The following is a 72,089-nucleotide window of genomic DNA, read 5'->3' on the forward strand; positions in this document are numbered from 1 at the left end:
AAACATACAATAACCCTTAATCAATTAACCTTCAACTGACTTCATGCAAGTGAGACATAAATCAGACATGCTTTACTTGGTGACGGTGACAGCGATTTATCTTGTGTGGAAAAAAAAAGTTACTTGTAATGTAAAAACCATAAAACAAAAACAAAAAAAAACGATATTCATGCACACTTTCTTTTCAGACTTCTTCAAATCTTACACATCATTATACAGCATCCAAGCATACAAAAAGCGTGCACACACACACACACACAGATACTGAAGCCATCAAATTAATCACTGACCAAACTTTATATAAAAAAACAACAAAAAATAAAACACTGAAAGCAATGACAAAACCTTACATATATAAAGAAACCAATAAAAAAACGAAACAAAGATAAACAAATCAACTGATTTATAAAGCACCACACCATGTTGTTAAAAGGGCACAACAGTGACAGTGCCTTTAAATCAATGGAGCACGGCCCCCACTCCGCAGTGATGATCTTTCTTCACCTATGATACCAACAGTCCTCTCTGCTATTCAATCTCTGTTCAGCATTCAGCCACGGGTAAAGGCGCGGCAATTCAAAACTATACACATACAGCATGTATCTTAAAAAAACAACAAAGGAACAAACATAAATTTTCTGATAATTTCTGGCTGGTTAGGGCATAGAGTATGAGTGTACAAGAGGAAGAGACTGACATAAGTTTACATTTGGGCCAACAGCAAAGTGAGAGCTGTATTATCAATGGTTTCTCCAGTCACTGGGAAATCATTTGCAGCTTGGTCTTTTGTGAAGGACTATGACTCTCAGAATAGGAGGCAAAATTGCACTGGCTCTTAGTGCTGCAGCCTTATGGGCTAGTTGGCCTTTGGGAACCATCCCAACGCCGACTGTCCTAAAACCCTCTTGGCGGAGAGATTGGGGATGTAACTTGGGCAAGACTCTCTCCACTATAATCAAATTCTAGCCCAAATAGTCGGAACAGCAGTTGCCTCCTCTGCTGTTCTGATGGTCATAGTCGGACACGACTGACTATCATACATACGAGAGGAAGAGGGGTGATGAATTCAGGGCTCACCCACTCAAACGACGATTCCCTCTCCAAGCCAAGACCCAAGCACTGAGCAACATAACCTTGAGGTCCTTACGCTACTCTGACAAGAGTATAGCAGAATATCGATGTGTATGCAGGCATAAGCACATGGTGCTGGAGTCATTGGTACCTGTCCACACCAGTCTCAAAATTGATAATTTCTTAGAGATGTCCTTTGGCTCAAAACTGCAAACAAGCACCTCTATGCTTGATCAAGGAACCTGCTTATTCTTCACACTGCAGAATCAGAACAGAACTGTGGAAAATACTCGATTGCCAACCAGTGATTCTGGAACATAACAATGTCAGTAATATTGGACTGCTGGCAACTACAGAAGATGTCTTTCAATACTTTGGAAGATGAATATGAATGCTGGGATTCATTGAACACTGTAACTCCACTTAGGCAGTTACGTTAGGTCTAGCACTGATTTCATGGGTGGGAAAGAGATGAGCCATCATCTGTCAGCAGTAGTTTCTACAATGTTAACTTTCTCCGGACGAAGTAATGCATGAGCATTCCTACATAAAATGTATTTGGTTTCAGGCAACGGAATGGAATAGCATTTTCAAGATTAGCCAAGCAGAGTGCGCTATTCTGGGTCACTCCACAATCGAATGGTATGACTGGTCAGCCTGCCATGTGTGGCCCGTCTCGCACACACGCTGACAAAGTCACTGACTGGTCATCTGCTCACGTGCCAGCCTGTTAGCAAAGCGGGCTCTTCTCAACATGTTGTGAAGCGAACAAGGCAGCGATGGCAACGTTTTAGGGTTGCCGAAGTACTTGAAATGCTACAAACTGAAGGGTCGGACATTGAAGAGGTGGATGATGACGAATAAGAAAGCGAATTTAATGCAGAAAGCGAGCATGGGTATGGTGATTCGGGGTGAAAAATTGGCAGTATTTTCTACATATGGCAAAACTGTAAAAATAAGATGAGAAATTTGATTATTTTTATATGTAATAGCTCAACACGTAATAAACTAGTTCTGAAAGTTTCATTTTCTTACTCTGTATTTTGTATTTTTTGTAATTTTTTTTCCAAACCCTTACAAATGGGCCGTCTGTGGGGAAAAGCAAGGGAGAAAACTTGTCGTCCCAAGTGAGTTAATCTCAGACTGACATTTACAACAGTGGAAAACATAATCTGTGACATTATTTCCGACTGAATTGTTTCCAAGCTCTGCTGTGACAAGAGTTCTTACCATAAACATTCAAATACAACAGTATTTCAGCTGATCAATGCTAAATACAAACCATTTTAAGAATGTAACACATGTTCAGTTGTCCACCATACAAAATGCTGAATGAGAAACCAAATTCCAGAAATGACCATCAAATACTAATCGCGGCGTCAGGTGAAAAAAGTGTCAATTACATGTAAACTGTATGAAACTACTGTAAACTACCTTGTATTTCCCTGGTCCACCTGTGCACAGATTTCACCCTGAAGATGAGAAACATCTGCCTGGTACTTTGCCCTTCATCGGAACCAAATCCACTATTTTTTTTTTTTTTTTTTTTTTTTGCTGCCCTATCATCTGCCCCGTTTCAGTGGCATTACTCACGCGCCGCTCATTTTAGATTCCCCAATACACGGCCACACCCGGGTTCGTCCGTCGCAGTTCCAGCGTTGGCCGTCCACAGGAGAACCATCGATGTTAGGTCGCCAGGAGGCCACACACCAGAGGAGACCCTGCACTGTCCAAATCCACTACTTAATTTCACTGCTGAGTTCTCCATGCATGAGAAGTCCTCTACAACTTCAGTTCTCAGTAGGGTGACCCAACGCCAAGAATTTCATTTCAACAGCATGAAATTTTCACAGCACAGTGGTGACCGGTATTGACTTGGATAACTGAATGTCCAGGGACAGTCTTACTGTTCTCTGCAAACAGTTAACACAAAACAAAACAAAACAACTGCCAACTACTGAAACATGACAATGCATCATGGAGTGACAACACATCATAATCACTGTCATTATTTCAAATTATATATATATATATATATTTTTTTTTTTTTAAGCAGGGTTGGGCGTTTACAAGATATCTTACTGTAAGCTCAAATATCAATCCTAAACAAGGGTGGGTGTTTACAATGTAGCTTACAGTATTTGAATACAAGATGACATAAAAACTTACTGGCATATAAATATACTCAGCAATTGTTATGCCAGAAAAAAAAAAAATTCTGAGAACAACAGCTCACACCATGTTTTCATTAATTTCAGTATTCTTAATTTCAGACATGCAAGTGAAAAAAAACAACCCACAATTACATTTATTATAACTCTAACCTGAAACAACAATGACAGAGAATGAGTGTTCAAGTATTTTTCTTGCACTCTAAACATGCAACTTTGCTGTTGCAGAAAATGACATGTTTTAATCATCAGCCAATCACAACCACAAACTGTTTTGTCTATTTGGGAAACTTGCCTTCACACAATAACACACACCTGAAAACAAATCCAGCTTTACCAAACATATACATTTTCATTTTTTTTTTTGATATATGCAAAAGCTGAATGTTTAATGTGCTGGACTTTCAATCTGAGGGTCATTAGTTTGATCTCAGTATTGGCACCCTGTGGATTAAGAGTGGAGATTTTTCTGTTCTCACAGAACGTATGTGCAGACCTAACCCCTTCTGTGTGTATACAGAAGATAAATACACCTGTTAAATTTCTTGTAATCCACGTAAGTGTGTATTAGGCTATGGAAGCAAGAACTTATCGAGCATGCACATACTCGAAAACAGAGTATGGCTACCTATATGGCGGGGCAGAAAATGTCATACACGTATATGCTAACCCGAAAATTAACAAACATGGGAACTGCATCCCACAAACTCAGAAAAGACTTCATTTTTAATAGCATCCACAAACTTCTTTAATGATTTGAAATGAACAATCACATAAAATTTCAGTTTATTCATTTCTTCTCCCATTACATAAAATCAACCACTGTGATTAAATATAAATAAACAAACACGGTGAAAGAATAATAACCAATGAAAACAAACAAGAAAAATGTTTTTCACAACAGAAAGTACCACCTCAATATATTTTCAGCTTATCTGTATTTTTCATCAATTCTAATCAACAGTACAACATGGGACAGTCAATTTCTCACGAAAAAAAACACTCTTACCACAAAAACTGAAAGCCGCCATTTTCTTATAAATTACAACCATCAGTATAAATATGGATCAAAGCTATCTCAACTCCCACATCACAGACAAAATAAATGTGGGTAAAAAAAAACAAAAACAAAACAAAACAAAACAAAACACCACAAACAACAGGAAGACAAACACAGAGAAGAGGTGGGAGGAATAATAATAATAATAATAATACATAGTTTTTCTATGGCATGATATCCAGCACCGACACTGCTCAAAGCACCTTACATCATCCAGTTGACTATGAACATGCCTTAAAAAACACACCAACCGCTATCTCAGGTATTGGAAAGGATGCCCAAATTTTACATCCCCAAAAACTGATCTGTTCTACCTTCCTTGTGTCAGCCCATTTTCTCCCTAATACAGACAACTGCTGTAAAATGGCAAAAAACCTTTTCAAGGTGGTGTGTTTATTCTTCCATTTTTCTGTTCCAATTGTTGCTTGTAGTGATGGTCAGTTGTCCAGTTCTCGGGTTATTGCAGCTTATCTGATCCCTTTAGTCTGGAGGTTTGGACTCTTATTTCAAATCTTCTCACAAAAGCCTTGACACACTTCTGTCCCTCCTCCTGCTTGGTCATCTTGATCTTCTTTCACCCATTTCATCCCCAGTAAAATTACAAACCTCATTCTCCACACCAAGTCATTTTCAAGTAGTGAAAGCTTCAACGGGTCAAATCAGAAAAACAAACTAAAATTTTTCTTTCAAACTGGATTGTTGCAAACTTTTGGTGTATGTGTTGTAAAGCTGTTAGATACACATGTATTGTTAAAATGTATGTACGCAGTGTGTGTGTGTGTGTGTGTGTGTGTGTGTGTGTAGACATATTTTGGTGTGTGTATGTAACATAGATGTAATGTTTTATGTTAAGCGTTTTTGTAAAGCACCTCGAGCAGATTTCTGGATAGTGTGCTATAGAAGTATCCATTATTATTATTATTAAAGCAAATATTGAAGCATGTGTCACTAATTAGCGGTTATTTCATATTTGTTTTTTGTGGGGTTTTTTTGTTTTGGTCTTTTCCCCTACGTTTTCTTCAGAGGTGGTTATCTATATCTCTTGAACATCATCACCACCATTAACATTTCTATTCTACACACTTCAGACTGGTTAGTACTACTATGACAAATAAAATGAACAAGAAAAAACAAAACCTTGAGTTGAAAAGTGTGTGTGTGTGTGTGTGTGTGTGCGCGCACGCGTTGTGCGAGCACACATATGTACATGCATGCCTGCATGCCAAATTTGTGGAACAGGAATATGAACATGAGTATAATAATAGCAACAATAATACTATAGGAAACATCACACAAACCACATGTATGACACACATTACCGTGTGGCAGACAGCATCCCAGCAAAATAAATGAAACAGAACGCTGAAAAATCCGTTCAGTTCCTTACTGAGTGATAGTGAATCTGATTGTCAGCCAAATTATCAAATTTTTCTGTGCAAAAACAAGCTAATCGGAAAATTTCAAACCATCTATTGGCCTACTCCTCTCATGATGTACTGAACACTTATAACCTGTTTTTTTTTTTTTTTTACCTTTCTTAAAATGGACAGCTACACAGTTATAGCAAAGCACATACAATCCTCTAAGATAAAACTTCCCAAACTGCTCACATCAGTGGCAGAAAAGTGTACAAGAACACAAGCTCTCTCTCTCTCTCTCACACACACACACACACCAAAACAAAACAAACAAAACAAAAACAAAGAAAGCTTAACAACAAGGGAGTCAAATTATGGCACAATTCACCACAGTCATCTTCATTTGTTCATTTTCAAACAAATTTTACCTCCACGACCTTCCATTTCACACCATTCCAGCATTCTAAAGTATACATTCAAAAGCATCATAACTGAGTTGTTTCATGCTAATCTACTGCATCCAGTTAAAACCAGCATTCAGCTGACGTAAATCTACGGACATTTTCTTGTTCAACAATTTTCTGATGACACACACCACAGACTGCTGATTTCAATGAAGATATTTTCCAAGAATCTGGACAGACCATACCCAGACAACAAAGGAGTTGGTCTTTTTCTCCCGTTTAATGTTTGAGATTCTACTGGCTGGTATGAGACGAAAGACACACTGGAAGTGATGCTAACCTTTAGAAACTGTCATTTTCAAGTTTTCAAACCAAATCTCCTCCATCACTGTTCATTGAAACTATGAGAGGGCCAGGAGTAGAGGGCCCAGAGTGTCAGCGAATCGATTGCGATCGCGCCTTAATTTTAGCACAATTCCCCAATCGAGCTACATAATTATGTGACCTGGTTGGAGACACAATTTGACAACAAACAAGAACGCCAGAGAATCGACAGACAGGCAGAAAATACGAAAAAAAAACTTAGCCGTATCAAGAGCACAGGAACAGGAGTCATGATGGCTGCCGGAAAAAGAGGGCGCTAGCCAGCGGGACAAAGGGGAGGTTACCTACTTCCGGGAGGTTATCGGCCGTAGTTTCGTTTTCTCCGCATAGGCGAATAGTAGTTTGCACAGGACAGGAATGTCAGACCCCTGCCGGAGTCTGCACTAGTTGGGTCACGGTTAAGTATGTGTAATTAAATATTAATTCTGCCTCTTGTTTCCTATTTGTAATACATGTGTAATACAAGAAGCTTTCACTTTCTTATTCATACTAACCATGACATTATACTACCAAGAAGTTAATTTGTTTCATACTAGCCATGACATTTTACTACCAAAAAGTTAATTTGTTTCATACTAGCCATGACATTTTACTACCAAAAAGTTATTTTGTTTAAGTGACAATCTTACTGGCAAAAAAAGAAAAACAAAACTGTTGCCTTTCAAGTCCTCTATATCAATAAACTTACTCCACAAGGGTTCGAAGAAAGGACTGTTGAATAAAAAAAAAAAATTTTTAAACAAAAAAAAGAAGCGATCAGAACAATAATTTTCATCAGAAAATGAAAGACATGAAAACATCTTACATTCATGAATGTAAATAGGAAGACTGGAACAATGATGTCCAGTTTCAAAATGTGCATGTATTCTGTATATGTACCCAATATCTTCCTTGAAATTCACTTGTATGCAACACACAATCTAGATACGTTGAGGGTGATGTTAAAAAAAATGTTTTTTCTGGAGTTCACTTAACTCAGTACTGCCAGTTAGCTCCTCTGACTTTCTCCACAGACCACCCATTTGTATGGGCAAGAGATAAAATCGCCAAAAAGCAACTTATAGAATCTATCACCTGAAAACTTCAAAACTGATCAGTAACATAAGGAGTTAGTTGGGGACAAAATACAACACTTCCTCCCTTCTTATACCATCACACAGTGATCTAGATGATGAAAGTATCCTTATTTTTTGGTCAAAATTTGCACATACCTGTAAACGAATCTAGGAAAGCACAAAGAGTTTGAAACAGATTAAATTCAGAAAGTTATATTGCCATGACAGGGCCCCTTCATCTAATTCTGTTGTCTGCCTTGCGACTGAGACGAAACTGGGTCAGACACCATTGTTGACACACACTGTTCACGTGAACCCGTCACTGCGAAAATAACTCGGCTGCTCGGAAGCACAGCAACACACACTGCATTTATTGGTCACAGTGGAGAGTGGAAAGGTCATTTAAGATATTCTTAGCACAAAATGGCATTATGGAAATCAGGTGCCATCCAAAATTCAAAACTATTTAAGGCCCTAATCGGGGCCCTTCGTCTGAAACTTGTAAACAGTAGGGCCCCAATATATTTTCAAATGAAATACTGTTCAGACCAAAAGTTATTAACGTGGCGATAGCCTTGAGATGGCCTTAGTGGTCGGCGAGGCTCTAAGCACCATAATTTCATTTCATTTCAGGGCCCCAATAGGACTTTTCGTCCAGAGCGAGTTAAACTTGCAGTGCCTGACTCATTCCTTTCCACCAAAAATCAGCTAACTTTTGACTTGTTCCATCCTCTCTAAATGTCAGCCTCTAAGAGCAGGCTTGTCATATTCAGTAGTGGGAGTGTGATATCAGGTAGGTTCTACTGTCACTGACTACCTGTTCCAAAGTAGGAAAACTGCCATCATCACCAACAGGAAGGTTGCATCGTGGATGTTCCCTCATACACCCCAACAGTCGTCTGAATCATCTTTATCTCAACCAAGTGCAAATGCTTCAAGGCAACAATCTTTTCACAGAACAGAAGCTGGCAAACTGGATTTCTCATGATGACGTAAGTTTGCCTTCTCTAAAACTTGTCTTGCTAGGTGCCTTTACTAGCACAAGAAAGACACAAAAAAAACCCCATGAATCCCGTGTCTTCAAATTTTGCCTCAATTTAACTCATTGGAGATGCGCTCCGCCCACACAGAATGACATGCTGAAGTGTAAGATATGATGAATCTCCAAATTTTTTTTCCCCCATACACTCAGCAGAGTTCAATTATAGGGAAACTAATCAGGCATTCGAAACCAAGTGCTTGAGGAGACTACTACACATCTACGAAGAGCACAAGACCAATGACGAGGTGCGGAACCTGGTCAGCAACCTTGTTGGGCCCCAAGAACCACTGCTGGCGACTGTCAAACGACAGAAGATGGCATGGTTTGGTCACGTCATACGACATAACACCCTCTCCAAAACCATCCTGCAAGGGACTGTAGAGGGAGGGCGCAGACGGGGGCGACAGAGAAAGAGCTGGTCTGACAACGTCAAGGAATGGACCAAAATGACGATGCCAGACCTCCTCACGACAGCTGCCAACAGAACGGCGTGGCGAGCTATGACATCTTCCTCATGTCCCCCCAACGACCCCAGCGGTCGAGGGAATGAGTGAGTGAGTGAATCAGGCTTTCTTGAGGGACCAGTCTAGGAAAAATTGAGTTATTTCCCCTTGACTGTTAACCGCATGAAAGTCTTTCCTTCTCCATCTTTCTTGACCTGGTCAGAGGTCACGATTCTTACACAACAAACATGGCGGCGCAACGAACGTACTCCCTGCGTAAGGCTGTCAAAATTGTGACAGGAAGATGATCAGACATTGAACGTGACCTCTTAGACACTGGTGACAAATTCTCTGATGATTTTTCTGATGATAATGATATTCAGTTAGTACCAGATGATGATTTTGAAAGCGACGACGAAACTTTGCTGACTGACCCCTATGACGCCGAGACAGAAATCAACAGTGACACTACAGGGATCGCGTTAACGCATGTTTTTCGCGTATTTGACGCATTTTGATTTTCGCTGACGCATTTTCACAGCGCTCACGCGTAACACTTACGCAAAATAACTTTTACTCCAAGCCGTATCAATGCAACTTTAGGACTGACTTGGCAGCTAGGTTTGCGATACTGAATCAGACGGTACAAGACAAAGTGTCCGTGCATGCGGAGCACTGCGAGATGCCTACGTGACTCTTAACAGCTACAGCCAATTAACAGAGTACGCGCGCACACAACACTGCTTAGCTGACGAGTGAGCCGACGTGAGCGGCGAAAATAGGAGAGTAAACCTTTGATTTAGTGTCATAGGTCTGACGCAATTCTGACTCAAACTTACGCGGTTTTTTTTGCCGACTTTGTGTAAGCTGCACGCGTTTTGAAAAAGTCTAGCGCGATCCCTGCACTAGTGACAGCCATACTGCAAGACAAGATGACTTTAGATATTGATGATGAGGAACAAGAGTACTTGTATGAGTGGGTAAAAGACCTGACAGACTTCCCACTGGCTGCACCTTTCACTGGGACCCCAGGACTCTCACTGACTTTCCAGACACGCCCACTCCTGTTGAGGTGAGTGTGTTTACAATTTGATATTGTTGCTAATTTATTTCTTGTGTAAATAATGTGGATTTTTTTTTTACATTTTTAAATGAATAATTTGTATAGATTAATGTAAAATTATCATTTTCTGTGTGTGCACTTATGAAATTGTGTTGGTGTGCGTCTGTGCAATGGGTGCGTCAGTGTATTATGCATGGGCGTGTCTGTGCATGTGTGTTATTTATACTGTCACTCATGAATCATTATGCATGTATATATGCTGTGTAATATCATTGATGTTTATTTTGCATTTGTTTGTCCCTTTTTTTTTTTTTTTTTGGCAATACATGCAAAAGCTTGTCTTCTTTTTTTTCTTATGACAGCACTGTCTGTTACAGAAATTCAAAACACTTTACACGCATGAGGAGGAGAGCTGCCAGACACAGCAGCAGACATGGGGAGACTGAGGCCAGGCAGTCACTGGCCTGCTAACCATTCCACCCACCAAAGAGCAGCAGACCAGGAGAAAACACAGAGAGGGTGCAAGGTGTGTTCTGCCAAACACAAAGCACAAGGTGAAAAAAAAAAAAAAAAAAAGAAAAAAAAAGCCACCACAATCATGTGCAAACAGTGTAAGGTGCCCCTCTGTGCTGTTCCATGCTTTGAGGTGTTCCACACAGTCAAGAACTACAGCAAATAATAATCTAGCTGCAGCAGAAATACGTAAATATTTTTTCTTCTTTTTTTTCTTTTTTTTTTTCAAGTGATGTATTTGTATGGTTTTGTGTTTTCTGTTTTTTCAGTGTTGTGATCTTCTATTTCATTTTTTTTTTTTTTAACAGTTTGTTGTGCAACATTTGACTTCAAGCTGATTCATGAGAATCGGGGAACCTTACTGTGTGAGAAAATCATCTTATGCTTCCTTGTGGATTAGCTGATGGATATGACATGCCTGGTGACTACAGTATACCTATTTTTCAATTTTTTTGGGTTTGTTTTTCAGTATTTAGTACATAATTAAATTTTTTTTTTTTAATATTTAGCAGCATTTAATGAGAAAACTGTTTTAAAATGCTAAGAGATAGTAAACTTTCTAGTGATATATAATTTGTATGTGTTTGTTTCTGTGTGAAAGTGTGTTGAATTTTTCAAATATGTCCATATTTGCCTGTCACAGCAAAACCACATGAACTATTTAACTACGTCTCCATACAGTTAACTCTCAGTGAAAGGAAGAGTGAAGACCAGAGGAGAAAGAAGTTCTCTAGTAAGATACATATGCATTTTCTTTTCCAACAGAAATTAAGACTGCAACAATTAGAGCGGCAAGCGACAGAAATGCTTGTGCTTTACGCAGCCTTCAAATAAAACGCACAGCGTAATGTTAAACATCAATGTCGTTCCCCTTTCAAACACCTCACTCATGCATTCACACGTTGTCTCTTTTACTTTAGCATGTACACGACAGCAAGAGACGGAGCAGTAACGATGTGAACAGGTATCAAACTGATGTACATCTCACTCACACCTTTGCCTTGCTGGAGTCATTCTCTGAATGGGACTTTGGGGGGGCAAGGGGGAGTGGGGGTCTGCAAGTCGTCATCACATATCAGCTGTCAGTTCTCCACAGTTTGTAACATGGCCTTCAACAACAATGATTGTGCTTTGGCAGCAGCAGCAGCAGCAGCACATAGCCATCCAAGCAGTCGCCCACCCATTCTTCCCTTCACCATGTAGCTGTCGACGGACGCTTCACAACTACCTCACCAGTTGCTGTATCACATGAAGCAAGCGTCAACATAGCACTGCGTCTTCACAGAACCCTGGCAGTTCACTAAAACAAACGTCCCATGTACACCATATCATCGGAGGACTTGTCAGACTCACTGACGACCGTGATAAACCCTAACTTTGCGTAGATGTCGGCCATGAACTCGTCGCCAGCATTGAGTTCTGTGTGCACACCACAGGAGCCCGCAGCTTTCAGAGCACACAGGGCACAGGCCAGCAGGCGGCGAGGGACGGCCGGGTCGGCCAGGCGAGTGGCCAGCATGTCCAGGCGCAAGATGGACGGGTAACGCTGGTACACATCCTCCCCTGGGTCCACTGGCTCGCTGTGGAAGCTCAGCATCACCTCCTGTTCCAGAGGACAACACCAACATGACACTGTGTCAGAAAGGACAACATTAACATGACACTGTGTCAGAAAGGACAACACCAACATGACACTGTGTCAGATGGGAAAACATTAACATGACACTGTGTCAGATGGGAAAACATTAACATGACACTGTGTCAGATGGGAAAACATTAACATGACACTGTGTCAGAAAGGACAACATTAACATGACACTGTGTCAGAAAGGAAAACATTAACATGACACTGTGTCAGAAAGGACAACATTAACATGACACTGTGTCAGATGGGAAAACATTAACATGACACTGTGTCAGAAAGGACAACAGTAACATGACACTGTGTCAGATGGAACATTAACATGACACTGTGTCAGAAAGGACAACATTAACATGACACTGTGTCAGATGGAACATTAACATGACACTGTGTCAGATGGGACAACATTAACATGACACTGTGTCAGAAAGGACAACATTAACATGACACTGTGTCAGATGGGAAAACATTAAGACAACACTGCCAGAAAGGACAATGCAAACATGACACTGTCAAAAGGAACAACACTAAAATGACATTGTGTCAGAAAGGACAACATTAACAAGACACTGTCAGAATGGCCACCGCTAACATGACACTGTCAAAAGGAACAACACTAAAATGACATTGTGTCAGAAAGGACAACATTAACAAGACACTGTCAGAATGGCCACCGCTAACATGACACTGTCAAAAGGAACAACACTAATATGACACTGTCAGAAAGGACAACACTAACATGATACTTTGTCAGAAAGGAAAACACTAAAATGACACTGTTTCAGAAAGAAAAACACTATCATGACACTGTGTCAGAAAGGACAACACAATCATGACACTGTGTCAGAAAGGAAAACACTATCATGACACTGTGTCAGAAAGGAAAACACAATCATGACACTGTGTCAGAAAGGACAACGCTAACATGACACTGTGTCAGCACACTTCTGGGTGATAAAGAGGACAAAAACAAGACACAGTGTCAGAACACTTCTGGGTCATAACATAGACCAGAGGACAACACCAAACTGACATGGGGTCAGAACACTAGGTCAGAACAATCAACCAGAAGGAAACGCTAACATGACTCTATGCTGCAACACTTAGAGTCATAACGATACTGAGGACAACACTAACATGACACTATGCCGCAACACTTAAGAGTCATAACGATACAGAGGACAACACTAACATGACACTGTGCCGCAACACTTAGAGTCATAACAATACAGAGGACAACACTAACATGACACTGTGCCGCAACACTTAGAGTCATAACAATACAGAGGACAACACTAACATGACACTGTGCCGCAACACTTAGAGTCATAACGATACAGAGGACAACACTAACATGACACTGTGCCGCAACACTTAGAGTCATAACGATACAGAGGACAACACTAACATGACACTGTGCCGCAACACTTAAGAGTCATAACGATACAGAGGACAACACTAACATGACACTGTGCCGCAACAACACTCAGGAGTCATGACGATACAGAGGACAACACTTACATGACACTGTGCCGCAACAACACTCAGGAGTCATGACAATACAGAGGACAACACTTACATGACACTGTACCGCAACACTTAGAGTCATGACGATACAGAGGACAACACTAACATGACAATGTGCCGCAACACTTAGAGTCATGACGATACAGAGGACAACACTAACATGACACTGTGCCGCAACACTTAGAGTCATAACGATACAGAGGACAACACTAACATGACACTGTGCCGCAACACTTAAGAGTCATAACGAAACTGAGGACAACACTTACATGACACTGTGCCACAACACTTAGAGTCATAACGATACAGAGGACAACACTAACATGACACTATGCCGCAACACTTAGAGTCATAACGATACAGAGGACAACACTTACATGACACTGTGCCGCAACACTTAGAGTCATAACGATACAGAGGACAACACTAACATGACACTGTGCCGCAACACTTAGTCATGACAATACAGAGGACAACACTAACATGACACTATGCCGCAACACTTAGAGTCATGACAATACAGAGGACAACACTAACATGACACTATGCCGCAACACTTAGAGTCATGACAATACAGAGGACAACACTTACATGACACTGTGCCGCAACACTTAGAGTCATAACGATACAGAGGACAACACTTACATGACACTGTGCCGCAACACTTAGAGTCATGACAATACAGAGGACAACACTAACATGACACTGTGCCACAACAACACTCAGGAGTCATGACGATACAGAGGACAACACTAACATGACACTGTGCCACAACAACACTCAGGAGTCATGACAATACAGAGGACAACACTAACATGACCCTGTGCCACAACAACACTCAGGAGTCATGACGATACAGAGGACAACACTTACATGACACTGTGCCGCAACACTTAGAGTCATAACGATACAGAGGACAACACTAACATGACACTGTGCCGCAACACTTAGAGTCATAACGATACAGAGGACAACACTAACATGACACTGTGCCGCAACACTTAGAGTCATAACGATACAGAGGACAACACTTACATGACACTGTGCCACAACACTTAAAGTCATAACGATACAGAGGACAACACTAACATGACACTGTGCCGCAACACTTAGAGTCATAACGATACAGAGGACAACACTTACATGACACTGTGCCGCAACACTTAGAGTCATAACGATACAAAGGACAACACTAACATGACACTATGCCACAACACTTAGAGTCATAACGATACAGAGGACAACACTTACATGACACTGTGCCACAACACTCAGGAGTCATGACGATACAGAGGACAACACTTACATGACACTGTGCCGCAACACTTAGAGTCATAACGAAACTGAGGACAACACTTACATGACACTGTGCCGCAACACTTAAGAGTCATAACGATACAGAGGACAACACTAACATGACACTGTGCCGCAACACTTAGAGTCATAACGATACAGAGGACAACACTTACATGACACTGTGCCGCAACACTTAGAGTCATAACGATACAGAGGACAACACTAACATGACACTGTGCCGCAACACTTAGAGTCCTAACGATACAGAGGACAACACTAACATGACACTGCATGAACCCTTCTGAGTCAAAACATGGGCCACAGGACAACACTAGAATGACAAGGGGTCAGAACACTTCTAGGTCAGAACAATCAACCAGAGGACAACACGAACATAACACCGTGTAAGAACACTTCTGGATCATAACATCACAGATGGACAACACTAACACAATACTGTCAGAACACTTCTGGGTTATAACATGGACCAGACAACACTTACATGACACTGCGTCGATAAGTAAATTCAATAATATATATTTTTTTTTAATTTGAAATACCAGGTCCTACCACCAAACCAGTGTTGTCATTACAGCTGTTGACTGATTCTTACCTCAGCAGATAATCCCTGATACAGCCCTGCGTGGTAAGCTGGGCTATAACCTACAAGCATACAAGTAATTACCTCAGCAGGGGATATGTCGTCTTGCAAAGGCTTGGGGTACTTCTCACACATGGACGGTGTCCACGAGTTGCGTGTCTTTGTCATGAGGCTGCTGGCATCTCGGGCAGCCAGCACATAGCCACACACTCCGTTCTGGTCCTCCACCACAAAACAGAATTCCGGGGACAGGGCCAAAAAACGACCAACCAACCTGGCAGAGAGAGAAACATGCGCCACTAAAATATCAGCTCCAAAGGCGCATTTAGGAAAAAGATAGTGTCCATGAGTTCTGATGATGTTTGACACTGGCTGAGTTAAAAAAAAAAAAAAAAACAAACAACAACAAAAAAACAACAAACAAACAACAACAAAAAACAAAATACTGATCCATATAATATGGATATTCTCCCACCCATTAGTTCTGTGTGAAAAGTCATTTCTGCCGACACCTACCTGTCCCCAATCAGTTTGGGGTTTTCTGGAAACACATCTGTTCCATCCATACCATCGTCACAGGTCTTCAGGCAGATGTCATACACCTGCTCCTGGAAAGAAAATCAAATGTCCCTGTTCAAGTTTAGAACTTGGCACAACATGCATGCAAGACGCCCATCAGCTGCCACTCTTTGTCTCTGAACCTTATACTTCAACAAGCTCCCTCTATTGCTGCATCAAATCTCTGCTCTCCGCTTTCAAGGCAGGGACTTCAAATCTCTCTCTTTCCACCTCCTCTCCCTCTTTCCATCAAAAGTTTCTCTAGCTTGCTATCTTCATATATTTATGTTTTGCTTTTCTTCTCTTTGATTCAGAGTTATGCACGCATGCATTCATGTGTGAAAGCACTTTCATTTGTCTCTGCACACGATTCAGGGCCATGTAATTTATTACTTTTATTAATATTATTATCATTATTCTTCTGTGATAGTACAATCAAAGTCACTAGGGCAGAAAATATTCTGTCAGCTCATAGTGTTAAGCCATAAATGTAACTCTGGAAAAAGAAAGGACAGTTTCTTGTTTTTCGAAGTTGAAAGAAAAGGAGAAAAAAACCAACAAGAAAAACAAACACCTTACCTCATCTTCAGGCTGGTACGGTCTGAAGCGCGGGAGAACGGGCACAATGATCTCAGGAGGCTTGATGAAGAACAGATCATGGGCAGGAGCAACAGGCAGAAAGCGCTGGAACAAACAACGCAGGGTCAGCCTCCTTCAGTCAGGCTCCATGACCGACACCTTCCCTCGTCATCACATAGCATGCCTGGCATCCCCCACGCTGACCAAGCAGACGCTGACCTAGCCATGCTTCTTTATCAGTGCCAGTTCCATCCTCAGTGCTCCCTTCCTCATGCCATGCAACACACCATCTGGCCATGCTTTTTTAAGACTTCATGTGCTTGCCAAAGATACTGATGTACAGCATCAATGGTGCAAGGATAGTACATTATGACAATACTGAACCAATGATTTAGCACACAGCACACGGCTGATGGAGTTAAAACTGGACTTTCAGGGGGGGTTTTGTCTTCTGCTGGTTTCACAGTATGACACTGCTGCCCCCAGGAGCAAGGGAAGGTGGGACTGCAGACAGCACAGGAAGGAAGCACAGCACCTTTTACCAAGTTATGATGGACAGCAGCCAGTTTCTAAGAGTGAGAATACACTGTGTCACTCTGATGGTAGGTTCTGAAAGAGCTGATCATCATGGTGAGACATGTTAACACTTGTCAAGGTGTCGCAAACAGTTTGTTGGGTCGTCATTTCAACCAGCACACTGGGAGAGGGGTCTGAGTTATGTAACAGTCAGCTTACAGGCAAGTTTCCCTTGGTCAAGGAGACACACCTCCAGCTGGCTGAGAATGTAACCATTGCCTTAACAAAAAAAACCCATGATTATTGACTCACTCTGTGATGACCATCCTTTCAGACACATCAGCTAGATCAATAGTCTTGGACACGGTTTGAAATCCAAGTCTCAGAGCAACCTGCAATCACCTTTCCCTGTTTGAACTTCCTTGTCCACAGTCACAACCTTTAACTGTACTCTCAAACAGCACAGTCAACCCATTTCACAGTTTGCTTTTTACAGTTGATTTCTGTCTTTTCATAAGACACTGGACCAAAAGAAAAAGTGACATCATTTCAGAGTTTGCTTTTAACAGTTTGATTTCGGTCTTCTCATAAGACAACTGATCAAAAGAAAAAGTGACGTCAAAACGGGGACAAGTATCAGGGAGAGGCGACAGGTTGCGCTGCGCTTCAACCAGCTGCGCTAGATCAAGGCGGTGATGCCAGGCTGCCCGTGATGGCTGATCCACCCAGCTAAACCCATGCAGGCCAAGCTCAGAGGACCAGGCACGTCTTAAGACAGTGCAACACAAGAGATGTGACTGGTTCACACATGCCCCTACCTGATCAGGATCAAACCCACACTATACAACCCCTGCCGTTACATTTCCGTCTGTGTTCTCTCTTGGGGAAGAAATTTTTCTTATTAGGAAAAGAAAAAAAGAAGAAAAAAAAACCATTTTATTTTGCATCTTCGTTTCACTGTCTAAGCAAAGTTAAATCATTTCTATAGCATTCAAAGACCACTGACTCTAAGCGTTCTAAGTTAGAAGAGCTACAGAAGAGTAAAGGCAAAACTAAGCATTTTTATAATGGTGAGAAGACATTTACTCAAAGGTAACTGAAATGAAAAATGATCAAAATGTTGGGTCATGAAGATCACAGTAAAATGGAGAAAGTGGAGGTTTTTGATCATATGATGATGGAAATTCTTTAGACATGTTTCTTTGAAGGATGTGCAATTTCATAAGATCCAATGAAGGGCATCTTCAAAACTTCATAATCACAGACTGCAGTGAGCCAGTGTACAGCCAACAGCGAGAATGGTTCCAGTAGCAAAACGAGTCACATCTCGCACGCGAGTACAAGCAAACACAGAAATATTTTCCTCCAATTTACCATTGTTTTGCAACTTGCACCAATCTCCATTCATGATCAAATCAGTACAACATGATTGCAAATGATCTCTTTTTTCTTTTTCTTTTTGGAGGTATCTTTCCTCCTAAATTGAAGCATTAAAAACAGTCAAATATTTACATAATGATGGTCATGGACAAAGCATACACATATCCACACTCTGTCCTTAACACACACTTCAATTCCTTGCAACCATTTCAGACATATCAATCAGACAGACCATTTGCACATCAACATTGTACTGTCAGTAAAGTAAGCCATTGCTCTGTGGAAAAGACAACTCATTATACTTGAATCCACCTCCAACGGATAAGAGGCAAATTCAAGAACATGGCCCAAGTAGTTAAAAGCTTTTTAGTCAACATGTGTGAGAAGCAGCCACCCTGTGGTCCTTTCTGTGAACAAGTCATATCATTGCTACTGACCCCCCCCCCCCCCTCCCGTTCCTTCAGAGTAATTCATTTCATTGCCCAGTGATCCTGCTCTTCAAAGTTTCGTTGGGGGAAAAGTTCATAATGTTTCATCAAACGTCACATGTGTTTATGATCTTGTAACCTGTTTCCAGTTACTTGGATCCCTGCCTTTTCTTCCTATCAGATGTGGGTGACAGTGCAAGCTACCCCTGCACACCCAGGGAGACATGTCCACCAGAAAGGCTGTAGAAACAGTGGCGGTCCCACACATGTTGACTCTGTGGACTCCAGCCTGTGAAATCCTGGAGTTGTGGAAGCAGAAGGACCCTGCCTGTCAAGAAAAGATGAGGAGACTGGTGCAATGCTTCAACAGGGTAGCAAGTCAGGCTACTGAACACCCTCCCCACCCCGCTCCACCTGCCCTTCCCATCCCTCATACTTCTCTCTGAGTCCCGACCGGCTCAGGATCTACCCTCCACCTGCCCTCTCATCTCACTGTGAACTGCATGAGATATGAGCCAGCATGCCTCCTCTGGGGCGGGTCGGCCAGTAAGAGGGCTGTTCAAGCCAATACATACTTGTAACTCTGACTGTAGACCCCCTCGGAATGCCCAAGGTTCCATATCACCACTGGTGAAGGCCTCTTTATAGCCTTCAGAAAACCCTGTGAGTAGCCCAATAAAATGCACACACATGAGATTTGTTTTATACATATACCTCTGACATATTATCATATCTATCTATAAAATGAATAAAAAGGGGAAGATGGAAAGAAACAAAGTGGTATCCTCAAGGACATTTTCTATTGATAAACTTGTTCAACATTAAATGCAAAAATTCTGTAAAAGGTGAAGGACTGCAGATTTTTTTTGATTTTTTTTTTTAACATTTTCATCAGGTATTCTGTAACTGCAAATACCCTATTTAAACAAATGTTCTATTTTCAAAGTAAAAAAGAATTCTTATACAAACTTCAAATTACTTATAATGTTCTTTGTACCAAAGACAAGTTTGTTCTTTTTCATCAATGGATAAAACCACTGTACACAACAGAATTAAAAACAAGTGTTTTCCTTTATTTTTTAATATATTTATCTAAAATTTAGACTTTCTTAGTTTGTTCATATCAATATTCATACAACTGTCATACACTGCTAGTATATTTTAACTGTCTTATACATCCAGTAATAAAGTACATTCATACAGTTTTCAGATACAGCACCTTTACAAATACTGAAATAATATACTATGAATTCTTCAATAGGCATCTACAATTAATGTTTAGTTTCTAGAAGTGTGAAGGATACAATTTTAATTCTTTCTATTATTTCAATTCCTCTGTACGCCTTGGTGGGTTCTCGAAACAATTCAAATGGGAGCGCTTTTCTTTCTCCTTTAGGTTCACTGACAAGTGAAGAACAAAAGGCTCATCACGATGATCCAAGCCCCATCAAGAGCATGTGTTGCAAAATTCTTTCAGCAAGCCACAAAGTAGGTTTCTGGGTTTGCAGAAAGATCACATTCCTTGGTCCCACTCTGCACTGTTTGCATTCTAAACCAGCTCAAGTTTTGTTGCGTCAAGGTACTGGCTGCAGTTGTTATTCCATGGCAGAACAAAACTTGAGTATCTTGTTATCTCCAGCTTTCAAAGCTCTTTTTGACAAATTGTAGTTTGGAAGACTAGGGTGTAACATCTGATTCTCATCACATTTACATGCATAGAGACCATCCACAGCCATTTCATCAGAATTACAAATATGATCTCAAGTAACAGCTCTGGTAAGATGCACCAAACCATGTCCAAAAAAACAGCAACACATATTCAGCTAAGTTCAGCGGTTATTTTTATCATTCCGTTGTCTTTGGAGCTTAACTAGTAATGGAGCGTTCACCACATATCATTAATTTCCCCCGAAGTCTCGGGTCTCTCTGACAGTGGCTGGGTCTCTATCCATTCAAAGCAAAGAGAATCAGCTCATCTTCCACAACTGTTGAAAAGAAATGAACAACTGCCAGGCTGTAGCTTGGGACTTGACCTTTGAATGGAAAAAAAACTTTATGAAGTATCTCAGTCTCTGGCAATGATTCAACACATCATTGCAGTTTGTTCCAACCAAACCTGCCACTTAAGATTCTCTCTCTCTTTTCTTTTTTTTTTTTTTTTTTTTAACCAGACAACTTGTTTTTACTTTCTGAAACAGCACAGATCAACACCACTGCTATGCCTCTGCAGAAGATATACCATCATGTTGATTGTATAGAGGAAGTTTGAAAATGGACAAAAAGAGAAGCTCTCTTTTATGACTTTTTGCCCTTTTGGAGGCAAACTGATGATGATGACCTGTGCGCTAATGGTGGTAAGCTGAAAACCACCATCATGTCCAACAAATCTTTTATCTTTTTTTGACCCAAATCTCTTCAAAGAGACTGTCCCAAGCTTCAGCAGCCAAAGTCTATGATATCAAACACAACCCATTCTCTTGATGGAAGAAGGAAATGTGTTGCTCCATGGCCTAACAAAGAATCTGAATAAGACCAAGGCATACAGAAGACGTGTAACAGACCCTCCTGTTCAACATAGCCATCAATTATTATTATATTTTTTTTAATAATAAAAAAAACTTAAATAAAACTGATAAATACTGTGAATAAACAAAGGAACCATAGACATGTCTGCATAAGCCGTACATGTAGCCATCTTGTTGTTGGGTAAAGCAGAGGCATCAGCAACGATACCGTGTTCTGAAACATACATTGGAAGACAGCTCATAAAAACAAGCCGTTTGTCTGTGCTAACAGTACACAGATATATATAAATTGCCGAACATTTTACTGAACAGGCACATCCTTACAGTAAACAATGTGAACATGTCACTACAAACGCATGTTACACTGTTATAAACAGTTTACCAAATAGATGCAAGCTGCAAGCTTATGGTATACATTGTGTACATGTAATCTACAAACACATATTCTACTTTAATAGACATTCGTAGCTACATTAGTTTTCTCCGCATTGGTGGATAGTAGTTTGCACAGGACAGGAATCAGACTCCCTGCCGGAGTCTGCACTAGTGGGTCACAGTAAAGCATGTGTAGTGAAAAGACATTTCACTAGACAGATGCATGCTTGTGGTAAATACTGTGAACATATCATTTATAAACGCATGCTCTGCTTCTAGCTGTTTACCTCAACAAACTGCCTCTAATAAGGCTTGATGTCAAATGTTTGTTATCAAATGTTATGTTTCAATGCTACTAGAGGGTGTGTGTCTTATAAACCTGATTAGGGTTTCACTGACAAATGAAACAGAATCATGAAGGTGATGCAGATGTACAGCGTGGACTTGACTTTCATGCGTGGTGGTGCATGTGTGTGATAATAATAGTGCAATTACACATCTCCTTCAAACCTCTCAAAGCACTTACAAGAAATGTCAGTCAGACAAAAAGCACATGAGAACGCACATACTCATGCAAGTACACACACACACATGCATGTACACACACATAAATATGCATGGAAGAAATAGATGTGGATTTACAGAATACTAACAAGGAATGTGCGTCCACTAACCCTCATTATGGTTTAAATGACAACGAGAACTGACTAATTCCGATTCCCTACCCAGCCACTTGACGAAGGCAAGGCAGACGGAGAGGGTGGACTTGAGGTCCCAGACGTAGGTGTGCATGCAACACAGCAGGGCCTTGTTGGGGCTGTAGAACAGGTGCTGCAGCAACGTGTCGCTCTCCTGCACCAGCACCTCAAACTCCCCGGCCTTCTCCTGCCACTCCTTGTACTGCACAGCACACGTCATGCAGTGGATTCAGGTTCACAATCAGAATGAGAATACTCCTTTTAGTTTGACTGCTCAGCAGTCAGTACATACACACAGCAATGGATTCGGTTTCAGGATCAGAATCAGAATGTTCCTTGTACTGCTCACTATACACACAGCAATGCATTCAGTTTCAGAATCAAAATCAGAATGTTCCTTGTACTGCCTACAATACACACAGCAATGGATCTAGTTTAAGAATCAAAATACTCCATGTGCTGATCAATATATACACAGCAATGGGTTCAGTTTCAGAATCAGAATCACGTTATAAATTCAGTTTCTGTTTTGATGAGGCATCAAAGCCTACACCACATCTGCTTTAAAAATGCAGACATAATTATAGCAGTAAAATCAAATATAAATAAAATTCAAAATATTCTTAAAAGGAAATTTTCTTCCTAAAATTACATTTAAGTAACATACTAACAGTGACCAACTAGCGCAGACTCCGGCAACGGTCTGACATTCCTGTCCTGTGCAAACTACTGTCCGCCTATGCGGAGAAAATGAAAGTAGCGACAGCCGATAACCTCCCGGAAGTAGGTAACCTCCCCTTCGCCCCCCTGACTAGCGCCCTCTTTTAGTCTGGCCTTAGGTATGAATAAAACTAAAATATAATTATATTAACAAAATAAATTAGTAAATATAAAATACACTGAAATGAAATATCACAAAAATGAAAATCACACAGACAAATTGGCAATGGATGGTCACATCAATGATGTCCAGGTACATGAAAAGGAACAAATCGTTGTTTGTGAGGGTAGTGAGAATAAGCAGAACTGCTTTTGTTTTTATTCTTCTTATATATATATATATACTTTATTAGTTTATATGCAGCCATCAGAGCAAAAAACAAAAGAGCAAAAAAACAAAAGCAACATAAAAAAACTATAAAAAAACAAACAAACAAAAACATAAGAACCAAAAGATTATGAACTGAACTAAGGCAGAAAATGGAAATGGAAGAGATAACATAAATTATGACTCACCAGTGTTTGAAAAAGAGACTTCTGAATGGAACAGGAATGAGAAAGTTAAGCGCATTTATTGCATGTGTTTCATGTTCAAGTGTTCATGTTTGTCCACAAATACATTATATTCTGTGCATGTTCATGGATGTGTTGTTTTGCACCATAATCTAGATATAATTATTGTACTGACATCAATCAAACAAACGTAAACTGTCAAACACAAAGAAAGCAATTATGAATCATTTTCAGAACACATTACCTTAATTAGGTGAATCAAACATCTGCTTATTCATTTATTCATAATAATAAAAAGTAACAACTTGACTGCCTGAAACAAACACAAGTACCATGAAGAAATGCTAACGTAATCAACATCTATGGAAGGGCTTAACCTGGTTGAAGTGTGGGTGAAAAGGTTCACTTCAAAAGAACAGAGTTCATACAGGTTTTTAATTGCACCAAAAAATAATTCAAACTTAACAAAAATCTTTAAAACACCAAAGGCCAAAACAAAAACAAAAATCACACCAGAATCCTGGTACAGCATCATATTCCTAGTACCAGCTTATTTCCCTTGCATGAAACTTCATCTGCTACACAGATGAAAGAAAAAGCAATTTCAGTCAAAAAATATATAAGAATCAGGAGTTTCTTTCTCATTTACCATCTCACTTTTCAATTTCAATTCTGGTAGAACATTTTGCTGCTGTGCTTTTTGACTGACAGAAAGGACTATTTTTTGAATGATATGTAAACCCAAATCAAAAACTACTACAAACCTGGAAAATATTTAAAGACTTTAAGGACTTGCCACTTGACCAGCCCACTTGGTTTATGCAAATGTCAGGCATCTACCCCATTTCTTCTTCTTTGAAGCAGATGTGGTGAAGCATATATGGATCACTCGTATGCACTGACACTTCCTTGAATCTGAAACTGAACTCCATTTAACTTCATTTATCTTCGCAGAAAGATGGTAACATACTAATGAAGGTCACCAGCCACACCCTAACTTTCAATTTCTCCACATACGTGTGGTAGTGGTCTGCACAGACCTTTGACTGAATCTGCGACAGTGGGTTACACTGCAGTAAATGAAATTACATTACATCTTTAAAGACCTGTATGAACCATGACGGAAGAAACCCTGGCCACCTTACCTCATCAGTGCCCTTGTTGGCCTGCTGCACAGCATGGACATGGTCGATGAGCCAGTGCAGGGTGTGCAGGAACTGCATGGCACGTGGCCCGTGCTCAAATGGCATGTAGAACAGGTCCGTCAGCAGTGTCAGATCATCCATGGTCACAGGGCCTGACCCACTCGCCCCCATCCCTACGCCCTTGTCATTCTCATCGTTGGGGTGCTGTGAGGCATTGAGTAGGGGGGAAGGAGAGGAGGAGCCATCGCCGTCACCGATCGCCTCCACCTTGTCCCCGCCGTTGTCGCAGCCCTCCACCTGCATCAGGCTCTCTGAGGACCCGTTCTTGGGCAGGGAGATGGAGTTGCCTCCCCCGGACAGGGAGGCCGATGAGCTTGGCACACATTCCATGGCCTCCACCTCCATGCCCGAGTCGGAGAGGCCGTCCAGGTCTGTGCTAACACAGTCTTCCGCCAAGGCGTTGACGGGCTCCGACAGGGGCTGTAGGAGGGATGGATTGGGCATGGTGGTGCACGGACCTATCGGGGGTGGGGTCGGGGTAGGGAAAGGAGGGGCCATGCACATGGGTGCCCCCTGGACCGAGGTGGTAGGGGTTATGATGGTGGGGGTGGTGACCGTGCACGTTTTCATCATGTCTGGGATGGGCATGCTCACCATGGGCACAGCACCATTGATGGGCTGGCTGTGGTGATGGGTCGGGGACGACAAAGTGGGCAGACCAGGAGGGGACACACCAGGCGGAGGCACACCAGGGGGACCTGAGAAGTGTCGTGGAGGTGGGTGGAGTCTTCTATGAGGGTGCCTGGACACCAGGAACTCCTCACGCCAGTCAGCAATGGCTGCTTTGAGGGCCTGCCGAGGTTTGTAGTCACCATCATCTTTGGTAGGTAAATCATCATCTGACCCTGTGTCCACTTCCGTTTCCAGTTTGATGTCAGCAGCAATGGGGCTCAATCGGTCACCTGAAACAGATGAATAGAACATCAAATCTTCTCAGAACTTTTTCCCAAAATACAATATTTCTGTTCATGAATTAACTACTTATAATAGATCATTTTTACAGGTGCTGTAGCCAAATGGTTAGAGCACTGAATTATCACCAGAGCTGTAAAAGTTCAATCCCCAACTTTGGTGAACCTGCTGAGATAAGGATGAAGACTTTTTCGCACCTCCCAGGTCAACATATGTACACATCTGTTAGTGCCTGAAATCCCTCCATGGGTATAAGCCCAGAAAAGATAAAAAAAAAAATATAAAAGCTAAAGGTCCAAAATCCATGTTAGTGTTCGGTGGATTAAGAAAACAAGAACATACCCAGCATACACATCTCCAAAAACCCAGCATGGCTGACTGCATGGTGGGTAAAAAAAACAATCATACACATAAACGCTCTCTCATATACAAATGAACATGGTAGCTGCAGCCAAAGAATGCAGAAGAAAATTATTTCGTTTTCAATAAATCATGAAACAGCTGCAGTATTTTCCATACCACATTATTAAACCTTTTCAGAACTTTTTCACCAAATGTAATACGCAATGTTTCTGTACACAAATTAACTAATCAGATCATTTTGTATTAAATCTCTCCATACGAACGGCGAAAGAGACGACGTTAACAGCGTTTCACCCCAATTATCATCATCAAAATATTGCAAGCGGAAGGCTCTTATACTGAAGAGGTGAATATTGACAAAGAATACCACAATTCTGACGACGGAAGCTAGAGGTTGGGTCATTCAGACACCCACTGGACATCCGAGGGGTCTGTGTAGAGGAGAAGAGAGGACTGGCCGTACTGAGTGAGTTAAAGAAATCATGGAGCACCTTTATTACTTTCAATTCTGTTCTTATCACTTTACTGCTTATGTGTGGCCCAACACAAACTATAGATCAATAAAACATTAACTGGGGGTTAAAATACTGAACCCATGGAGGGTTCTATTCTTGGGGAGGTATGGGGTGAGGGGGGCAAACATGACATGTCAATTTTTCCTGTGAACAAAACCCACAAGAGAGCAGGCCTTACCAGCAATGATGTCCTTTTTGACCCCATCTGGGTTGGACTTGCTCCACTGGCCCAGAGTGTGGCAGGCAATGTAGTTGGCTTCAAACTCACAGTTGGGGTTGGTCATCACACCCCGGATGTAAGGGATGATCTCAGGAGAACGTCCATCATAAGGCCCCAGGAAGACACGACGAGGATCATAGTCATTGGCGTGGATGTTGTCCCAGATGACAGGCGGTCGTTTGAGGACTGTGGTGATGTCCTCCAGAGTCTGGATGGTGATTTTCTTACTGATCACTTTGCAACCTGTGGAAAGGACATTTAATGAAGTAAACTTTTACAAAAATCTGGTAAAGAAAGAAGAGGCTAAAAAATAAAAGGAAAAAGGACAGCCTAAATAATTGTCTACAGCTAGCAAAAACAGAACACAAACATTGCATTCCTTTGTGTGTGTGTGTGTTTGTGTGTGTGTGTGTGTGTGTGTGTGTGTGCGTGCGTGCATGCATGTGTGTGTATGTCTGTCTGCATGTGTACAGTGTGTGTGTATGTGTTTGCACACATGCGTGTGCGTGCATGTGTGTGTTATCCACATGGTGTTACTGACCTGTCCACATGACGTCAATGCCAGGTAGAAGCTTGGAGCCTAGCGTCGTAAGGTACCCTGAAGTCTGTACATTGGGCATGGCTCTGGATGTGCAGTACTCTAAGGACAGTATGTAACACACAGGTCACCAAACAATGTCCATCTCCAATGCCCACAGGTCACAAAAAGGTAACAGTAATCACAGTTTCATTTTCCAGGTGTCAATGCATACACTGTTCCATATATGCGACACCAAATCTGGATTAAAGAAAAAACAAAAAACAGATGCCTGACCTAAACATATACCCAAACCCAATGCAATAGTCAGACCAAGTAATTAAAAATTTCACTTTCTTTTTTCATTTTCACTTTGTTTTGTTTGTTGCTGTTTTGTGTTTATACAGTACACATGCAAACTTTTCCAAACATAACGACAAACCTAAATACAAACAACTCACAGGAAAATCTATCACTCCAATTTCTGTTGTTTTCTGACTTGTAATGGATTAACTGAACTGTTCACATTAAAAAGCTCTGGTGATCCCCATATGTGGTCATAATTACTTCTTTGTCCTTCCTGTGGATATGCGTGTATACATGTGTCTGCCCGTGCAGATACACTAAGCATGCATACACCAGTCCTTATAATAAGAATCTGATATGAAAGTGTGCATTTCATATCTAAAACATTTGCCAAAGGCAACACCACAGACTGAATAATAAAAATACACGATCCATTATAACTGTTATGAAAGGATAGCAACAGAATTTACAGCTCTCCTTGAAGTACCTAAAAATTGCCATGGTCAACATTACTACCTGTGAATTATGCCTAATGAATGCACTGATGACTGTCATGGAGGATGATGAGACAATGTTCAGTTAATATCACAAACATGACAGTCCTAACTTGACTATCACAAATTCATTATCTGCTTGCTCCCAAGAATATTTATTCATTAAATCAGTTACTGATTCATTCTGGCTTTGGAAAATTCATTCAATCAGTTATTAATTCATTGTGGCTTTTATCTATAAATAGCTCAGCCCAGAAAAGCAGCGAATTCAGGCTGAAATTCTATTAAAAACATCCTCAAAGCAAAGGCAAGGTTAAACAAAGTTCCTTAACCCTTTGATCCCTGACCACCGCTTTATCGGTGGTGGGGAGGGGTGGCATAATGCCTGGCCACCGGTTGAGCGGTGCGTAAACACTTGTGCCGTGTTTTGCTATTGGCTGACTTATATTGAAGAGCCAATTAGAAAAACCGTAATATTCTGACGTCAGCGAACGTAGTACCAACATTGTCGCGCCTTTTCACTGTGCATGTGCTTTGAATAAAAAAGATCAATTTCTACCATGAAGCGTGCAGAGTCTCAACCTGACACGCCTCCTTTGATCAACTGATTCTGCATGCTCAGATTAATTTTCAACATCACTATTTGTAGCAAAATCATCCAATTCGAATTCCACCTCACTATCAGAGTAATCATTGTCATACTCTACTTCCGATAAATCATCAAGCATTTCAATTACTTGCTGCGTTGTGTACAGTTGTTTTCTCGCACGTTTTGTCCTTGATTTCTGCCCTGATGGGCCAGGCTGAGACTGAGTGTTTACACACCGCTTAACCGGTGGCTGGGCATTATGTCATTTTTCTCTGCCACCAGTAAAGCAGTGGTCAGGGCTCAAAGGGTTTAATACCAAATATTTGCAAATTTTGGCCCCGGAGCTAAGGCAGAAGGGTTAAAATTGCTCAGGAACTCAGGGCTCAAAGGGTTAAAATAAAACTATTCATGTCATAGGACCCCAGTTATTCCTAGTCCTTTTTCTTTTTCAACAATGCACCAAGGAGAAAAAGGACACACACAACTGAAAACTGTGACACATGCACAAGAAACATACACACATCTGATCATGTTCAGTGTGGAATAAGTACCAACCTGTTGGGCAAAATAAGAACTTGGGCTGGCCAAGGTGTTGGTACACCTCATTTGCTACCGACACTTGAGCATGAGCGAAGGAAGAAAAAGCACTTCGGTCTGCCTCTGACAACTCGGGGTCAATGTCATCAAACAGCAACGCAAATGCTTTACAACCAAATGTTGCCACCTGAAATCCACACAAGTAATACCAACATCACTTAGTTGGTTTTTGTTTTAAATCCTTGTTCATCAGAGCAAAGGGCAGAGAGAGAGAAAGAGGCAAAAACATACACAGTGAGACAAGGAAAGCCAGGCAAACATGCAGAGACAGAGGCAGGGAAACTAAATGCAAACAGCAAAAAGAGAAATGAGAAGGATAACCCAGAAAGACAGTACAATCTGATGTAATTTCCTAATTGCTTGCTCACTAAATTACTGGTTTCCCCAAATGTGCATCATTGCATACAAAAACATCTTTAAAACTTCAAAAAATTAAACAAAATCAAAATAAATAAATAAATAAATAAAAAGACAGGTATACTCAAATGTAAACTGGCATGTCTGCAAAAAGAAAAATAACCAGCCATGATATCAGTATCAGTGCTCACTTCGCCACTCTCATAAACATTCTGATAATATTTCAAGAGAACAAAATATCCGGCAAAGCCTCATGAAGTCTATTTCTAATACAAAATTCATTTACTTACACATGGTTGAGTGATGAAACATACTTCTCATTCTATAAAACTAGGAATCTGAAAAAAAAAACCACAGAAAATCTGCTTCCTCTCTTTTCCTGTAAACAAGTCCACAATTACCACTATAATATGAAATAAAAATTTGAAATAAAAGCATCCACTTTACCTGTTCCAGTTTGCGCTTCAAAGCAGAGACATCTTTGCTGTTTGAGAAAGATATATCCAGACCAGGAGAAATGGCATACACAAATGTCACTCCTTTTTCCTGAGCACCTTCTATCAGACTTGACAGGATATCTGTGGGGGCAAAAAATAGAAATTGGATTTTATAATCAAACAGAAAGGGCAAGAACTTCCAAACACAAGACTCCAAAACATGAAAAGCCCAAGGCCCAACAGAACAACATTCATAACATCTAATGCAGCCCCAACAGAAAAACTGAGCATGTGCAGTATAATAATGGTTTTGATACTGATCAGAATAAGTCAACACTTTCTATTTCTACATCACTAACATTGAATTTATGACTGTGTAATGTAGAACCTTAAATAAAGTTAAAACACTATTGAGGAAGAACACTGTATGCTTACTCATATTCTGAAACATTTATGATTTATTGTAAAATTGTGTATCATCATTCTGGTATCTATGTCTTGAAAGGCCATATCATTATTCTTTAGTTCTGAGAAGGTGGTATCAAAGGTCATGGGAAAATCAATGTTACTGGTGTAGTTCCTTTACAACCATATGTGCAACAAACATGGCCTTCAAACATATTCTGTAATACATATAATTCATTTCACAATGCTGGAAAAACCACATACCAGCTTCTTCCACTGAATACAGATCCCGCCAATGAGCTCTGTGCTTGCAATCATCTTTGGGAGCATACATGTATGTGTTCAGCCCCATCTTTTGCATCCTGAAACAGAACAATATGTGCTTGCTCTATAAATATAGATAACTGATTATCTGTTAGTCAAAATAAGCTGAAGAACCAATAACATTAGCACTAACTGTCAAAGAAGTTCAAATATGACGTCAGTGGTGTGGCACACATAGAGCATTTGTCTAAGAGCCTGACAAGGAAGCACCTGACTAGGAAGCGAGTGTCCATGAATTAAGTGTCATGCACAGACCAAGATTTATACTTCCCCCCTCCACTAGATCTTAAGTGGTTGTCTGGGTGCTATTTTTTCAGATGCAATAACATACCAAGGTCACATGAGCAGCATGCACTTAGTGCACATGTAAAAGAAGCCACAGAAACAAAAGGTTTGTCCCTGGCAAAATTGTGTTGATACTAAAACAATTACAATTGTAGACAGACAGAAAAAAGAAGGGTGGTGCTCAGCTGTGACAACATACTCTTTCCTGACAGAGAACAGTTTCACATAGAGAAATCTGCTGTGATAAACAACTGTAGAACAGTCCTGTGTCAGATCACATTCATCATGAAATGAACTGTGACATTTACCTATGGATGATGATAAGGAAATGAAGCCTCACACCTCAGCTTGTTACTATAATGTTAGCTTTCTAAAGCCTCTACTGACAAACATAGGTTTCAGTTTAACATGTAATTCTGAAGCAAAAGACACTGAATTTTTATTTGCTTCAAGTGTGAACGCATTTGCATTGTCTTCTCACTTCTTTCCTTTAACTTTTTTTTTTTGTTTTTTTTTTGTAATATCTTATTTTGCTTTTTCTTTTCAGGAGAAAGAAAGTGGTGTCTACAAGTAAGGTCTGGGAAAGAACAGCAGCCACAAGCAAGGTCTTGTAGTTGTACTGTAAGTCGTAGATCTACAAGATCTGCCACCATGCAGTGACTGCCACTTACCATCCAAATAGAATCTTTCTTTGTTCTGCACTCCATGGCATGCCATAGAAACCTGCAACAAAAGAACCATCCTGTCTTCAACAAAGCCTTCTCTCTTACGTATTTAATGCACACACACATATTTTTACACACACACACACACACACACACACACACACCCCCACCCATACACACAGAGTCAAACTCAAAAACACAGTTGAGACAATGTTAAATTTTGAGCAGTAAGGCAACTTTTTTCTCCAGTCTTCACGGACTCCCACCCCTCCAGGACATGAGTGGCGCAGACATCACCTCAATCCACAGTAAGCCTATCCCTGTACAAGATTGCGTTTTGACTTCATCTCTTTGGACAGCATCGCAGGTGAAATTCTAATTATAAACTCTAGTCTGTGACACCCACTGCTATCACAACTCTATCATCTTCACTCTGCCTGCTCTTTTGATGTCTACATACTGTATATCAATTGCAAACTCTCAACTATGTTATTGTTCAATATCAATACACATACCTTTGTTATGCATTTTTCTTTTCCCGTGCAAGTGCAACTCTACCTATAATACATTAAGCATCTGATTATATAAATAAAATAGATAACTTGTTTTTAAAGTCCCCCAATGAGCAACAGAACCTTAAGATGCAAAACTAACTGCTCTGTGGGAAGGGGATATGGAGACCATGTACAATCTGTATCTGTAACTGTCATAAATGTTAGATTTCACAACAACCAAGCTTGTATGTGTATGTATGACCATTTCTAACTTTGCCAAATAGGTAGCCATACTCCATCTCAGGGATTTACATGATAAGTATGTTTTTGTTTCCACAACCCAACAAACACTGACATGGATAATGATCCTTTAATCTTCAATAAATCCATATATTCTGCATGTGAATACACACAGAGGGGATGAAGGCAGGGACAGGTCTGCACTTGTTGACCTTGTAGATCAACAAAATCTACTCCCTTATTCACCCATCAGGTATCATACGAGATCGATGCCAGGACAAGATTTCAGTCTTTACTTCTTCTTCCTGCAATGTCCATCAGCCGTTAGTTTCAGTTTCAGTTTCAGTAGCTCAAGGAGGCGTCACTGCGTTCGGACAAATCCATATACGCTACACCACATCTGCCAAGCAGATGCCTGACCAGCAGCGTAACCCAACGCGCTTAGTCAGGCCTTGAGAAAAAAAAAAAAAAAGGTGAATAAATGATAGATAAGCTTACACCAAGAAATAAATTAATAACTATAATGTAAAAAAAAAAAAAAAAAAACCCAAAAAAACCAATGATGATAAATAAGCTAATAGATGTAAAACATGAAGACACACATTCACATATACACCCACACATGCATAACAGATATGCACCGAACATGCAGTTTCAGAGATATGAAAGCACAGTCAAATACATATAAACGTACATGAGCTCCAACACACACACACACACCACACACATTACCCTGCACCTCCTCTACCCCCCTCCTCCGCACACTCATTTCTAGTCTACGTATCACAGCTTCCATGGCACACACACACACACACACACACACACACACACACACACACACACACACACAGAGATGAACACTTACTTGTACAAGCACACACACATATGCCCATATCTCCACACACATATATACAAAGATATATATATATATATATATATATATATATATATATATACACGTTCCAATATCCTGTTGCTCCCACAGTGTAGGCATGCATACGCTCACTATTATTGACATGTTAATCTTTTATCCCTTCCCATACAAGGTGCTTTCCCCTAGATATCAAGGTTGATTTGCTTATCCTTAAACTCAGAAAAGGATCTAAATCATTCTTAGATGTGCATTCTCAATAGACTAAGTAATGCTACAGACTGAACAGTCATTGTAGTTTTGCACATTTACTTCACACACTCATAATTATGTACAACTGTCACATAAACTACACACTTCAACAAATAACTGCTCCATTCCACATCAGCTGTTTATTCATTTTTGATACTAAAGAAATATATGATGTTGCATAAAAATACAGAACAGTGGAATCATTCACTGAATCATTCAGTGTATTGTTCTCCATTTGCTTATTTAAAATGGAACATGGAAAACCACAACAACAAAATAATTATGGGATACTGACAGAAAGTCTTTTAATGGCTTAATATTTCCAATTCCATTCATAACAAACAACTAGGAGTATTTCCATTCAAGACATAACCTTTCATGGGGGAGTTGGAGGAAAGGGGCAAGCAGGTGTTACTGGGTGGGGGTGGAAGGGGGTCTTATCTTTCACTCGCTGAAGAATGGCGTAATATCTTTCACAGTTCACTCGCTGAAGAATGGCGTAATAAACGGACTTATTCTCGGGAACAACACAACGAACCACACTGAAGTGTTAAATATTAGAAAAATCAAATCCCCAGACTGCTTGCTTGCAATTTAATTAGAAATCGTGTTGATGAAAATGAAATATCCTCCAGACTGCTTTCAGTCCAGTGCCTAGAGCCAGACTGGACCAATTTTTCCCAGCCAACGACAGAACATTAAAGCGCTAAGCGCGTCTGCTAAATTAACAATTTGTAATCAAACAAACAAAATACGCACACTGACAACAAAGACTGTGTTATCTCTCAAAACAGTTCGCATCAAGTTACATAATATAAAGAAAGCGTCTGCGCAGACTGCCAGACATTTTGCAGACGCCATTTTGAGCTGCCGATCAAAGTTGATTCTGCATACCTTCCACAACACCGAGTAAAAAGTCATCATTTCTCCTGTTTTCTGTAGAATCAGTACCCGTCATGAGTTCTTCCAACTTAGAGCGAATTTTTCGCCTTGTACACTTGCTCACAAGGGAACCTATTTTAGCAATATTTTCGTTCAGTCGACACCCTCAGCAAGCAGTCTTTAAATTTATTGCGCATGCGCGTCCGCTAAACCTCACCATCCATTTCAGCCCCTTCCTCCACCCCTTCCCTCGACCCAATTTTTAGTTTATTTGTTTTGTTTTTTTACCACATTGATTCGCAGTGCAGTGAAACTGCATCATGCTGATTCAGTGTCAGAGCGACAAACAAGACCGGCAAGACACCATAAAAACAGACATTTTGTTTTATTTCCGATGATGATAAATAAGCTGATAAATAAGCATCTTTTTTTCTTTTGTTGATGTTGTTGTATATATGCAGTCCCCGCCCTAAACAGGCTATACACTAAACAATACTATGACTGAGTTACTCAGTTGAAAGGCTGCACACCCGGCCCGGGGCGATGGTACACAAACAGGTAAATGATAAAATAATTAGAAAATGAAATAAAACACAGTGAAAAACTGAGGCACACACACACAGGCACTAAAAAAAAAAAGTGCGCATTCAAGCTCACACACACACACACACACACACACACACACACACACACACACACACACCGTGAAAACACATACACACATTCAACGGTGACACACCATGACTACTCAGCCAGTCAGTGTACGGCCGCACACACAATGGCGGCACACACACATACGCGCGCGCGCCGGCGCATACTGGCACACACACACACACACACACACACACACACAGTGGAATTCCTCTGACAGAATTTTCCCATTGGACAGTATTTATAATGTTGCGATGGGTTCTTTTTCAGTGCGCCAAGTGCCAATGCGTGCATGCTGCACTACACACGGAACCCGGCGTACCTGGGTTTATCGTCTCACCCGAATGACAGGACGTTTAGTTTTATCTTTTCCCAGTCAAACATGGAAGAAAGGGCGATTCCTGGATTCAGTCGAACCCAGACCCTCACTGACACTGTACTGACAGATAATTAGCATCTTAACCATTCTTGTCTTGTCTCAAGTTGTCTACAATCCTGTGGTAATCCCTATACAGGGCAACAATCCACAATAGGGGGGTGCGCTCATTCTGTCATCTTCCTCCTAAAGCCTGAAACTGAAAACACACACACACACACACACACACACACACACACACACACACACTTGAAACTGAAAGTAAAATTGGAAAAGGCCCACAGGACCGGAAAACTGTCGTCCAAGGGACGTTACTCCATGTGTATGACGGAAGCTACTGCAGTCTTTGATTGCACAAATCTTTCGAAAATTTCTCAAGTTTGACAAGGTATGATACACAAAGACTTAAAGTTTGAAATAGTTCACAGCAAGTTCCCAGGTAATGTGAATCGTAAAGGAAGAAACGGCCTAGTCTGTAAGTAAAAATAAGTGTAAAAGTTGCCCTTGCTTGGACTTCAATGTACTCACTGTACTGCTGTTCATGTGTGACTTGGATCTTGTGACTGTTGTGACAGTGCGAGAGCGCATTTTATTGCTTCGGACATCAGTGTATACTCAGTAACGTTAGCTTGAATCAAAAAAGAGAAAATCACAATCGAACAGGAACACACAATTCTCACGGATCTTGTCGTTGCAAGTGTAAACATCAGCAATCGGCTCAGGGTCATTCAGTCTTCACAGAATCACAGAAATGTTTGGCTATAGGCTAAAACAGTAAAAGCCTTTTGCCCTCATAATCAATGTCCATTTATGTGCTTTTGGATCACTTGTTGTGAACAAACCCTTGTTTAAATCTGGCATAGTGTATACTACATTTATCTACAGCTCAATAAAGATTTCACTCTGTGGAAAATACATGGACCTTAATTAAACTTTTTGTCATGTGATTTTTGAAGGCGTTTACCGATGGTGCATTGATGGTGTCATAGGACAGGTTATTCCACAGATTTATGATACGGTCAGTAAAGAACTTGCGGAACTGGTTAGTTACGAAATTAGTTTTGTTTATTTTGAAGTTGTACCCTCAAGTTTTATCGTAGTTAGCCATAGTAAACAAGGAAGAGGTGGTGCAAGGATCATAAATATTGTGCATGATCTTGTATACTTCAGTGAGATCACCTCTTAATCTTCTAAACTCTAGGCTAGGCAAATTAAAAAGAGCCAGGCGCTCCTCATAACTATGATCACGAGTACTATTAGTATTACTAGTTATACACTTGGTAAATCTGCGTTGAACACCTTCAATCATATTTATGTGCTTTCTAAGGTAAGGGCACCATACTGAGTTTCCATATTCAATAATGGGTCTAACCAGAGCTTTGAACAATGGAATCATAATTTCGGGAGATTTATTAGTTAAGTTCTCACAAGAAGACCAGAAATTTGATTTCCCTTTTTCACTATATTATTTATATGTATTTGGTAGTGGTTGAGTGTGTTACGCAGACAAAAGTCTGTTTATAAAATACACACTGATAGTGACAGTACTCATGCTGATGGTTTACGCACTTGTTTTCTTTTTATATGTTTGGATAACACCTGGGACTAGTTTGAATTTACACTATCTCCAGTTTCAGTTTCAAGAAGGCAACAAAGCCTGTATATATAATATATGATTAACAAAATTTAATTAGGTTCCAAACGGAAATTTTACGGGCACATTAGGTATTGTTGTCAGGATGGAATGATTTTACAGCTCAGAACACTTTCTCCTGCCCTGGCCGCCTAAGTGAACATTTTCTTATATAAAAAAGAAGAAAACAAATGTTATAATCATGTATACAGTATAGAATTTTCAGGTTCAGGTTCAGGTTAGTGGTGATGCCAAGCATGGTAGCCTTGGGGTTTTTTATGCCACGTTGGTTTTCGTTTTGTTTTTTGTTGTTGTTGTTTTTTTGTTTTTTGGTCATGTACTCCCAAGCCCATGCTCACTTTTGACCATCAAAGTCAAACATTGTTTTCTTATATAATATCATGTTCATCAATAATCTTTTTAAAGGCATTCATGTTAGGTGTACTTTTGATTTCTGGGGTAAGTCTTGTCCAGTTGTTAGTTACTCTGTAACTAACATATTTTATAATTTTGCTACTATAATGTTGCTTCTGAATTTTGTTGGTACTGTTATGGGTGACAATGTTAGTTTGTGGACTGATAAAGAAACATGCTTTGTCAATGTCATCAACATTAGTATATATTTAATACGCTTGAATCAAGTCCCCTGGTACCCCTCTTGCTTTAAGGGAAGGGAGCTTAAGATATTTTATCTTTCTTTCATAAGAAAATCCTTTATTTCATGGGTTAATTTTGTTGCTTGTCTTTGTAAAGGGCATGTATATGTTAGTGTCATCAGCCTCATACTCTTATTTGATTTTTAGCCAAGTATGATTTGTCAGTCTGTGAGAACACACACACACACACACACACACACACACACACACACACACACACACACACACCACAGACTTAAGCAGAGTGTACTGAACCTTGCTGCAGTTGAACATGTGATAGCTTGAGGCCAGTGTGTTGAGCGCGCTGCACCCATAGTATTCCATACCTTCAGTGAGCGAGAAACTTCAGAAAGCTGAAAGAGCATCAGGCTGTGTTGTGTTGTGCTGTGCTGTGCTGTGTGTGTGTGTGTGTGTGTGTGTGTGTGTGTGTGTGTGTGTGCTCTCAATAGTAACTATCACTATGTGTAAAGATTTGTGTTTCTTATATATACATCTTAGCACTTTTTCTTTGCGTGGTATGATGTGGTCATTTTGATGTGCAGTCCATCCTATTCTTCTGTCTCATGTCTTTCCTGTCTGTTTAGTGTTTGTGACTTATATTGTGAAATTGGTTTATTTTTCCAGAGCAGCAGTAGGACATTTCACTCAACAAACGTCAGTTCAGAGTGTATGCGGTCAGTGAGGAGAGCAGATCATTCCAGTCCAGTGTTTTGTCAACCTTCAGCCTTGTCCTTTACAGCTATGTCTCTTTCTCCTTACGCCCCAGCCTTCAATCCTCGGGTACCGCCTCCAAACATGTTCCCCCCAAGAGGTCACGGCCGCGGACATCCAAACAATCCTCCGCGTTTCCCCCCACCTGATGCGCCGCCAGTGGTGGATAACAGCATCACGGACCCGCAGAGCTTTCAACACATTCCATTTGATGCCCATAGTTCTCCAGATTTTGTTGCAACACAGCAGTTTGCAGGGCACAGGGGTGGCTACCACAATCAGAATGGTTACCGTGGTGGAAGAGGTAACTGGCATAGGGGTCATCGGGGCCGGGGTCGAGATGGTCAGAGTCACTCTTTCAGTCAGAATTCTAGGCAAGGAAATCATAGCTATCAGTATGGGAACAGTTCGGGTCGAAGACCAAGACGTCATCAGACTCATGTGAATGAAAGACACTCACGAAACGAGTATGGGGATTTGCTGTACAGTCATGCAGATTCGAGTAACACGGGTAATGGTAATGCTGGAAACAGTGGCGATGATCGTTACCAGCCACATTCTTTCCCAGTGAACAGTGAACATAGGTCTGCTGGGAACAGTAGCCAGCGTAATCTTTATGTGCGTAAAGTGGATCAGTATAGAAACCGAGAGAATGGAAATCCACAGGAGGGGGCTAGAGGTGCGCATGCACATCACAGGGGGAGGGGAGGAGGCAGAGATAGTTACAGACAGAGCCGAGACGAAGCGATGCCCCCTGATCCACAAGGCAGAACCGCAGCAGAACAGGACGGCCAAAACAGGAGTGGTGCCAGGTCAGCTCCTCCTGGGCAGAGAAGGTCCACAGGCAACAAAGCGGAAGCAGATGGCGGAAGTGAGACAAAAGTGAAAGATCGCAGAGGTAACTGTTATAATTTTAATTTTGTGAATCTGTGAATGTGGAATTGATTGTGATACTTTTCATTAATTAGACATGAAACCTTATTCAAAAGAAGAAGAAAAAATAAGATTTACATGAACATTTAATTGTGTCACAGTGTTTGTCTTATCTGTAACAAGGAAAGTAAACAAAATAAACAAAAACGTATCATGTTTATGTTCTTTTTTCTTGGATGTATTGGATGTGCTAGTTGCACACATGCACAAATATTCACACACATTGGCATGCACATCTGTCCATTTGTGAACTCACACTCACAGTCACAGTGAATTCAAAGAAAAATAACACTTGACAAAACAACAAACAAACAAACAAAAAATGCAAAAACAAAAAATCTTTTAGTCACTAAGTGAATATTTGATGAAAAGTGAAATTCTGCCTTTAATGTTTTGTCAAACTTTTTATATTTTCTTGTAACTGGACAGTCAATCTTATTATTAGTTGTTTATCTTTTGGTGTTAGTGCGTTTTCATGAGTGTGTGTGTGCGTGTGTGTGTGTGTAACTCAAATACATGTTGCATTTTTCTTCTGTGCAGCTCAAATGGAGGAACAGCTGAAGCGTGGACAATATGAGTGCATGGTGTGCTGTGATAACATTCGCCAAGAGGTGGCCGTCTGGAATTGTCAGAAATGTTACTGCGTCTTTCACCTCCGCTGTATTAAGCAGTGGGTTAAGTCTTCACTAGAAGGTGTGTGCATTCTTCTTCTTCTTCTTCTGCGTTCACTCGTATGCACACGAGTGGGCTTTTATGTGTATGACCGTTTTTACCCCGCCATGTAGGCAGCCGTAATCCATTTTCGGGGGTGTGCATGCTGGGTATGTTCTTGTTTCCATAACCCACCGAACGCTGACATGGATTACAGGATCTTTAATGTGCGTGTTTGATCTTCTGCTTGCATATACACACGAAGGGGGTTCAGGCACTAGCAGGTCTGCACATATGTTGACCTGGGAGATCGTAAAAATCTCCACCCTTTACCCACCAGGCGCCGTCACCGTGATTCGAACCCGGGACCCTCAGATTGACAGTCCAACGCTTTAACCATTCGGCTATTGCGCCCGTCAGGTGTGTGCATTCAAATATGCAAGTAAATCCCTGTACACCCTCCCTCTCTCTTGTTTTGTGAAATGGAGATTCATTGTACAGCAGTGACACAAAATTGGAAGAGTCATGCATTTGTTTTTCTCCAGAGTTTTGTTAAACAGCTTCTTTAACTTTAATTGTTTAGGAGTATCTTTGCTTGAACTCATTTGATAGAAGTAGCTGGCATGCCTTGATCAGGAGTGTAGTGAGGACATTTGAGGGAGACTGCCACCAGCACCTTGCTGCTGCTCGAGATTGGCGGCCCAGAACTGCATCTGCCCGTGCCTACTAGCGTTCTAAGTTCAACCCGCAACCGCACGTGTTCTTCAGAGTTTGGGCTCTGAAGCCACATGCATGTCCACAGATAATGTGTGTGGATGATGGCGGATGATGGCACAATGCGTTGTCATCATTGGTTTCAGAGAGACAGCCATGATGATGATATGTGTTACTGTCGTCGACGGGCGCCATAGCCGAGTGGTTAAAGCGTTGGACTGTCAATCTGAGAGTCCCGGGTTCGAATCACGGTGACGGCGCCTGGTGGGTAAAGGGTGGAGATTTTTCCGATCTCCCAGGTCAACATATGTGCAGACCTGCTTAGTGCCTGTACCCCCTTCGTGTGTATATGCAAGCAGAAGATCAAATACGCACGTTAAAGATCCTGCAATCCATGTTAGCGTTCGGTGGGTTATGGAAACAAGAACATACCCAGCATGCGCACCCCCGAAAACGGAGTATGGCTGCCTACATGGCGGGGTAAAAACGGTCATACACGTAAAAGCCCACTCGTGTGCATTCGAGTGAACGCAGAAGAAGAAGAAGAAGTGTTACTGTCGGGTGTCAGTTATCAGACATTCTTGATAAAATTTACCACAGAGAAACGAGTAATGAAGAAACGAGCATGTGCACAAGCTTAAATTGGGTACGCAAGGAGAGATGGGGGTAGGTTAGGGGAAGAAGAGGGGGACGGGGGGTCAGGGGGGTGGGTGGGGGGTGAGGAACACGTCTATTGACAGCAGTTGAATTTGAAATAAAAGCTTAAATTTCCATATGGTGGTATTTCTGAACTTAACTGTTCAATCTGTTAAGGTTGCTGTCGGTCAGTGATTTACTTTGCTTGTCTTTCTGAAGTTACAGCAGAAGAAGATATTTGGCGATGTCCAACCTGTCAGAATTCCAACACCGCAAGACCCAAAGGCTACCGCTGCTTCTGTGGTGAGTTTTGTGCTTGACTTACCTGCCTTATGACATTGGCAGTTTTGTTACAAATGCAGTCTGTCTGTTGTAAAAAAAAAAAAAAAAAAAAAAAAGCCAATGGGCTTTTTTGTTTTGTGATTGTATGGTCTTTTGCTTCAACTTTATTCTTCCACATAAGTTTTAAAGAAATACAGCAGTAGTGAAAGCAGCAACAACAGCAACAGTAGCAACAACAGCAAGAAAAGAAACAGTTACAACAGCATTGACACTACCCCAACCACAACCACCGCCACTACCACCACCACCATCAGTAACAACAATTAACACCAGTTGCAGCAACATGAAGAGGATGATGTTACATCATGATAACATCAAACAGGTTGACATGGATAATATTAATTCTAAAGAATGTCATCAGCCTTGAATAATTGCGGTGCATTATGTGAAATTTGTGCACAAACTGATGAGCATAGGTGTACACATTCTTGGTGGTCTGTTTGCAGGCAGAGTGAAAGGCTAAGTTCTTGGTGGTCTGTTTGTAGGCAAAGTGAAAGACCAAGTTCTTGATAGTCTGTTTGCAGGCAGAGTGAAAGACCAAGTTCTTGGTAGTCTGTTTGTAGGCAAAGTGAAAGACCAAGTTCTTGGTAGTCTGTTTGTAGGCAAAGTGAAAGACCAAGTTCTTGGTAGTCTGTTTGTAGGCAAAGTGAAAGGCTAAGTTCTTGGTAGTCTGTTTGTAGGCAGAGTGAAAGGCTAAGTTCTTGGTAGTCTGTTTGCAGGCAGAGTGAAAGACCAAGTTCTTGGTAGTCTGTTTGTAGGCAGAGTGAAAGGCTAAGTTCTTGGTGGTCTGTTTGTAGGCAGAGTGAAAGGCTAAGTTCTTGGTGGTCTGTTTGTAGGCAAAGTGAAAGACCAATTTCTTGGTGGTCTGTTTGTAGGCAAAGTGAAAGACCACGTTCTTGGTGGTCTGTAGGCAAAGTCAAAGACCAAGTTCTTGGTGGTCTGTAGGCAAAGTCAAAGATCAAGTTATTGGTAGTCTGTAGGCAAAGTCAAAGGCCAAGTTCTTGGTAGTCTGTTTGTAGGCAAAGTGAAAGACCAAGTTCTTGGTAGTCTGTTTGTAGGCAAAGTGAAAGACCAAGTTCTTGGTGGTCTGTTTGTAGGCAAAGTGAAAGACCAAGTTCTTGGTGGTCTGTTTGTAGGCAAAGTGAAAGACCAAGTTCTTGGTGGTCTGTTTGTAGGCAAAGTGAAAGACCAAGTTCTTGGTGGTCTGTTTGTAGGCAAAGTGAAGGACCAAGTTCTTGGTAGTCTGTTTGTAAGCAAAGTGAAAGGCTAGGTTCTTGGTGGTCTGTTTGTAGGCAAAGTCAAAGACCAAGTTCTTAGTGGTCTTTTTGTAGGCAGAGTGAAAGACCAAGTTCTTGGTGGTCTGTTTGCAGGCAAAGTCAAAGACCAAGTTCTTGATAGTCTGTTTGTAGGCAAAGTGAAAGACCAAGTTCTTGATAGTCTGTTTGTAGGTAAAGTGAAAGACAAAGTTCTTGGTGGTCTGTTTGTAGGCAGAGTGAAAGACTAAGTTCTTGGTAGTCTGTTTGTAGGTAAAGTGAAAGACCAAGTTCTTGATAGTCTGTTTGCAGGCAAAGTCAAAGACTAAGTTCTTGATAGTCTGTTTGTAGGTAAAGTGAAAGACTAAGTTCTTGGTAGTCTGTTTGCAGGTACAGTGAAAGACTAAGTTCTTGGTAGTCTGTTTGCAGGTACAGTGAAAGAACAATTTGTTGGTAGTCTGTTTGCAGGCAAAGTCAAAGACCAAGTTCTTGGTGGTCTGTTTGTAGGCAAAGTCAGAGACCAAGTTCTTGGTGGTCTGTAGGCAAAGTCAAAGGCCAAGTTCTTGGTAGTCTGTTTGTAGGCATAGTCAAAGACAAAGTTCTTGGTAGTCTGTTTGTAGGCATAGTCAAAGACAAAGTTCTTGGTGGTCTGTTTGTAGGCAAAGTGAAAGACCAAGTTCTTGGTGGTCTTTTTGTAGGCAGAGTGAAAGACCAAGTTCTTGGTAGTCTGTTTGTAGGCTGAGTGAAAGGCCAAGTTCTTGGTAGTCTGTTTGTAGGCAAAGTGAAAGACCAAGTTCTTGGTGGTCTGTTTGTAGGCAGAGTGAAAGACCAAGTTCTTGGTAGTCTGTTTGTAGGCTGAGTGAAAGGCCAAGTTCTTGGTAGTCTGTTTGTAGGCTGAGTGAAAGGCCAAGTTCTTGGTAGTCTGTTTGTAGGCTGAGTGAAAGGCCAAGTTCTTGGTAGTCTGTTTGTAGGCTGAGTGAAAGACCAAGTTCTTGGTAGTCTGTTTGTAGGCAGAGTGAAAGACCAAGTTCTTGGTAGTCTGTTTGTAGGCTGAGTGAAAGGCCAAGTTCTTGGTAGTCTGTTTGTAGGCTGAGTGAAAGGCCAAGTTCTTGGTAGTCTGTTTGTAGGCAGAGTGAAAGACCAAGTTCTTGGTAGTCTGTTTGTAGGCTGAGTGAAAGGCCAAGTTCTTGGTAGTCTGTTTGTAGGCAAAGTGAAAGACCAAGTTCTTGGTGGTCTGTTTGTAGGCAAAGTGAAAGACCAAGTTCTTGGTAGTCTGTTTGTAGGCAAAGTGAAAGACCAAGTTCTTGGTGGTCTGTTTGTAGGCAGAGTGAAAGACCAAGTTCTTGGTGGTCTGTTTGTAGGCAGAGTGAAAGGCTAAGTTCTTTGTGATATGTTTGTAGGCAGAGTGAACGACTAAGTTCTTGGTAGTCTGTTTGTAGGCAGAGTGAAAGGCTAAGTTCTTGGTAGTCTGTTTGTAGGCAGAGTGAAAGGCTAAGTTCTTGGTGGTCTGTTTGTAGGCAAAGTGAAAGGCTAAGTTCTTGGTAGTCTGTTTGTAGGCAGAGTGAAAGACCAAGTTCTTGGTGGTCTGTGTGCAGGCAAAGTGAAGGACCCTAAGTTCCAGCCTGGAGAGACGCCACATGGCTGTGGAGAGGTGTGTGGCCGGAAGGGGAAGGACGGGTGTACACACAAATGTGTCTTGTGAGTATTTTACACTCAGGTATTAACTGAGTGCTTAGTTCAAGTGCATGGGTGTGAGAATTTCGGTGTTACATAGATTTCTATTTTGGCATTTTGGCTTTTTTTGGTTTGAATAGTGTTTTTCTTTTATTTTACTTAGGTATAATAATAAATAATAATAATGGTATTTATATAGCGCTGAATCTTGTGCAGAGACAAAGCGCTTTCGCACCAGTCATTCACACTCATGCGTAACTCTAAAACTGTAGAAACTAAAGACAAGGAAGGGCAGGCAAGGGAGGCTATTTTGGGAAGAGATGGGTTTTAAGGCCAGACTTGAAAGAGCTGAGTGTGGAGACTTGACGAAGCGAAAGAGGAAGTTCATTCCAATCGCAAGGTCCAGAGACAGAGAAAGAACGGCGGCCAACAGTCGAGTGTTTGAATCTGGGTATGCGTAAACAGAGTGGATCCGAAGCTGATCATAGTGAGCAAGATGGAGTGTAGAGGTGAAGGCAGCCGCAGAGATTGGAAGGGGCAGTTTTGTGAATGCATCCATAACATAGAGTGCTGATCTTGTACTTTATTCGGTGTGAGACAGGGAGCCAATGGAGATGTTGCAAAAGAGGAGTGATATGCTCAGATCTTTTCTTTCTGAGGATGAGTCAGGCAGCAGAGTTTTGTATGCGCTGACGGGACTGAATAGATGAAGCAGGCAAACCAGACAATAGAGAGTTACAGTTGTCAAGGTGAGAGAGAATGAGAGAAACGACAAGTCTAGATGTTGCGTCAGTGGACAGATATTTCCGGACGGCACTGATGCGCCGCAGTTGACAGTAGCAGGACTGACATGTCTGACTGATAAATTTTTGCATGGACAGTGTATTGTCAAGGACAACACCGAGGTTCCTGACTGACGTGGAAAGAGGTATAAAGACAACACGCATCAGTTTGGAACCCCCTTGACACTGATACCTTGACACAAGCCGCAAACTTTTCAATATTTCTTAATCAGTCACTCCCAGCTGTGCAAGTGTTGAGTTACCTGCTGACAGTTTAGTCTTCTATACCAGTATAATAATGTTCTTGTACAGTTTACTATAAAAAGAAAGAAAAAAAGAAAAAAAATGTCTATCAAAAATGGATGAAATCATGGTCAGAGGTATGTCCTGGGTTTATGTGCATGGACATGACTCGGCATGTACCAGATTTTCTTTTTTGTGTTTCTTTTCAGGCCGTATAGGATCAAAATTGTGGTGTTATTCAGCCCTGACATGACTCTGTTAGGTTGACTGGACTGTAAACAACAGTTGTAATTATTACAGTATAAGAAAATGGAATGACGCTTTCCTACCAGAGGTATGTCCTGGGTTTATGTGCATGGACATGACTCAGCAGGTTTATTACGTGTTGAGCTATTACATTAAAAAAAAAAAAAAATCAAATTTCTCATCTTATTTTTACAGTTTTGCCATATGTAGAAAATACTGCCAATTTTTCACCCCGAATCACCATACCCATGCTCGCTTTCTGCATTAAATTTGCTTTCTTATTCATCATCATCCACCTCTTCAATGTCCGACCCTTCAGTTTGTAGCATTTCAAGTACTTCGGCAACCCTAAAACGTTGCCGTCACTGCCTTGTTCACTTCACAACATTCTGAAAAGAGCCCACTTTGCTAACAGGCTGGCACGCGAGCAGACGACCGGTCAGTGACTTTGTCAGCGTGCGAGACGGGCCACACATGGCAGGCTGACAAATCATACTGTTCAATTGTGGAGTGAGCCAGAACAGCGCACTCTGCTTGGCTAATCACAAAATCACGTGTACAGCGCACGATGGAATTTTACTTTCGGAGAATACTGTTCCATTCCTTCGTCCGAATCCGAATACGTTTTGTGTAGGAGTGCGTGAGCATTCCTTCATCCGGAGAGAGTTAAGAGATGCAAGGCAGAGAAAGGAGTGCAGTGGATGTGCTCTGTGTTGCAGGTTGTGCCACCCAGGCCCTTGCCCTCCCTGCAGTGCTGTCATTGCCCGCACCTGTGACTGTGGAGCAGAAAAGTAAGTCTTCCTTTCTGTTTCTGCAGCCTTCCATTCTGTCTCTGCAGCCTTTCTTTCTGTTTCTACGGTCTGTCTTTCTGTTTCTACAACCTTTCTGTTTCTGCAGCCATTCCTTTCTGTTTCTGCAGTCTTTCTTTCTGTGTCTACAGCCTTTCTGTTTCTGCAGCCATTCCTTTCTGTTTCTGCAGCCTTTCTTTCTGTTTCTGCAGCGTTTCTTTCTGTTTCTGCAGCGTTTCTTTCTGTTTCTACAACCTTTCTGTTTCTGCAGCCATTCCTTTCTGTTTCTGCAGTGTTTCTTTCTGTTTCTGCAGTCAGTCTTTCTGTTTCTGCAGTGTTTCTTTCTGTTTCTGCGGTCTTTCTTTCTGTTTCTACGGTCTTTCTTTCTGTTTCTACAACCTTTCTGTTTCTGCAGCCATTCCTTTCTGTTTCTGCAGCCTTTCTTTCTGTTTCTTCATTTCTTTCTGTTTCTGCAGTCTTTCTTTCTGTTTCTATGGTCTTTCTTTCTGTTTCTACAACCTTTCTGTTTCTGCAGTCTTTCTTTCTGTTTCTGCAGTCTGTCTTTCTGTTTCTACGGTCTTTCTTTCTGTTTCTACAACCTTTCTGTTTCTGCAGCATTTCTTTCTGTTTCTGAGTTTGTTTCTGTTTCTGCAGTCTTTCTTTCTGTTTCTGCAGTCTTTCTTTCTGTTTCTACAACCTTTCTGTTTCTGCAGCCATTCCTTTCTGTTTCTGCAGCGTTTCTTTCTGTTTCTGAAGCCTTTCTTTCTGTTTCTGCGTTTCTTTCTGTTTCTGTGGCATTCCAATGTGTTTCTGTAGCCTTCCAATATAATTATGCAGCCTTTCTGTTCCTGCCATGTCTATGTTTCTGCATCACTCTTTTCTGCTGTCTGTTTATCTGCAGCCTTCCTTTGTATTTATGTAGTCGGTTGGGTTTTTTTATGTTTCTGTAATCTGACTCCATGATTCTGCCAAGTATTTATTATGTCTTTGCATGTGTACATTCATACTCTTAATTGTTTTTCATTTTCTTTTTTTCTTCTGAAAAGTGAAATGTAATCTACATTTGGAATTATGAATTGAAGAAGGCATGAATGAAACGCCAGATTGTGCAGCTCAGCACATGTGCCAGTTAACTCAACAGCATCTGGTCGGCAGCCGGTTTCCGACACTATTCCGCTCACTTGAAATCCTGTCGGACGCATTGTTACGACAGGTTTTGATCCTTTTTTAACGTTACCGATCTTACTTTAAGGGCGATAACTCACAGTTTTCAGATAGATCAGACACTTTTCTTGCGAGTTCCTTCCCTTAGACCGTTGTTCGTTCATTCTATAGCAGTTTTCTTTGTTTGAAAAGTGAACCACCCTCGCGCTCACCACCAGTTGGTTTTCAACATGGCGACTCCACGTGGAAACCGGTTCGTGCGGAACATAAAAATGGCTCAAGCACTCGAATTGATCATGAAACCGGGTCTGATGACGAAGATGCTGTTGTTGGAATGTTCGACGATGCAGGTGACGAAATTTTGGACTCTGATTCTGACTATATTCCTGACGAAAACGATGACGAAGTGGCGGACACTGACGATGATGAAGGCGGAATGACTGGTCAGCGAAACTCGACACCAACACGTGCGCCTGCTGCAGCGGCTGATTCTCCAACTAATGGAGAAGATCACGAGGAGATGGAAATAGATCAGGACAATCTGTTTGATGATCATATAGATCCAGATTATATGTATGAGTGGAGTAGAAATTTGGCCAATTTTCCACTCAACCCACCCTTCGGTTTGACACCAGGATTTCAGGGCCCCCTCAAATTGCCGCCTTGGGAGGACTGCAAACCAATTGATTTTTACAGTCTCTTCATTGATAAAAGTATGCTAAAACACATGAAAACAGAGACAAACCGTTATGCTGCAAAAAATATCCAGCAGGTACAGCAAAGAGAAGAACTTTCCCCACGGTCACAGTTCAACACCTGGAAGCCTGTGACACTGGATGAAATCAGAAAATTTCTGGCTATCCTCATCCACATGGGGATTGTAAAGAAACCAAGAATAGTGGACTACTGGTGTACTAATCCAGTTGTGAAGACTGGATTTGCCTCCAAGCTGTTGAAACGCGACAGGTTCAGAGCCATCCTGTCGTTCTTCCACCTGAACGACAACTCGACATTCCTGGAGCGAAACCATCCTGACCATGATCCACTCCACAAGCTGAGACCATTGATTGACCACCTTGTGCATGTAAGTTATTTTCTTTTTTGTGTGTTTGTTTTGAATGTGTGTGTGTGTGTGTGTGTGTGTGTGTGTGTGTGTGCATGCATGCTTGTGTGTGTGTGAATGTGTGTGAATGTGTGTGTTGTGTGTGTGTGTGTGTGTGTGTGTGTGTGTGTGTGTTATTTATTCTTCCCCACTTGTTAAATATTATCAGTTCAAATGATAGCAAATGTTAGTAGATAGTGGTAGTATTTGCTGAAGTAGTGGTGATGGTTTGCTGTATCATACATATTGTGATTGTCCACAATAGTAAAAACTGTTTGCATGTTTCAGCTCTTCAAGACTGTGTACATCCCGGAGCAGAATATCTGCATCGACGAGGCCCTTTGCCCCTGGAGAGGCCGGTCATCTTTCCGGGTCTACATGAAGGACAAGCCGGTCAAGTGGGGCATCAAGCTGTATGAGCTGTGTGAGAGCTCCTCAGGGTATGTGTGGAACCTTGAGGTGTACTGCCACAAGCCGGGTCTCAGCAACCGCCCCCACGATGTTGTCTTCAGGCTCCTCGACCAACTGCAAGACTGCGGCTATGTCCTTTATGTGGACAACTACTACTGCTCACCCACCTTGGCCCACAGTCTCACTGCTGTCAACACTGGATGTGTAGGCACTGTGCGGGCTAACCGGGTGGGCATGCCAAAGGATTTGGTGACTGGAGCCTTCGCCCGCGGCCAGATGGACTACAGGAGACTGAATCAGGTGATGGTCATTAGGTGGAAGGACAAGAGGGATGTGCATATGATAACCACTCAGCACATCCCTGAAATGATTGCAGTGAGATCACGGTCAGAACACAAGAGAAAACCCACGGCTGTTGTTGACTACATTGGCAATATGGCTGGTGTTGACCGCAGTGACCAGATGATCTCATACATGCCTATGCACCGGAAGACCATCAAATGGTGGAAGAAGCTGGCCTTCCACCTTTTGACCCTCACAATGATCCAGTCTCACTGCCTCTACAACAAGCTGCAGAGGAGTCTGGGGAAAAAACCACTGACACTGGAACAATTTGCCATATCAGTGTGTTACGACCTCGCCAGTCTTCCAGTTGGGGATGATGAGGAGCAGAATCGTGCTGCTGCCCCGGTCAACGAGGAAGTCAACCGCCTCGACTGCAAGAACCAACACTTCATGGAGAACACAGGCTACAGGCACTGTGTTGTGTGCTATGCCAGGGAGAAGGCAAGAGGAGCCACCAGAGAGCACCTGAAGAACAGGGTGCAGCGCACCAAGTTCCAGTGTCAACAGTGCCAGAAAGCCCTATGTGCTGTGCCCTGTTTTAAAATCTACCACACCAAACAAGACTACAGCAAGTAACAGTGTCACAGAAGTGTCTACAGTGTGTGCATTGTGTAAAAAAGAGTGTTTGTGTGGTGTTTTTTTCCAATGAGTGTACAGTCCTGCAAATGTTTTCCAGTGTGTTTTTCAAGACTGCAAGCAGCAATCACTTTTTTGTGTTTTTTTCCAATATATTCTCATCAGATCTCTTTTTATATACAGCATGCATAAATAGTATCATAAGCACATCAAACCAAGAGTACATGAGTGTGACTGAACCAGTGTAGGAGGATTCAGAGCATGAAGAAGTGGATTACCTGTGTTCAATTTTTTTTTTGTTTTCCTGCCAATGTGTATCATATTGGATTACCTATATCATCAAAACCATGTGGTTCCTTCACTTAAGGTAAGCATTTTTAGTAAATTCATTGTTATATCTGTCCACTGGTATGTGTTTTATGTTTGTAGGGTGAGTGGTTGATTTTTTGTGATTTTTTAAAAACTGCTTAAAATAGTGCGATTTGAGAGGGAAACCCGGCCATTTTGACTGAGGGTTGAGTGAGTTAACATGTTGCCCCCCTGTTCAGGAAAATGATGCGCTGCGATCAGACAGCGACTTTCAAGTGTGAAAAGGTCTGTGGGAAAGAACTGAACTGCGGAGAGCACCAGTGCCAGATTGTCTGCCACAAAGAGGATTGTCTCCCTTGCCAGGTGGCACTTCAGCAAGGTCAGCCATTTCTTAAAGACGGGCTGTTTGGATGAGTGGGAGCGATGGAGTAAATGCTCGTGTGGGAGTTGTGTTAAAAGAGAGAGATCGACTGGATAAACGGAGACTGGTTAATTTCAGTGATTTTTTTTTTTCTTTCTGTATATTGCATGATTGAAATAATTGAAATAAAGAATTATTGGATAAATAAGTGACAATGATTTTAACAGAAGAATACTGAATTCTTTCTGTATACTGCATGATTGAAATAATTGAAATAAAGAATTATTGGATAAATAAGTGACAATGATTTTAATAGAAGAATACTGAAGATTTTAATAAAGTTTGATGAAGTTGGGAATAGATAAATGACCAGTGAATTAAATTATTTCATGTAAAACTAATTGACTAAAGAGATTACGGCTGACTGCATAATCACACATTACTGCTCCACACCCCACCACACCACATTGCACACCTTGCGCAACACATCATTTTGTAGTGCATCATTGTTTACCTGTGTGCTTTTTTGACATCTGCATGCGTATGTATTACGCACACACACATATATTGTAGATTGGATGACGGGCGCAATAGCCGAGTGGTTAAAGTGTTGGACTGTCAATCTGAGGGTCCCGGGTTCGAATCACGGTGACGGCGCCTGGTGTGTAAAGGGTGGAGATTTTTCCGATCTCCCAGGTCAACATATGTGCAGACCTGCTAGTGCCTGAACCCCCTTCGTGTGTATATGCAAGCAGAAGATCAAATACGCACGTTAAAGATCCTGTAATCTATGTCAACGTTCGGTGGGTTATGGAAACAAGAACATACCCAGCATGCACACCCCCGAAAACGGAGTATGGCTGCCTACATGGCGGGGTAAAAACGGTCATACACGTAAAAGTCCACTCGTGTGCATACGAGTGAACGCAGAAGAAGAAGAAGATATTGTAGATTGGATATATTTGGTTCTGACTTGGATGCCGTGCTTGCTGTGCTGTCAGAGTGCTATGGGGGCCACAAGAAGAGGGAGGTGCTGTGTGGTTCGGAGCAGGCCGTGATGCTGTCCTACTCCTGCCAGCAGCCCTGCAGCAAGTCAGTACTGTGTTTAATTGTGAACGGTTATGGATGATGTCGTTGTTAGGAGTCTCTTAAATGTGGGGTATACAATGTTAGGGTTATGAACTCACTCCGGACGAACAGTTTTCTCCCTTGCTTTCCCCTGCAGACAACCCATTTGTTAGGGTAAGGAGAAAAATCGCCAAAAATACAAAACATAAAGTAACTGAATGAAACTCCCTGTACTTGACCCACTGACCCCTCTCCTCATGTTGTGTGTATGCCCACCCCCCCTCCCTCTCTTTACAGCCCTCGGTAGCTGGGTCACTGTCAGTACCTTCTTGCTGGTAGCTTTCTTCACTGCAGATACTTTATTCAGCGTCTTCACGTCATCCTCGTCAATGTCGAAACCTTCAGTTTGAAGCATTTCAGTCACTTCAGCGGCAGTAAAAAAGCTGCTGTCGTGATCTAGTTTGCTCTAAAATTTCCACCTGTATCGCCTGCAACGCCTTTATCGATAGATATGCAGAGTAGCTTGTCATGTGGGATACCAAGGTCAACGGCTGGCCAGCGAGTGTACAGTTACGGAACCTTACGACGAAACCTTCCATTTGACCCATGACACGTTCGCAATGCCCGGTGTAGTTTGCGATTTTTATGCAACCCCATGAGGAAAACGTGGAAAAAAATTTTAATTGTTGAAACCGCTATAGTGTTCTGTCGTTCGGAATGCTACCTTATGTCAGGAACACTGTAGAGAGAGTGTATGTGTGCGTGTGTGTGCGCGAGGTGTGTGTGCGTGGTGTGCGTGTGTGCGTGTGTGTGTGTGTGTGTGTGTGTGTGTGGATAGATGTGCAGTGCGGTTTGGCTGACTGAAATGGAGAGGCACATAAATTTCAGTAATCTGTATATTTGTATATAGCTATTTCCATTTGGTGCCATTTAATTTATCTTTTTATTTCCTATTCATTTTATTTGTTTGTTGTTTTCTTCTTATGTTGGACATGTGCTGCTGCCAAAAAGAAAATCTCTGTACCAAAGTATAGACAATACAGGTTTGTGTATTGTATTGTATTGTATTGTAATGTGGTTAGTAAAATGTAACTTGCTGTCAAGTCTCAAATAGGCTGGAAAAATGTTATGGTTGTAGTTATGAGGTTTTTATATGATTTTAGAATGTTACAGTTGTTATTGTCAGTCTTTTGATATGGTGTATAAAATGTTACAGTTGTTGATACGAGTTTCTAGTGTAATGTGTAAAATGTTGTTATTGTTGTCAAGAGTTTTCATTGACTACTAGACTTCAAGACTCTTATGTTGGTTTCAAATATGAGTCTCTTAATTTGGTGTGTAAAATGTTACCGCTGTTGTGTCACAAACGTCTATATTGGCATTTGGGTAATTCACCAAGAAGAAAACTTTTTTTTTTTTTCTTAATATCTTCGCTTTGTTTTGGTATTAAGATAAACACTTTGGTTATGTAGCCCCAAGACCCTGGCTGTAAGCTTTTCAGCGTTAGAAAAATTTGTCCCACTCACCCATGGTATCAGCGTTAGAAATATTTGTCACACTCACCCATGGTATCAGCCCTGAAATGGCCCTGTTACAGGTGTCTGGGCAACAGGCAGCAAGGCTTGATTTGATCCATTGCGTGTACATGCATGTGAGGGGTGTTGACGCTGGACGCTGTCTTTGGGCAGGAATCTGAAGTGCGGCAATCACGTCTGTGAGGACCTGTGCCACCCGGGGGACTGTGGAGACTGCCCCTTGATCCCTGACCTGGTCAAGCATTGCTGCTGTGGGCAGACGCGCCTGACTGACATTGACGCCCCACCCAGAATCAGTTGCCTTGACCCTGTTCCCACCTGCACCATGACCTGCAACCGACCTATGACCTGTGGACCGCCAGGTGCCTTTTTTTTTTCTTTTTTTAAATTTTTTTTAATCCATTTATTATTTCTTTTATGATGGTTGGGTTTGTCTGTTTCAAATGGCAGAGAAAACAGAATACTTCATTATCTTCGAGAAATAAATTTGTGTTGTGAAACACACAGACAATACATGAGAATCATATTCATTCACCATGTGTATATAAAAGACATAAATGTTTAAGTGTACTCTTGGTGTTTGATTTCACAAATATGATACTGTGACCTACTGGTGCTGAATGATGATAATAGTAATAATTAATTGTTATTATGATTATTCTTATTATTCTATTATTGTTATTATTGAGTAGCCATGGCAGAGTTGATTAGGCATTGGACTTGTGGTCCAGTGTTCACCAATGATCATGGTTGAGGCCCTGTTTCAGTATGGTGTTGTGTCCTTGGGAAAGACACTTTTCAAATTAGGAAGCTTTGATTCTTCTTCTTCTTCTTCTTCATATTTATTATTAATTTGACAACAAACAAGAACGCCAGAGAATCGACAGACAGACAGAAAATACGAAAAAAAAAAAATTTGCCGTATGAGGAGCACAGGAACAGGAGTCATGATGGCTGCTGGAAAAAGAGGGCGCTAGCCAGGGGGACAAAGGGGAGGTTACCTACTTCCGGGAGGTTATCGGCCGTAGCACTTTTGTTTTCTCCGCATAGGCGGATAGTAGTTTGCACAGGACAGGAATGTCAGACCCCTGCCGGAGTCTGCACTAGTTGGGTCACGGTAAGTATGTTATTTAAACGTAATTTTAGATCGAAAATGTCCTTTTTATATTATTATTAGTTGTGGTATTAACCTCATTATTATTGGTATTGTTAGTAATATTCATTATTGTCTGTGGTGCAGACAACCCTCACATCTGCCAGCAGACGTGCCACGAGGGACCGTGCGGTCAGTGCGAAGGGGTCACCACGCTGACCTGTGTGTGTGGAGCCAATCAGAAGGACTTCCCCTGCAGTGAACTGGAGCAGTTTTCTGGTCAGAATAGAAGTCTTCTTCTTCTTCTTCGTGGGCTGCAACTCCCATGTTCACTCGTATGTACACGAGTGGGCTTTTACGTGTATGACCGTTTTTACCCCGCCTTGTAGGCAGCCATACTCCGCTTTCGGGGGCGCGTATGCTGGGTATGTTCTTTTTTCCCATAACCCACCGAACGCTGACATGGATTACAGGATCTTTAACTTGCGTCTACACACGAAGGGGGTTCAGGCACTTGCAGGTCTGCACATATGTTGACCTGGGAGATCGTAAAAATCTCCACCCTTTACCCACCAGGCGCCGTCACCGTGATTCGAACCCGGGACCCTCAGATTGACAGTCCAACGCTTTAACCACTCGGCTATTGCGCCCGTCTTGCAAATGTTCAAGTGGGCTTTTTACATGTATGACAATTTTTTGCCCCACCATAAAGGCAGCCATACTCCATTTTCAGTGGTTCGCCTGTTTGGTTGTTGATTGTTGAAGCCAGCATCATCAGATTGAGGGTGTAATGCTGTTAATGATGCAAATTGTTTGTTTCTACAAATTGTCTTATTATTCTGAGTATGCCAGAGCTGATTATGTTTCGATGAAGTTAGTTATTCTGTGCATGGTACTGTTTTTAATTGTGTTAGTGAACTCTTGTACTGCCACTTTCCCCCCAGCACTGTGTGAGAGACTTCTACTCTTATGCAGCTGTGATTTAGAAAATTGCTGAATTACATTTAAAAAAAAAAAAAAAGAAAAAAGAAAAGAAAGGCTTTTCCTCTTTGGTGAAATGTAGGAATGAGTGTCCTGTTTGATTTTCTGATCCGTCGAAGCGAATGTAGGAATGAGTGTCCTGTTTGATTTTCTGATCCGTCGAAGCGAATGTAGGAATGAGTGTCCTGTTTAATTTTCTGATCCATCGAAGCGAATGTAGGAATGAGTGTCCTGTTTGATTTTCTGATCCGTCGAAGCGAATGTAGGAATGAGTGTCCTGTTTAATTTTCTGATCCGTCGAAGCATCCCTGAGCATCAAAGAATTGTGTCTCTCTTCTTCTTTCATGTCGTCATTGCCATAAGGATCATGAACATCATTTGTGTTTTTTATTTTGACTGCAGCCAATGAGCCTTTCAAATGCGAGCGAAAATGCAACAAGAAGAGAATGTGTGGGCGACACAAGTGCAACGAGTTGTGCTGCACGGTATGTGTGTGTATAGTGCAATGAGTTGTGCTGCACGGTATGTGTGTGTATAGTGCAATGAGTTGTGCTGCACGGTATGTGTGTGTATAGTGCAATGAGTTGTGCTGCACGGTATGTGTGTGTATAGTGCAATGAGTTGTGCTGCACGGTATGTGTGTGTATAATGCAATGAGTTGTGCTGCACGGTATGTGTGTGTATAGTGCAATGACTTGTGCTGCACGGTATGTATGTGTATAGTGCAATGAGTTGTGCTGCACGGTATGTGTGTGTATAGTGCAATGAGTTGTGCTGCACGGTATGTGTGTGTATAGTGCAATGAGTTGTGCTGCACGGTATGTGTGTGTATAGTGCAATGAGTTGTGCTGCACAGTATGGGTGTGTGTAGTGCAATGAGTTGTGCTGCACGGTATGTGTGTGTGTAGTGCAGTGAGTTGTGCTGCACGGTATGTGTGTGTATAGTGCAATGAGTTGTGCTGCACGGTATGTGTGTGTGTAGTGCAATGAGTTGTGCTGCACGGTATGTGTGTGTATAGTGCAATGAGTTGTGCTGCACGGTATGTGTGTGTATAGTGCAATGAGTTGTGCTGCACGGTATGTGTGTGTATAGTACAATGAGTTGTGCTGCACGGTATGTGTGTGTATAGTGCAATGAGTTGTGCTGCACGGTATGTGTGTAGTGCAATGAGTTGTGCTGCACGGTATGTATGTGTGTATAGTGCAATGAGTTGTGCTGCACAGTATGGGTGTGTATAGTGCAATGAGTTGTGCTGCACGGTATGTGTGTGTATAGTGCAATGAGTTGTGCTGCACGGTATGTGTGTGTATAGTGCAATGAGTTGAGCTGCACGGTATGTGTGTGTATAGTGCAATGAGTTGAGCTGCACGGTATGTGTGTGTATAGTGCAATGAGTTGTGCTGCACGGTATGTGTGTGTATAGTGCAATGAGTTGTGCTGCACGGTATGTGTGTGTATAGTGCAATGAGTTGTGCTGCACGGTATGTATGTGTATAGTGCAATGAGTTGTGCTGCACGGTATGGGTGTGTATACTGCAATGAGTTGTGCTGCACGGTATGTGTGTGTATAGTGCAATGAGTTGTGCTGCACGGTATGTGTGTGTATAGTGCAATGAGTTGTGCTGCACGGTATGTATGTGTATAGTGCAATGAGTTGTGCTGCACGGTATGGGTGTGTATAGTGCAATGAGTTGTGCTGCACGGTATGTGTGTAGTGCAATGAGTTGTGCTGCACGGTATGTATGTGTATAGTGCAATGAGTTGTGCTGCACGGTATGTGTGTGTATAGTGCAATGAGTTGTGCTGCACGGTATGTATGTGTATAGTGCAATGAGTTGTGCTGCACGGTATGTGTGTGTGTATAGTGCAATGAGTTGTGCTGCACGGTATGTATGTGCATGATGATGATATAATAGTTAGAATAATGATAATGATAACAGTATTAGAAGTATTTACATAGCACTGACTCATGCTGTCACACCAGTCCTTCACCTGCATACATAATTCTGAACCAAATGAGTGAAAGACAGGTTTTATGATACCTGTGAGCTGAAAACTGTAGAAACTAGATAAGGAAGAGGAAGGGGTGATAATAAATTTAATCTCATGTTAATATTTGATATTAGCATTATTTTACTATATTATGTACTGTTTGTTTATTTGTTTTATTTCATTATTTCATTACTTACGGTTTATGAATGTTATTTGATACAAGTCATGATATGGTTCATCAGCCGTCATGATAAAATTGAAGTGCAACGTTGTGAGCACAGTATAAGCTTTAAGCTTGTTGATGCTTTTTTGTCATTCATTGCATTGTAATCATGTGTATTGTTGAATAATTAACTCTCTCCATACGAACGGCGAAAGAGACGACGTTAACAGCGTTTCATCCCAATTACCATCATCAAAATATTGCAAGCGGAATGCTCTTATACTGAAGACATGAATGTTGACAAATAATACCACAGTTCTGACGACGGAAGCTAAAGGTTGGGCCATTCATATACCCACTGGATATCCGATGGGTCTGTGTAGAGGAGAAGAGAAGACTGGCCATACTGAGTGAGTTAAAGATTATTTAAACCAAGAGGAAGGGGAGGAATGAGCTGTTCAAAGCAAAGTTATAGACAGTGTGTGAGTGTGTATGCACATGCATGCATGCTTATGTGCGTGTGTGTGTGTGTACTTCACCATTGACACATTCATTTGTCGTACGTCTTTGATTATGGTGCCCTGTGTTATTTTTGTAACCATTTTTTCATGTATTGATGTTGATTGTTAGCACTCTGGCCCCTGTCCTGAGGAAGTTGATTGCATTATGAAATATGCATTATTGAATGCCCATTATCATTATTATTATCATTATTACTATTATTATTCAGCCATGATTATGTACATTCAGCTGACTCTGTTCGTCTGTGTGTGTGCGTTACAGCGGGACGTTCACATCTGTGAAATTGTGTGCGGCCGACCTCTGAGCTGTGGACTGCACAAGTGCGAAGAATTGTGTCACCGAGGGAACTGCCGGCATTGTCTGCAAGCCAGTGAGTTGGTCACAGTATTCTTTAGACTGTAGTTTGAAATCTGACTGAAAGATGACATGGATTACAGGATCTTTAATGTGCATATTTGATCTTCTGCTTGACGGGCGCAATAGCCGAGTGGTTAAAGCGTTGGACTTTCAGTCTGAGGGTCCTGGGATTGAATCACGGTGACGGTGCCTGGTGGGTAAAGGGTGGAGATTTTTACGATCTCCCAGGTCAACATATGTGCAGACTTGCTAGTGCCTGAACCCCCTTCGTGTGTATATGCAAGCAGAAGATCAAATACGCACGTTAAAGATCCTGTAATCCATGTCAGCGTTCGGTGGGTTATGGAAACAAGAACATACCCAGCATGCACACCCCCGAAAGCGGAGTATGGCTGCCTACATGGCGGGTTAAAAACGGTCATACACGTAAAAGTCCACTCGCGCATATACGAGTGAACGTGGGAGTTGCAGCCCACGAACACAGAAGAAGAGGAAGATGATCTGCTTGTTTATTCACATGAAAAGGATTAAGGCAATGGCAGGTCAGCACATATGTTGACCTTAGAGATAAGAAAACCCCACCCTTAGCCACCAGGCGCTGAAACCAGGATCAAACCCAGGACCCTTGAATTGGAATCCAGGGCTTCAACCATTGGGCTATTGCATTTGTCTGAAGTGAGGGAGGGAAGCTGGTTTTTACCACATGACTGGGGATAAAAAAAACCAAAAAAACATTCTCTGATGTCACTTCTGTAAGAATGATGTAGAAATATTAGCTAGAATCATGACTTAAATTAAGACCAGTACAGTCCAAAGACAGATAATTGGAGATAATAAATAGAAAGATCAGTATCACTCAGAAACAGATAAAGCCATTCAGGTCTTACAAAATTTGAATCATGACTTTTACTAAATGATTCGTGACTGTGTATCAAGTGAAACAGCATTTCTCACAATTCAGAGGTTGATGACACAGTACTGAAAGCTGCAGCTAGCTGGATATAAGAATTTTACATACTTATTTTATGACTGGATGAACAATTTTTGCAGTGAAATGACAGCTGTGTGTCTTTGTGTTTGAAGTTTTGAGGAGCTGATGTGTCACTGTGGTGAAATGAGTAGAAGTGAGTGTGTGTTTGTGTGTGTGTGTGTGTGTTTAGTGTTTATTGTAAAGTGCTTTGGGCTCCCTTTAAGGAAGGAAAGCACTCAACAAGTATCCATTATTATTATTATTATTATTCTTAAGTATCCATATCATTCATTCATTCATTCTTCTTCTCCTTCTTCTTCTTCTGCGTTCGTGGGCTGCAACTCCCACGTTCACTCGCATATACGCGAGTGGGCTTTTACGTGCATGACCGTTTTTACCCTGCCATGTAGGCAGCCATACTCCGCTTTCGGGGGTGTGCATGCTGGGTATGTTCTTGTTTCCATAACCCACCGAACACCGACATGGATTACGGGATCTTTAACGTGCGTATTTGATCTTCTGCTTGTGTATGCACACGAAGGGGGTTCAGGCACTAGCAGGTCTGCACATATGTTGACCTGGGAGATCGTAAAATTCTCCACCCTTTACCCACCAGGCACCGTCACCGCGATTCAAACCCGGGACCCTCAGATTGAAAGTCCAACGCTTTAACCACTTGGCTATTGCGCCCGTCATTCATTCATTCAAATGACAGCTGTGTGTCTTTGTGTTTGAGATTTTGAGGAGCTGATGTGTCACTGTGGTGAAATGACAGCTGTGTGTCTTTGTGTTTTAGGTTTTGAGGAGCTGACCTGTCACTGTGGTGAAATGACAGCTGTGTGTCTTTGTGTTTGAGGTTTTGAGGAGCTGACCTGTCACTGTGGTGAAATGACAGCTGTGTGTCTTTGTGTTTTAGGTTTTGAGGAGCTGACCTGTCACTGTGGTGAAATGACAGCTGTGTGTCTTTGTGTTTTAGGTTTTGAGGAGCTGACCTGTCACTGTGGTGAAATGACAGCTGTGTGTCTTTGTGTTTTAGGCTTTGAGGAGCTGACCTGTCACTGTGGTGCGGAGGTGATGGAGCCCCCGGTTCCCTGCGGCACAAAGCCCCCTACCTGCCACAGGATCTGCACACGCCAGCATAACTGTGATCATCCAGGTAGGGGGTGCCTCGTCAGCTGGTGCTTGTCACAACCCAGAGGTCCAGGTCACTGGGAAGGGATAAATGGACACACCCAGATGAAATCTGTTGTCAGAGACAATCCATCTGAAGTAGTGATTCATGGTGGATGTCTTAACTCACTCAGTACGGCCAGTCCTCTCTTCTCCTCTACACAGACCCCTCAGATGTCCAGTGGGTGTCTGAATGACCCAACCTTTAGCTTCCGTCGTCAGAATTGTGGTATTCTTTGTCAACATTCATGTCTTCAGTATAAGAGCCTTCCGCTTGCAATATTTTGATGATGGTAATTGGGGTGAAACGCTGTTAACGTCGTCTCTTTCGCCATTTGTATGGAAAGAGTTAATTCAAGTCTGATTCTGAACACGGACTAAAAGGGGTGAAATATAGTCCAGTGATTTTGCTAGACTACACTTTAAATGCATAGTCTTTGTAGCAGGAAAATGGTGTCATTATTTTTGATCAGTACTGAAATCAGTGAGAAAGAATATTTCAATGAGAAAGAATATTTCACAACAGAATCTACCCACTAGAAGTGTATAATGATGATCAAGTTCTGAAAAGATTTCCATTTCATTCAATTTGAAACATTCAGTTAGAAGTAAACTTGAGTATGTGTAGGAAAGATGAGGTTCTTTGCTTATAATTATATTACAAGTGCTGCTGATATCATGATAGTCATTGGTGGTTTTCAGAACATAGCAAATTGGTGTTTGTCAACCAGGTACATGCTGTATGATCGCACATGTTAAGATGCCATCTGTAGTCAGCTAAACCAGTGGATCTTTTTTTTTTTTTTGCTTGCTGCCCCATCATCTGCATCATTTCAGTGGCATTACTCCCACGCCGCTCATTTAGATTCCCCCATACACGGCCACACCCGGGTTCGTCCGTCGCAGTTCCAGCGTCGGCAGTCCACAGGGAACCATCGATGTTAGGTCGCCAGGAGGCCGCACACCAGAGGAGACCCTGCACTGCTGCTGAGTCACTTCAGTGGTGTAAACCAGTGGATCTTCATGCCAACACAGTGTCCGGCTGAACAAATCAAGTTCCAATTTTCAGTACAGGATTAAGCTTTGAAATGGAATCAGTGTGTTGGTGACTATTTATTGTTCTGCCTGTGTTGTTTTGATGTTGAATGGTCAGTGTTCAGAGCGGCATTCTACGCTTTCACTTTCCAATGAATAAAATCTATTAGATTCTGGGAACCTTTGTCAGAATAAAAATTGTCAAAAAAAAACAAACAAACAAACAAACAAAAAAAAACCCTGAGAAAAAATGCTGAAGAGAAACAGCTCTTATAGGAGATGATCCCAGCATCAGACTGAAACTTTTCTTTTCATACTGGATTTGTACTCAGTTCATGTGTTTATGGGACTTGCTTAACTCACTCAGTACGGCCAGTCCCCTCTTCTCCTCTACACAGACCCGTCGGATGTCCAGTGGGTGTCTGAATGATCTGACCTTTAGCTTCCGTCGTCAGAATTGTGGTATTCTTTGTCAGCATTCACCTCTTCAGTATAAGAGCCTTCCGCTGGTAATATTTTGATGGTGGTGATTGGGGTGAAACGCTGTTAACGTCGTCTCTTTCGCCGTTCGTATGGAGAGAGTTAATGAATGAAAACATTCAGTAGGTCCTTTTCATTTTCGAGCCTCTGGGATGCATATTTATGCGTTATGAGAAGCCTTCTCCACTGTCAGCCTGTGGGGGTTCCAGTGGAGGGAAATCTTAACTCTCTCCATACGAACGGCGAAAGAGACGACGTTAACAGCGTTTCACCCCAATTACCATCATCAAAATATTGCAAGCGGAAGGCTCTTATACTGAAGAGGTGAATGCTGGCAAAGAATACCACAATTCTGACGACGGAAGCTAAAGGTTGGGTCATTCAGACACCCACTGGACATCCGAGGGGTCTGTGTAGAGGAGAAGAGAGGACTGGCCGTACTGAGTGAGTTAAACTCCTAATCCGAATCCCAGTCTTTAGGAAATTGTGGGCTGGAAATATCATCTTTTCTATTGCTGTCTTTCTTCCAGGCTTATTTGTTTTCTTTCTGATGTCTCTTCCCTTCTTGTTTTCTGTCTCTTCACCTAAATTAGTTTTTTTTAAAAGAAAGTCTGATTTTTTTGGGATGGTCTTTCTAGATTTACTTATAGGACATTCTTACTATGTGTGTAAACGCATGCAGAAGATCAAATACGCATGTTAAAGATCCTGTAATCCATGTCAGCGTTCGGTGGGTTATGGAAGCAAGAACATACCCAGCATGCACACCCCCGAAAGTGGAGTATGACTGCCTACACGGCGGGTTAAAAACGGTCATGCATGTAAAAGCCCACTCGTGTACATGCGAGTGAACGTGGGAGTTACAGCCCACGAGCGCAGAAGAAGAAGAAGACATTATCAGAAGCCTTCTCCACTGTCACCCTGTGGGCGTTCCAGTGGAGGGAGATCTTAAACTCCTAATCCGAATCCCAATCTTTAGGAAATTCTGGGCTGGAAATATCATCTTTTCTATTGCTGTCTTTCTTCCTGGCTTATTTGTTTTCTTTCTGATGTCTCTTCCCTTCTTGTTTTCTGCCTCGCTGGTCTCTTCACCTAAATTTGTTTTTAATTACACATACTTAACCGTGACCCAGCTAGTGCAGACTCTGGCAGGGGTCTGACATTCCTGTCCTGTGCAAACTACTATCCGCCTATGCGGAGAAAACGAAAGTACTCGGCAGATAACTTCCTGGAAGTAGGTAACCTCCCCTTTGTCCCCCTGGCTAGCGCCCTCTTTTTCCGGCAGCCATTATGACTCCTGTTCCTGTGCTCTTCATACGGCTAAGTTTTTTTGTATTTTCTGTCTGTCTGTGGATTCTCTGGCGTTCTTGTTTGTTGTCAAATTATGTCTCCAACCAGGTCACATAATTTAAACGTAATTTTAGATAGAAAATTTCCTTTTTAAAAGAAAGTCTGATTTTTTTTTTGGATGGTCTTTCTGGACTTACTTATAGGACATTCTTACTTCTTCTTTTTTTCATTTTTTTTTTCATCCAGGACATGTGAGATGCATGCGGGGATTTTTTTGTTTTGTTTTATATGCCTGTTTTTATATAATATAATTTTGTGTATGATCAGGGTTCGTCATTAACATTTTTTCACATGAGCGCCTGCGCTCTAGTTTCAGAATTTTGATGAGCGCGAACTGAAAACTAAGAGCGCACACTAAAAACATAGAGCAACAAGTCTCAAACATAAATTCATTTTGATTTTGCACGGCCGCGAAATCGATCGTGTGCTCCACTTTTCTACTCTTCAAGTCTGAAGAGCGCTCTTTTGCATAGCCTCCCCTGATTCACTAGGCCTGCTTCCGGTTGAACTAACAAAACGTAAACAGACGGCTTTCAAACTTCGGTAAATGCAAAACGATCGCGCTTTTGACTCTTGTTTGTGATGGACAATGGAATAACAATTTAGATACAGTAGTGTATGCTTATGTCTTTTAAAAATCAAGAGCGCAAGCGCTCTGAGTCAAGGAATTTTCCAGAGCGCAATTTGTTTTTTCAGAGCGTTCCGCTCAGCGCTCCCGTTAGTGACGAACCCTGATGATGTATACTTTTGTTTGGGTTCAGGTTTTTTGGTGGTTTTTTTGTGTGTGTGTGATCCTTTGCTAAAAAAAAAATGGACAGAATGGTCAGCGTCAGAGGCAGGATTTTGGTGTATTTCATATGGCCCTGTGTGGTTGGCTGAGTAGTGAGCATCAGTGATGAATAAATGCACAATTGTTTTTTTTTGCACTGGCCTGCTTGTTGCAGTACGTCACACCTGCCACAGTGAGGACGCCTGCCCACCCTGTGCGGAACTGGTGCAGAAAATGTGCATGGGGGATCATCAGGTCAGTGGGGACAGTGGGAATCTGGGCTTTTTGAGATTCTGGTAAAAATGGAAATTCAAATGTCATGTGAGTGTGTGTGTGTGTGTGTGTCCATGTGTGTGTCTGTGTGTGTGTGTGTCCGTGTGTGTGTGTCCGTGTGTGTGTGTGTGTGTGTGTGTGTGCCGTAGTAGTAGTAGGAGTAGTACCAAGTTAATAGTAGTCTCCAACTTCTGTCTGATTTGTGTGTTTATGAGTGTCTGGATGAGTGTGTGACCATGTGTGTCCTGTGTTTGTATATGTGTGTGTGTTTGTGCAGGAATGACTCAGTAATCTTTTTTGAAAAGAAAAAAAAAATGACATACAGTTCCATGACCCACTGGTGCAGACTCTGGCAGGGGTCTGATTCCCTGTCCTGTGCAAACTGGTTCGTCCGTCGGGATCGGCAAGGACCATCTAGTCATCCTGGGGGTGGGTGGGTTGGGCTCTGTGGGTGCGCAGATGACTGATCAGGCCAATCCGCGCCCGGAAGGTTCTGACGCAGTGTGGACAGGTGATGGTGGCAGCTGTCGGGGACTTGCTGGCACTGCTTTTCCTGGCCTGTCTGCGTTGCTCTGCTGCAGCGATTCTGTTGGACCTCACAGGATTTGGCGCCTTTGTGGACAGCTGAACGCCACTTTGGTCTGTCCATTGCATTCAGCTCCCATGTGTCGTGGCTGATGTTGAAGGCCTTCAGAGAAGCTTTCAGAGTGTCTTTGAAGCGCTTCTTTTGGCCTCCATGGGAGCACTTGCCATGTTGGAGTTCTCCGTTCAGCAGTTTCTTGGGGAGCTGGTGGTCTGGCATGCGAACTACATGGCCTGCCCAGTGCAGCTGGGCCTGCATCAAGATGGTGTAGATGCTGGGCAAGTTTGCAAGTGAGCACCTCTGTGTCAGGGATCTTCTCTTGCCACTTTATGCCGAGAAGTTTTCTGAGGCTGGTGGTGTGGAAGTGGTTCAGCTTTTTGGCGTGGCGTTTGTAGACCGTCCATGATTCTCATCTGGCAGGGGTCTGATTCCCTGACCTGTGCAAAGTACTATCCCACTGAAGGGGAGAAAATGAAAGTTGATGCAGCTGGTTACTTCCTCCCTAGTATATCACTGCCCCTATGGGTGCCTTTTTCACAATTTGAAAACAGAAACGACGGGCGCAATAGCCGAGTGGTTAAAGCGTTGGACTTTCAGTCTGAGGGTCCCGGGTTCGAATCACGGTGACGGCGCCTGGTGGGTAAAGGGTGGAGATTTTTTCCGATCTCCCAGGTCAACGTATGTGCAGACCTGCTAGTGCCTGAACCCCCTTCATGTGTAAACGCATGCAGAAGATCAAATACGCACGTTAAAGATCCTGTAATCCATGTCAACGTTTGGTGGGTTATGGAAACAAGAACATACCCAGCATGCACACCCCCGAAAGCGGAGTATGGCTGCCTACATGGCGGGGTAAAAACGGTCATACACGTAAAATCCCACTCGTGTACATGCGAGTGAACGTGGGAGCTGCAGCCCACGAACGCAGAAGAAGAAGAAGAAAACAGAAACAAAACATACTGATATTTTTGTTCGTTCGTTTTTTGTTTTTGTTTTTAGTTTATTTCTTGTTGGAAGAGAATTGTGCCTTTGTGTGTGTGTGTACTTATGAATGCATGTTCATTGTTGTTGTAATATATCACTTTGTGTGTGTAAATGTGTGTGTGTTTGGGTGAGGCGGGGAAAGGGGTGGTTGGTTTGACAGCATTGACATGAGAACAACAATGTTGCAGCTGCGTAGAAACGTGCCTTGCTACTTGCCGGACATCTCCTGCGGCAGACCCTGTGGAAAAGCTTTGCCGTGCGGTCAGCACAAGTGCATCAAGACTTGCCACAAGGTAACAGCATTTCTGGAAAACTGTTGTGTGTAGCATGAACACTGTTGATGTGCTGTTCGAGAGTGCATTACTCTGTGTGTGTGTGTGTGTGTGTTTACTGGATGTGTGTGTGTTTATGAATTGCTTTGTGTGTGTGTATCTGAGAGGGAGAGAGAGAGAGAGAGAGAAAGAATGAAAGAAAAGAGAAAGGGCACATGTCCCTTTCTTGTGTCTTGGGTGTATGTGACCCTTGTGTGTGTGTCAGTGTGCGTGTATGTGTGTGAGTGTTTATGTGTGTGTGTGTGTTCATGTATATATTTATATATGTATGTGTGTCTGTATGTTTTTGTGTGTGTGTGTGTGTTAGCATGTGTGTGTGTGAGTGTTTGTACATGTGCTTGTGTATGAGTATGTATGTGTGTATATATATATATATATATATATATATATATATATATATATATATATGTGTGTGTGTGTGTGTGTGTGTGTTTGTGCATGTACATGTGTGTGAGTGAGTGTGTATGTGTGTGTGTGCACATGTGCATGCGTATCTGTGTGTGTACTAGCGTGTTTGTATGAGAGAAAGAGATAACGATCGAAAGGAAAGAGAAAGTGCTCATATCCCTCTTTGTATCTACATATGTTTCTGATTTCTGTCTGTGTGTGTGTGTGTGTGTGTGTGCGTGCGTGCGTGCGCATGCTTGTGTGCGTGTGCAGGGCCCGTGCCTGTCGGAGGGTGAGGCGTGTGTCCAGCCGTGCCTCAAGAAGCGCAGCGAGTGCCCCCACCCCTGTGCCGCCCCCTGCCACCCACAGTCTGACACCTGTCCTCAGACCATCTGCAGGGCTCAGGTCTGTGTCTTCTGTGTGTGTGTGTGTGTGTGTTGTGTATGTGTGTGTGTTTGTGTGTGTGTGTGTGGGGGTGTTGTATGTGTGTTTGTGTGTGTGTGTGTGTGTTGTTTGTGTGTGTGTGTTGTATGTGTGTTGTGTGTGTGTGTGTGTGTTACCTGTGTGTGTATATTAATACATGATGGCCCCCTGCCACCCACAGTCTGACACCTGTCCTCAGACCATCTGCAGGGCTCAGGTCTCTGTCTTCTGTGTGTGTGTGTGCATGTTGTGTGTGTGTGTGTGTGCGTGTTGTGTGTTTGTGTGTGTTTGTATGTGTGTGGGTGTTGTATGTGTGTGTTGTATGTGTGTGTGTGTTGTGTGTGTGTGTATGTTTGTGTGCGTGTGTTACATGTATGTGTATGTTAATACATGATGGCGGGTGTATTGGTGTTTGGGCCAGAAGTGGTTGGATGGGTGTGGATTGGGTCTGGGGGTGTGCTGTGTGTGTGTGTGTGTGTGTGTGTGTGTGTGTGCGTGCGTGCATGTGCAGGGTTCGTCATTAACATTTTTTCACATGAGCGCCTGCGCTCTAGTTTCAGAATTTTGATGAGCGCAAACTGAAAGCTAAGAGCGCACACTAAAAACCGTCAGCCTTCCTTTTTGGGATCAAATATTTCAGTATTTTGATTTTGCACGGCCGCGAAATCGATCGTGTGCTCCACTTTTCTACTCTTCAAGTCTGAAGAGCGCTCTTTTGCATAGCCTCCCCTGATTCACTAGGCCTACTTCCGGTTGAACTAACAAAACGTAAACAGACGGCTTTCAAACTTAGGAAAATGCAAAACGATCGCGCTTTTGACTCTTGTTTGTGATGGACAATGGAATAACAATTTAGATACAGTAGTGTATGCTTATGTCTTTTCAAAATCAAGAGCGCAAGCGCTCTGAGTCAAGGAATTTTCAAGAGCGCAATTTGTTTTTTCAGAGCGTTTCGCTCAGCGCTCCCGTTAGTGACGAACCCTGGTGTGTGTGTGTGTGTGTGTGTGTGTGTGTGTGTGTGTGTGCAGAGGTGTGTGTAGAGGTATGTGTGTGTGTAACATTTGTGTAGAGGTGTGTGTGTGTCTAATGTGTGTTGTTTTCTTTTGCATATTGCTTACATTCTAATTTGCATTTTTTTCATGTTTGGAGACAGTAGTGTAGTGTTCAGTGCAGAACAGACCAGCACAGAACAATTAGAGTTCAGGACAATATGATACAGTGCAGTACAGAAATGCACAATGCATTAGAATGCAGCACAGAATAGTAGAGTGCAGAATAGCACAGAACTATGTGCAGTATAGTACAGTATAGTACAGCACATTAGAATACAGCACAGAATAGCAGAGTGCAGAATAGCACAGATCTATTGCAGTATAGTACATGAGAGTACATTGCATACGAATACAGCACAGAGTAGCAGAGTGCAGAATAGCACAGATCTAGTGCAGTATAGTACAGTATAGTACAGCACATTAGAATACAGCACAGAATAGCAGAGTACACAATAGCACAGATCTAGTGCAGTATAGTACAGCACATTAGAATACAGCATAGAATAGCAGAGTGCAGAGTAGCACAGATCTAGTGCAGTATAGTACAGTATAGTACAGTACATTAGAATGCAGCACAGAATAGCAGAGTGCAGAATAGCACAGATCTAGTGCAGTATAGTACAGCACATTAGAATACAGCACAGAATAGCAGAGTGCAGAATAGCACAGATCTAGTGCAGTATAGTACAGTATAGTACAGCACATTAGAATACAGCACAGAATAGCAGAGTGCAGAATAGCACAGATCTAGTGCAGTATAGTACAGGAGTGTACAGCACATTAGAACACAGCACAGAATAGCAGAGTACAGAATAGCACAGAACTAGTGCAGTATAGTACAGGAGAGTACAGCACATTAGAATACAGCACAGAATAGCAGAGTACACAATAGCACAGATCTAGTGCAGTATAGTACAGCACATTAGAATACAGCACAGAATAGCAGAGTACAGAATAGCACAGAACTAGTACAGTATAGTACAGCACATTAGAACACAGCACAGAATAGCAGAGTACAGAATAGCACAGAACTAGTACAGTATAGTACAGCACATTAGAATACAGCACAGAATAGCAGAGTACAGAATAGCACAGATCTAGTGCAGTATAGTACATGAGAGTACAGTGCATACGAATACAGTTAAAAAAAACCCCAAAAACAATGTGCAATAGAGTAAAGTACAACACCGGACAAAACAATATAATACGGCCCAGTATAGCGCAGTGCCAGGCAGTACAGTGGTGTGTGTGACGACAGATGGAGATCAAGTGTGCCTGTGGTCATCGCACAGCCAAGGTGCAGTGTCAGGCTGGCAGCAACGTGTCTGCGGAGATCGCACAGTTTCAGAGGTAAGTACTGTGTTGGTAGGGTGCAGTGTGCGGAGATCGCACAGTTTCAGAGGTAAGTACTGTGTTGGTAGGTTGCAGTGTCAGGCTGGCCGGAGATCGCACACTTTCAGAGGTAAGTACTGTGCTGGTAGGGCGCAGTGTCAGGCTGGCAGCAACGTGTCTGCGGAGATCGCACAGTTTCAGAGGTAAGTACTGTGCTGGTAGGGCGCAGTGTCAGGCTGGCAGCAACGTGTCTGCGGAGATCGCACAGTTTCAGAGGTAAGTTCTGTGCTGGTAGGGCGCAGTGTCAGGCTGGCAGCAACGTGTCTGCGGAGATCGCACAGTTTCAGAGGTAAGTACTGTGCTGGTAGGGCGCAGTGTCAGGCTGGCAGCAACGTGTCTGCGGAGATCGCACAGTTTCAGAGGTAAGTACTGTGCTGGTAGGGCGCAGTGTCAGGCTGGCAGCAACGTGTCTGCGGAGATCGCACAGTTTCAGAGGTAAGTTCTGTGCTGGTAGGGCGCAGTGTCAGGCTGGCAGCAACGTGTCTGCGGAGATCGCACAGTTTCAGAGGTAAGTACTGTGCTGGTAGGGCGCAGTGTCAGGCTGGCAGCAACGTGTCTGCGGAGATCGCACAGTTTCAGAGGTAAGTACTGTGCTGGTAGGGTGCAGAGTGCAGAGAAATCTGCCATGAAAACTTCTTCTTTGTTCGTGGGCTGCAACCCCCATGTTCACTTGTATGTACACGAGTGGGCTGTCATGTGGATGACGGGTTTTTACCCTGCCATGAGTATCAGTATCAGTAGCTCAAGGAGGCGTCACTGCGTTCGGACGAATCCATATACACTGCACCACATCTGCCAAGCAGATGCCTGACCAGCAGTGTAACTCAACGGGCTTAGTTAGGCCTTGAGGAGGAAAAAAAAAAGATAATAGTAATAATAATGATAATGATTATAATAATATATAATAATAATAATAATAATAATGATACATAGAAATAAAACGAAAAGACAATAATTATAAACAAATAAGCAAATAAATATAAAACATACAGACTCACATATACATATACACACACACACACATACACACACACACACACACACATGCATAACAGATATACACCAAACATGCAGTTTCACAGATATGAAACCACAACACAAACCCCGACACACACACAAACACACGCACTCACACACTCACACACACCCACCATTTCCCAAATTACCATGCACACCCTCCTGCCCCACACACTTATTCTTAGGCTGCATATCGCAGCTTCCATGGCACACACATGGACACTCACATATACAAGCACACACACATATGCCTACCCCCCCCCCCCCCTACCTCCCCCACCCCTAACCCCCCAAGCTCAAGCTCTTCTGACATGTGTACACTTACACACTCGTGCACGCACACAAACACACACACACACACACACACACACACACACACACACACACACAGGCTGCCACTGATTGGCTGCAAGAGGTGTGGGAAAAGATCTCTGATGCATGTTGCTCAGTCTATTGTGTTTGGAAAAGAAATTTGCATAAGGTTGGTTTAGAACTGATGCCAATATTTGTTTGATTTGCAAAGCATCTTGCTCTACCTTTCATGCTAGACTTACGGCCACTCCCTCTATCTACCTTTATTTCTTTGAGGCAGTCGATGCAGTGATGGCCTTGTACCTGTTCTTTTTGGTATTCTGTGACTTTTCTGAGGATTTCCGATGTTCCTAAATGTAGGCTGCTCGTTGTTGTTGTGTTACCAGCAAGTCTGTCAGCTCACTCATTTCCCTTAACACCTGCATGTCCCGGGCAGTAT

General features: G+C 42.1%; 2 protein-coding genes across 4 annotated transcripts in view; one reads left to right on the plus strand and one right to left on the minus strand.

Annotated features, from left to right (window-relative positions):
- Positions 1 to 8,684: 8,684 nt before the first annotated feature.
- Positions 8,685 to 35,016, minus strand: LOC143296519 (protein O-GlcNAcase-like). Its single transcript, XM_076608518.1, has 15 exons — positions 34,865 to 35,016; positions 32,120 to 32,171; positions 31,104 to 31,201; positions 30,445 to 30,575; positions 29,599 to 29,767; positions 27,679 to 27,777; positions 27,096 to 27,380; positions 25,068 to 26,029; positions 22,717 to 22,891; positions 21,777 to 21,830; positions 19,667 to 19,752; positions 16,768 to 16,872; positions 16,147 to 16,238; positions 15,715 to 15,904; positions 8,685 to 12,167 (listed from the first exon to the last, which is right to left on the minus strand). The coding sequence occupies exons 1-15, from the start codon at positions 34,926 to 34,928 to the stop codon at positions 11,865 to 11,867; spliced, it is 2,865 nt and encodes a 954-aa protein (XP_076464633.1). The 5' UTR covers positions 34,929 to 35,016; the 3' UTR covers positions 8,685 to 11,864.
- A 1,152-nt stretch (positions 35,017 to 36,168) lies between these two features.
- LOC143296537 (protein shuttle craft-like) overlaps positions 36,169 to 72,089 on the plus strand; it is a 48,382-nt gene continuing 12,461 nt past the window's right edge. The window contains exons 1-17 of one of the 3 annotated variants that reach the window (XM_076608558.1): positions 36,169 to 36,267; positions 38,793 to 39,777; positions 40,353 to 40,505; positions 42,033 to 42,116; positions 45,004 to 45,106; positions 47,073 to 47,144; positions 51,288 to 51,427; positions 52,411 to 52,501; positions 54,166 to 54,374; positions 55,253 to 55,384; positions 56,489 to 56,571; positions 59,026 to 59,134; positions 61,128 to 61,247; positions 65,071 to 65,150; positions 66,924 to 67,028; positions 67,728 to 67,859; positions 70,188 to 70,279. In XM_076608558.1, coding sequence (XP_076464673.1) covers positions 38,838 to 39,777; positions 40,353 to 40,505; positions 42,033 to 42,116; positions 45,004 to 45,106; positions 47,073 to 47,144; positions 51,288 to 51,427; positions 52,411 to 52,501; positions 54,166 to 54,374; positions 55,253 to 55,384; positions 56,489 to 56,571; positions 59,026 to 59,134; positions 61,128 to 61,247; positions 65,071 to 65,150; positions 66,924 to 67,028; positions 67,728 to 67,859; positions 70,188 to 70,279 — 2,645 coding nt within the window. In that variant the 5' untranslated portion in view covers positions 36,169 to 36,267; positions 38,793 to 38,837. Of the gene's footprint in view, positions 36,355 to 38,792; positions 39,778 to 40,352; positions 40,506 to 42,032; positions 42,117 to 45,003; positions 45,107 to 47,072; positions 47,145 to 51,287; positions 51,428 to 52,410; positions 52,502 to 54,165; positions 54,375 to 55,252; positions 55,385 to 56,488; positions 56,572 to 59,025; positions 59,135 to 61,127; positions 61,248 to 65,070; positions 65,151 to 66,923; positions 67,029 to 67,727; positions 67,860 to 70,187; positions 70,280 to 72,089 lie in introns of all 3 variants that reach the window. The other 2 variants (XM_076608574.1, XM_076608566.1) reach the window with 2 other exon arrangements.

The sequence above is a fragment of the Babylonia areolata genome, chromosome 2, assembly GCF_041734735.1.
Source record: "Babylonia areolata isolate BAREFJ2019XMU chromosome 2, ASM4173473v1, whole genome shotgun sequence".
Taxonomy (NCBI): domain Eukaryota; kingdom Metazoa; phylum Mollusca; class Gastropoda; order Neogastropoda; family Buccinidae; genus Babylonia; species Babylonia areolata.

Coding starts and splice junctions, on each gene's coding strand:
- LOC143296519 (XM_076608518.1), bottom strand. CDS start 34,928: ATGACGGGTACTGATTCTACAGAAAACAGGAGAAATGATGACTTTTTA. Junction 22,892..25,067: donor CCAACAAGGGCACTGATGAG/GTAAGGTGGCCA, acceptor TGTGCTGTGCAG/TACAAGGAGTGGCAGGAGAA. Junction 16,239..16,767: donor CGTACCAGCCTGAAGATGAG/GTAAGGTGTTTG, acceptor TTTTCTTTCCAG/GAGCAGGTGTATGACATCTG.